Here is a 70,856-nt window from a genome sequence, read left to right as displayed (position 1 = left end):
CTCCCCCGCGCCACAGGCCCAGCCCACTCCCGTCCGCTACTCCCTCCCGTCCGTCCCAAAAACGGCGGCCAAACCCTATCCGCTATCCCCGAGTCCTTGACTCCCGTCCCGTGCAGCGCCGCCTCCGCCTCTCTGCGAGAGCGAGACTGCCCGGTTGCCCCTGGCAACTGCGAGCGGCCGAGCGCTGCGCGCCTGCGCCGCTGCCCCCGGCCGGCCATGGGCAAGAAAGGGGCTAGCGGCGGTTCCCGTTTTGTGTTACCGCTTCCCGATCGTAATCGACACGTTCCCATTCGAAATATTCCGTTCCCGATATCCCATAATACCAGTTTCGTTTTTCCGTCCGGCCTTCTCGACGGTAATGGTTAAGACATTTTCCCGACCGTTCCCAACCGTTTTCATCCCTACACATGGCAGGGGGGTTTGGCGTGGGGAGTTTGGGCCGTGGTGGAGGTCTGGCGTTGCTATGGAGCCAGGAGGTGGAACTGAAGCTAGAAAGCTATGACAAACTACATATGGATGTCACGGCCAGGCTAGCTTCGCGGCGAGACATAGAATGGTGTTTCACAGGTTTCTATGGTGAAGCCAGACGAGAACTTCGTTATCGGAGTTGGGAACTTCTGAAATTCCTAAAAACTACAAGTAACCTCCCGTGGCTGTGCGCGAGAGATTTTAATGAGGTGCTACATGCTAGTGAGCAAATTGGTGGGCAAGGTCGCTCGGAACGCCAGATGGAGGGGTTCAGGGAGGCGGTGGAAGAGTGTGGCTTTGTCGACCTAGGCTTCATCGGATTGCCACACTTGGGATGACAGGCAGCCGGATGACACAAATCTGAAGTGCCGATTAGACCGAGGTTTGGCGACCGATAGCTTTCTGAATATATTCCCTTCAATCAAAGTATGGCACATTCAGACCACGGAATCCGATCACAGCTGTTTGGTTCTGGAATGTGCAAGCGAAGGGAATCGGAGGAGAAGACAGCGTGCGTTCCGCTACGAGAATATGTAGCGGAGGGACCCGACATACCGTCAGGTCGTCGAGGCAACCTGGAGAGACCTGGACAATCTAGCGGACCTGAGCGAGCTTTCTCGACGGCTGGGAAATGTGACGAGGACGTTAAGGGACTGGGACCGGTCTACCTTTGGCTCTGTCCGCCAGGAGCTGAGCAGCTTGCGGAAGGAGTTGGAGGAGGTGAGGGGGTGCGTCACTGCGATCAGGACCGACGAGGAAGGAAAAACAACTCATGTTGCGGATATATGAACTCTTGACGAGAGAAGAGATTATGGAAAGGGTTAAGTCCAATTTACACCCTCCAACTTGCAGCAAAGTTCGGATTTCAACCTCGAACTTCAAAACCGGACAACTTTGGCCCTCCAACTCTCGAAAAAGTTCAACTTCCAACCGTTTCGGCGGTTTTGCGGGTGAACAGTAACTTTTGCTATTTTCGGGAGCGCTGAAATTTTATATTATTTTTTCGAGCATCTTAACGTCCTCAAATGAAAAAACTCAAAACTACAAAGTTGTAGATCTCATCGAGGTCTACAATTTATATATAAAAATTATCTTCATCCGACATCGTATTGAAGGGTTTTCTATTTTTTGAAATTTGAGTCTCATCACGTGACAAAATTGTTTCACTCGCGTGATGAGACTCAAATTTCAAAAAATAGAAAACCCTTCAATACGATGTCGGATGAAGATAATTTTTATATGTAAATTGTAGACCTCGATGAGATCTACAACTTTGTTGTTTTCAGTTTTTTTATTTGAGGACAGTAAGATGCTCGAAAAAATAATATAAAATTTCAGCACCATATTTTATCGCGTGATGAGACTCAAATTTCAAAAAATAGAAAACCCTTTAATACGATGTCGGATGAAGATAATTTTTATATGTAAATTGTAGACCTCGATGAGATCTACAACTTTGTAGTTTTGAGTTTTTTTATTTGAAGACGTTAAGATGCTCGAAAAAATAATATAAAATTTCGGCGCTCCCGAAAATATCAAAAGTACTGTTCACCTGTAAAGCCGACCAAGGTTGACAGTTGAACTTTTCCGAGAGTTGGAGGGCCAAAGTTGTCCGGTTTTGAAGTTCGAGGTTGAAATCCGAACTTTGCTACAAGTTGGAGGGTGTAAATTGGACTTAACCCTTATGGAAAAACAGTGTGCTCACATCGAATGGCTGAAGGAAGGGGACAGAAACACTGCATTTTTTCAGGCTAAGTCAAAGGAACGAGCACGTATTAATAAAATCTCGGCCTTGAGAAGGGAAGATGGCTCCATTGCAACTACTCAGGAGGTGTTGGAGACCACTGCGATGGAGTTCTATGCTAATCTCTTTACTCGCCAGGAGGTGCTTGATCCAGGACCTGTCCTGGAACACGTGGTGGAGAGGGTCACACTGGACATGAATGAGGAGCTGCTGAAACCTTTTACGGCAAAAGAGGTGAGGCGCGCGGTGTTTATGATGGGTGCAAACAAAGCTCCCGGACCCGATGGGCTGACCGCTGGCTTCTATCAATTTCACTGGGAATTGTTGGGGACTAGTATTACAGCAGCGGTTCTGGAATTCCTGAATGGGGGCACTTTGCCGGATTCTATTAACAGCACAACAATTGTGCTCATTCCAAAGGTGAAGAACCCGCAAGAAATGAAGCAATTCAGGCCGATCTCGCTATGCAACGTGATATATAAGATATGCTCCAAAGTGCTTGCGAATCGGCTAAGAGTGTTTCTTGATGATGTGGTGGCTGAGGAACAAAGTGCATTTGTCCCTGGGAGGCTAACAACTGACAATGTCCTAATCGCCTATGAGTTCACACACTATCTTCAGAGAAAGAAGGGGAAGACGGGTGCATGTGCAATAAAGCTCGATATGGCGAAAGCATATGATCGTGTTGAATGGGAATACTTGCGCCAAATTATGCTGAAATTGGGTTTTAACGAGACTTTCGTCTCTCTTGTGATGAGGTGCGTGACATCAGCCTCGTTTTCCATTAAGGTTAACGGAGTTCTTACTAGTGCTTTCAGTCCAACAAGAGGCATACGGCAGGGGGATCCCATTTCACCATACCTATTCCTGCTATGTGCGAAAGGACTGTCATCACTTTTGAAGTCTACTGGTCCAATGCAGTTATCCAGAGGTGTTCGCGTGGGTGTCCACGCTCCATGGGTATCGCATCTTCCCTTTGCAGATGATTGTATTGTTTTTTCAGAAGCGTCGCAGAGAGGGGCTACTAGACTTCAAAATATTTTAGACATCTACAGCCGTGGCTCAGGGCAGCAGGTGAACAGAGAAAAGTCGGCTGTATTTTTCAGTAAGAATTGCTTGGAGGAAGTAAAGGAGGTGGTCAGAACTGAGCTGCACATTGATACTGAAGCTCTATCTGATAGATATCTCGGCCTCCCAATAGCTTTAGGACGGTCTACTACTGAATCCTTTGATTACTTGCCGTCAAAGATTAAAGGGTTGGTCGGCTCTTGGAGTGGTAGGGAGGCTAGCAGCGCTGGGAGAGAAATCCTTCAAAAATCAGTGGCGCAAGCTTTGCCAGCCTATTCGATGAGCTGTTTCTTGCTTTCGAAAACCACCTGTAAGAAGATGAGATCCACCATTGCAAAAACTATTGGTGGGGAGGGTCAGGAGATAAACGTCGCATTCACTGGCTAAATTGGGAGGGTCTGACTCGACACAAATCAGAAGGTGGAATGGGTTTTCGTGATTCGAACTTGTTTAACAAAGCCATGTTGGGTAAGCAAGGGTGGAGGTTGATCACCCGACCTGACAGCTTGTGCGCTAAAGTGCTTAAGGGTCGGTATTTTCATGATGAATCTTTTATGAGCAGCACGCGGAAGAAACATGCTAGCCATACATGGAGATCGATCCTTGCTGGAAGAGAGGGCTCGGTGAAGGGACTTATCAAGCGAATTGGTGACGGCAGATCGACGAACATTTGGAACGATCGATGGATCCCAATGCATTTTGATGCGCGTCCGATCACACCTAGCGCTGGACAAGACGTCAGTCTGGTGTCTGAGTTAATGACAGAAGACGTGCGCTGGGATGAAGATGTTATTCGGGCTGTCTTCCTTCCTATCAATGCTCCAGCTATACTCCGCATCCCTGTGCGTCCGCAGGAGGAGGACTGGTGGGCAAGCATGGTGAGTATACAGTTAGGTCTGCGTACAGAAAACTGGCTGCTCCCCAAGACCTCCAATCTAGCGCCTCCACTGATGAGTCTTTGAAAAGAATTTGGAAGCTGCAAGTCCCGCCAAAAGTGAAAGTATTCTGGTGGCGAGTCCTTCACGAATTCATCGCAACGAAGGACACCCTTAACCGAAGACATATCGAACCAACAGGGTTTTGTGACATCTGTGGGGCTGAAAGAGAAACTATTAAACACACCCTAAAAGAGTGCACGATCACCAGGATGTTTTGGCGGGAGATGAGAACTCTATCAGGTACCAAGTTGCCGTGGCTACATCCTCTCACCTGGGCGAGTGATATACTAAGGCTGGAGTTCTGTTCTGAGGACCTGTTTGGCACGGCTTCTCCTGAGGGGCTCCTTCGGAGGAGCCGGAGCCGTTTTGGAGGAGCCACAAATTGTGGCTCCTCCAAAACGGCTCCGGCTTCTCTGTTTTTTACTGAAAAACGGCTCCTCCAAGAAAACGTTTGGCAGGGCTCCTCTGGAGGAGCCGGAGCCGGAGCCGGAGAGGAGCCCTGCCAAACAGGTCCTGAATGTGATCGCAGTGTCTTCTGCATTGGTATGTATGCTCTGTGGTTCGAGAGGAACAAGCACCGGCATGGAGTCGATCGGGCCCCGCTGAAACACCTGGTGCAGTGATCTGTTGATACGGCACATGATCTATGCCAACTGGTTTCTACTCCAAAGATTAAAGGCAGCGGTGTCATCAGTAGGTGGAGCACGCCCCTGCCGGCTGGGTGAAATGCAATATCGATGGAGCCTTCTATGCTGATGAGGGACAGGGAGCATCTGGGGTGGTTCTTCGGGACCATACAGGAACTTTCATACAGGGAAGGACACAGTGGTACCGGCACGGCCTTAACGCTCTGTCAATGGAGGCTGCTGCGTGTAGGGATGGCGTGATCTTGGCTAGAGAGATCAATTGTCGTCAGCTGCAAGTCGAAACTGATAGCCAAGAGCTAGTGAAGCTTTGGGAGATGGGTGAGCTTCAGAGGTCCTACATATCGTCGATCATCCGGGAGATAAGGGCACCTAGTAATTCTTTTGTTGATTTCTCCGTGATGTATGTTAATAGAAGTTGTAATCATGTAGCTCACACCCTTGCAAAGCAGTCTCAGAGGATGGGTGAGTGGCAGTTAGCCCCAACCTGTATTGCCAGTCTGCTGACTGAAGATTGTAATCATGTTGGTCCCTGATTAATGGAAGCATCAAGTCCAAAAAAAAAGTACTCCTATATTTTTCGCAAATTAAACTTAGCTGAGCTGGTTAGACTTTTTGGGTGAAACCTTGATGTGGATGCTGACTATCGAGCAGATCTATCCAATCTTTGCCATGTTCGTTTGGCTTATAAGTCATATCTTTTTAATCAACGAGTAATATTTTTCTCTCACATCAAATCAGCCAACAGCAGGGCACTTGTCGTTCACACCTAGGTGTACGACGTAGGACCGTCATGCAATTAAACTATTGGTGGCGCTATTTGGAGCCGCATTGCAAGTTGCTGCACATCGACACATGCTAGGAATGGCCGGTGCGGCCGGCACCAAATCAGTGTCATTTAGCTAGCAGCCATCTTAATCGGTCGCCACGAAAGAGAAGTAATAAAAAAAATGATAAAATGTGGTCACTCGGCAAGGTGAGAGACAACTGATCTGGAGGCATGCACGGCTGGGCCTGTGATGTGCGTGCGTTTTTGTGTAACCGGCTAATGCATGGGACTAGAGCTTGATGACGTGATAAGTCCATGGTTAGTAACGAAACTATTCCCGTGGTCAATCTCTTCAATTACTCCTCTGTCCTAGAAAACGTGATGTTCTAGATTCAAAAAATATTCCAAAAAAACATGATGTTTTATCTCTTGAACGTTGAACCTACTATATCAACTCGAGATTCCAACCTGCATGTCTCCATTAAAGTTTTAGCCCAAAACGAAATGCCTTATTGGTGGCCCATCTAGAGATCACGGTTCTCCCAGCCCACCAGCCCAGTAAACATGAGCCCCAGCCACATGCGCCTCCGTCTCGCGTGCGGACGGCGGGTCCCCCTCGCATCTACTAGTAGTGACTAGTGATTTGCGCGCGCCCATGCGCGCGAGAAATGGCCGAAAATCTATCTGGGAAATGGGCCTAACTAAAATTGAGTCATCTAATTGACAGCTGTAATTATCAACGATGATGAGATGCTGTTTTGTTAGAAACAAACGATGAAGAACACAACAGCGAGCATATATTATACGAAACATGGAGTTTGCCGTGGTAGCTGTCTTACATAATTTTACACAAAAGTGGCAACTGAACATCGCTAGCGATGCAGAATTCAGGAGCCAGGCTAACACAACACGGATGACGCTCGCAGTGATAGATTGCACGCTTGGAGAGAATGTCGAAGGAAGGGGTGCTGGTTTCAGAAGTTGTACCGATCCTGTCAGGTGTAGCGCAGGGCCATTCAGGTCGTAGCTTGTTCGGATGGGGGGGACATGTCCTGGTCGGCAGGCTCAAGAAGTCGGAGCAGCTCCGCACGTAGCTTGGACAAGGTCATGGACAACTTGGAGTAAACCGACGATGGATCTGTGTTGCCGCTGCTGCAAATCGGTTGCTGGCGTGCTCTTTTTTTCGCTGGCGATGCCTGATTGCATGCGAGGAGGGGGACCATGGAGGACGTTTCAAGGCACACTGAATTGAAGGAGTGAAAAAACCGTTGTAGCGCCGTGTTCTTTGCACTAATATCTTGTTTCATTTTTTTAGCTTTATCTTCAAATAGCATAAGCCATGTTTTAGAGGAAAGCATGTCGGCCTTTAGTTCTGAGACACGTTTAGCATTGTAGTCATCAATCTCAATCCGTTTCTCGTTTTCAAGGTACCTAAGTATACTGTGGTATGCATTCTTAATCGCTAAGTTCTTCGAGATTGCGGCACTGCCAATAAATTCTTTGGTTTCGATGTCATAGGAAACTCTTGCCAGCATATTGCCAAGGGTTAGTCTACTGACGAACATGCCGTCGTCAGTCTGTGCGGTTGCCTCTGACTGGATGGTCAGCTTCAGCTCCTTCGCGGCCAGGGCGAACATCTCTTTTCTGCTGATCCTAAGGAGTCTGGGAAGCTGAAATTAGAGGCAATAAATATTTATCATCAAGCAACGACATAGTCGAAACATAGATGACCATGAGGGACTACGCAAGACTTCGTACCAGCGAGATCCGGTCATCGTCCTCCAGGAGCTGTAGATCTAAAGCATCTTCTATGGTCTGTAGGTGTGTCATGGGCGCCGCATGGGGCTGGATCCGGGGCTGCTGTTTTTCGTCCTTTGGCGGGGTTATGGGCTCTGGCAGGTGAGGGATGGAGGAAGCAGAGCTGGGACTCATGGCGAAGGGGGTGACAGGAGCTGGACACGGTAGGAGGTGTGGGAAGAAGGGAGAAGAAGAAGAGAGGCTTGGAGGTGGGCAGCGTTTAGGAATGAGGTGGAGGACGACTCAGCCTTGCTGAGCAGAGTTTAGATTGGAGGGCAATGTGGGTCCGGGGCTCTGGGTGTTGTCGAGAAGGGATTGGTCTACGTGCTGGGCAGGTAAGGGAGGCAACGTAGGTACCAGATGTCCAGATAAGAACTAAATATTATATTACAGGAGGCTACATAGATGTTCAGTTTGCCAGAATGGGCAGTGGTGGATTGACAGCCATACTGGAGGCATTCACGGGCGGGATGGATTTTTTTTAATTGGTACACGGCAATGCAAAACGAGGCAGGTGTCGCACCACTGCTAGCGGGACCGGCGTACTCTGAACCAATCGTAGGTCGACAATGGCCAGCAGCGGTCAATGGGAGAGGAAGGGAGTCAGCGGGACGGGGCCCGCCTTGGCAGCAGCGGCCAATCCTGAAGCTAGGATTCTAGCAAGACGGGTCTCGCTTGACCGTACCGACGACGACGGCCCTTGGTCAACGAAACCACCACCGTCAATCTCCAGACAGAAACAGATAGAGTAATATATAGGAGCAGTTTCTCGCTACACTAAAGAGTCTAAACAGGACACCAAATTGAAGCTACATCAGTTTGACCAGGGAGCTAAGCAAGGACATAGCCTTCCTATTGTCGATTCGGCGACACTAATTGTTTCGAGGTGCATGCCCGTGGAACCATGACATAACCAGAGAACATGCACGAGGCCAGCGAGAGGGCCACTAATAAACTAAAGAGTTTACATACTCATGCCCAGTTCAAGGGTCTATTGAAAGAAGTTGTTGCTGCCTGGGGGCCGATATAGGGGCCAAGCTAACAGACAGAGAATGACGGGTTAATTTCCGTTGCAGAGGATACCACGCCACCAAAAAAATAGGCAGAAGTCTTCTCTAGACGGTAGGTGTTAGTGAGCCAGTCCAACAAAAAGCACGGGAGCCACTGAATGTACCTGCGGACAATAATGGATCTTTCTTAATTTGCAAAATCTATCGATTCCAGGGAAGAGTCAGGTTTGAAGTTAGGGGGCATGCCTTATCTAGCCGCTCTCCTGAGCGGTAGAAGGTTCCCCAGAGGAGCGGTCATCTTTAGGAGCCTGAGTCTTGTTAGACACAGCGCTGTAAGAAGGCACACAGGAGATGGCATGGGTTATAATCTCATCTTTTCCATATTTGTTGAGATGACTTTGCATTAGAGGCAAAGAATTAGTTCTTCTGAAGAGAGGTGTATAGCATTATCACATTGTTTAGCCTTGGTGTAACAATTGAATGGTGCCTTTGATTTTATATGTATGATAAAGTTCATTTAAAATAAGGAGGTACGATTTTTTCTAAATCTTGAAGAAATGGCTAACAACAAGGAATAGTGAATCACATTTGAGCCATGAGATGTTCTGAAAGCTAGCAGTTGGCCTAGACTACAAGAGCATGATGACTGCATACCTTGCGCCTGCACCGTCTAGATCAGCAATGTCAGCACCAGTACTCTCTTTGAAAAGCCTACGACGAGAGGAAGGATGGTTGCTGCTCTTGGATGGGCCACTGTGGATGAGGAGCAATCAAACACAGATGAACAGACATATGGTGAATGTGTTGGAGAGGCACAGAGCAAATATATTACCTTCTAGAATGTTTCTTCGACACCGGTGTTTCAAGGCCATCAAGCTTGGGCGGTGGAGTCTGCAGAAAGCAAGGATTGTGATCATCGCACACAAAAGCCTTGAAATAGCGCCACTAAATCTAGGTGTTAGAAGAAACATACGTTTAAAGGGCCTGGTGAAGACAGAGTGCCATCCGGTGTACCAGCAGATAACAGCTGATGTGTATCTGCACCATCACTTGTACCCGAGGAATCACCAGATTCAGCGGCACCAAGATGGCCATGGTCTTTGTTTCCAGCATTACCACGTGCAGCATTAGCCGGAACAGCAACAGGATGGCCATGTGCTGTCACCAGAGATGCAACATTGTAGGTCTTCTAGGCCCTGTAGTAGCTCTGACGGGTCATTGTAACTACGAAAGTGAATCTAAGAGAGACCAGCTTTGTTATATCAGGTGGATATGCATTAGCACTTGTAGATGTCCTCAGAAGCTGTTGGACAGGCTTCCCAATCATACGACGAGCAATGTCTCCAAAGCAAACCATCTCAGCTTCATCAGTGCCATCGAGGGCTATGAAACACACCTTGTACCTGTTGTTAGTTTGCATTCAGTATGTAGGTGTATCCTACTATGAGATTGGGAAGCAAGCAAACAGTGGAAGAAGCACTTACTTGAACTTGAACGATGTGTTTGAGCATGGAATGCATCTATATCCAGTACCATCTGGCACATAGGACTTGCTGCACTTGTTGCAAGATGGAAACCACCATGATGTGTTGGGAACAAGGCGTCCAATAGTGACAGTGCAGCGGTATCGATTTTCCTGTAATGTTGGGGAGAGGAATATAAAATGGGTAGAAGGGAAAAGTGGCCATGGTAAAATCAGAATGAAATGAGGTTGCTTCTTACAGAGAATTCATATGGGTTCATGTCGTTTAGCTGTTTTAGGTTCTTCTCATCAAGCTGTGCTGGTACATGGACTTGGATCTGTTGCTGCACTAGTGCTGCGACTGACCTTATCTCAAGCCTCTGGTTGTGGAAACTGGGTGGAGACAACACATTAGGTAAAGTTGGCAAAGCGCCAAGTAAAGGAAGGGTCATGAGCTATATTTGGGTAACAGAATGTACCTCGCATAGAACTGGTGCGCCTCTAGAATTGTTGGATTGAAATACCAACGGCATGTTGTATTGCCACTTAGGTAGTAGCTGCCTGAATTTCATGAATATGATGTTCAGACTCTTGGGAATCAATAGAGGAGTGCATACTACTACTCAGCATGTACTGGACCACAGAAGAAATAGAACAGTGCTAATACCTTGGAAAGATTTCACCAGTCCTCCGACAAACAGGACAACGATTGGCTTGGCTTCATTGCTATCATAGACACCCTCAGTAGAGAACGCAGTGGCTCTTTGGCCCCACAGAGTGATCTTTATCTCAGAATAGCTGAAATTGAGAGCACAATGGTTTAAGTAAGAGAATTAGCAAATGTGTAGTCGTGCCATGGAAAGGGTAGGCATGGAGAGCACAATGTGTCACCTAAGGTCCCTAAGAACAATGTGCCTGGAGAGCGTGGGCGTGGGTTTGTTAGGCAGATGCACAGTGTGGATGTCAGATACCTCCACCAGTGTTCCAATGGTATCTGCAACAATATTAGGGAAAGTACAGTTATATTAGAGAACATTGAATTCAAATCACAGAGTCTGTATAGATATGAACTCACAAAGGAAAATTGAATTAAAATCACAGAGTTTATATAGGTATAACTCACCATGGAAGTTCTTAGTGTCACCAGAATGAGCAACAAGGCCATCTATAGGAGTGATCTTGTACACATATTTTGGGAAGTCAGGCATGCCAAGCTAACACAGTGGTGTGCAGTGTGAACTCAACCATGTAGGGGGCGTCAACAGGCCTGTAGGCTGCCTTCGCATTGGAGACCCTAAATCGATCAATCACATAGATGCCCCCCTCATCTATGAGCGGGCTCTTTGCATGAACCTCAGGTCCAGGGATTTCACCATAGAGACTGTTGCCCTATAGTGGAAAAAAAGGAAACCAACATAAATAAATGGAGAGATACATGGGCCAGTAAAAAATGCTTGGGAGCCGACCTTCACCAATGATAGACTGACCAACCTGTTCATCAAGAAGCACAAGGTCCACGTGCTGTACCGGACCGTCATTGGTCCCACTGTGATACTCCCACTTGCGGCAGACACGGACACAGATGACCGCACGCCAGTCATTAGGGCGCAAGGCAGGCAGCATCGAAAAAGCCATCGTTCAAAGCTACAGAGAATCATTTTATCAGTAAATAGAAGCAGCAGGTTATAATCTTGTAATGAAACTAAGGAAAGATAAAAAAACAAGCACAAAAACTGAGAACATCTAGGAATCCATTTTATAGGTTGTATGTAAACCGACAGTGCACGGAGTTCTATGAACATTCAGTGATAAAACACACGCAAAATAGGGAAAACACACAGAAGAGTCTAAACACTAACACCATTATTAGATGGATGGTGCTTGCTGGTTATTTAGGTGGACTATCCCCGTTGGACACACACTTCAGTGAAGCTGACTGTAAAATCATGGTTACAACCAATACAAAAGCTGTCAGTACACACCGAAGCAAAATGACCCAAAACCAGTGTGGACACTCAATGCAAAAGGTGTCCTAACATAGCAAAAGAAAGGGAACTAAGATTCGTCCACGGCTTGATACACGACGGAGAGTATTTCTTGGTAAACAATATTCTGTGTCTCATCTGTACAACCACCATCTGCACCTTCTATGAGTATCTTAAGGCCTCGCTTTGAAGTGACGCGCGAAACAGCAACATATAGCTGGCCATGACTGAAAACAGGACCTTTTAAGTATACGCCAACATGTTCTAAGGTTTGGCCTTGACTCTTGTTAATGGTCATGGCATAACAGACTTTGACCGGGAACTGGCGTCTTTCCAAAGTAAATGGCAGTCTCATATTTTTAAGTGTTAGACAAATTCTTGGTATGTGTACTATGTCACCAATATGTGTGCCGGTCATTATCTTTGCTTCTATTAACATCTCACCTATATTTGTGACAATCAGTCTTGTGCCGTTACATAGACCACCTGCTTGATCAAGGTTTCTAAGCATCATTATTGGCACACCTTTTTTAAGACAGAGGCGGTGCTGTGGGAAATTGTTTCCGTTTATTGAATTTAGAAATTCAGTAGGATACAACAGATTAAAAGAGTCATGGGTATCTGGGGATTTAGCAATTCTATCACAGCTTAGGTACTCCTTCTCTTCCCCAGGTATCAGGGACACCACGTATGAGTTAATAGTATCTACAGCTTCGTTTGTTAGGGTCAAGATGGCCCACGCCTGGAGGTAGTATGCATCAGCATACTTGGCACCTAGATCTGGGTAGATGGAACTAACCATAAAGGCGACCTTATCTTCTTGTGGCATGAGCAGCAGCTCACGCAGAATTTTAATTCATGTTCCCTGGGTCTCACTACTGGTGCCTAAACTCTCAATCTTGCCCTCACCAATATCTAGCACCCATTTGCTAAACTCAGCAATCTCTTTCTGCGACTCGTTGTCCAGGTCTTGTCTATTGAGCCTCATATTTGTAGTAAGTGACAAAATCTTAACATGTTTCCATAGAGAAGAGTTTACTATCGCATCATTGACAATCTGGGGTCTATCACCACCTGGAACCACAGGCAGAATTTGGCGAAGATCACCACCTAGAACAACAATCTTGCCACCGAAAACTAAATTCGCAGCACCTTCTGTGCGGTGTGACAAGATGTCTCTAAATGTTCTATCTAGAGCTTCAAATGCATGCCTATGTGTCATTAGAGCCACATCCCAAATGATAAGAGATGCAGATTCAATCAACTCGCACAACTTAGAGCCACGTTTTATATCACAGACCGAAGCTTCATCTAGATCACATGGCAGCTTGAATCGTGAATGAGCAGTCCTACCCGCAGGCAACAACAATGAAGCGACTCCGGATGAACCAACAGATAGCACAATCTTTTGTTGAGATCGCATATAAGCAACTATGGATTACCACAGAAAAGTTTTTCCAGTCCCCCCATAGCCAGATACAAAGAAAAACCCTAGTTCATTATGTAAAGCAGCTTTGGTGATTACAGTAAATGCATTAAGTTGTTCTGTGTTTAGCTTGCCAACCAAATTTTCAGCGTCACGCATTGCCAGATGACTATCATATGACAGGGCCTCTTCGATGAGTCTATTACCAGGAATATCTTCAAAGTTTTTAGTTTTCTCAGGCAAAGCATGTTCCCGCATTTTAGCCCCGTTTCTCTGGAAAAGAGCATGAATATCATCAAGCAGATAGTTTCTAAGGTCCTCATCACACACATGGAATTTAGGATTACCCATATTGTCTCTAAGACGGTACTGTATATCGTCAGCTAGGACTCTCCAAACTTTTTCAAAGAAGGCACGTTCATCCTTGACCTCACAAAACAACAGCATAGTAACAAACAGTTTTCTAAGCTGTGGTGATGTTGCCCAAGCAGCGGCCTCATCAAAGGCACTATACCATTCCTAATCATCACCAAGTAGGCCACGAGCATTACACGCCAATCTAAACGTAGAGTAGACAACGTCGTTGTATGTTCTAACCTCTTCGAAACTTCTAGCGCCTTTGACCACGAGGAGCAACATTCTAAGGAAATATCTCTCACCAACTGAAGGGTGTACATAGTATAACCTCCCTATCTTACCAGGACCTCGTCGCCTCTGATCCCAGAATCTAGAAGAGCTATCCCATTTCCAACGTGAAGGGAACTCACAATATGTGAGGTCTCTACCAGCATCGCTTTGTTGGTTGGCCACAAACCATTCAGTTAACATTGTTTTACGAAGAAATTCTAATCTAGCAACATCAGTTATATCAGTGGATTCATCATAAACAATGTAGTTGTCATTTGGAAGATGCACAGGCAACCTTTCTACAGCCGGATAGTGTCTATGTATATCAAAACCAAAAATTCACCAACAGGCATCCTGCTCGCATATATATCTACAATCTAGGTACTCCTAAACCTCATTAATCGTTTTGGTTTGTTCATCATAGGGTGCTGGTTCACTGCTCCGTATTCTCTGTATATAAACCTTGCCACGGTCAGGACCTTTAGTAACATATTTGAATAGGTATTTAATGAAAATGCCCTTGTTACACCACTCTACATTGATATGGGCCTGGTACTTTTTAAGCAAGGTCATATTGTATGGAACAATGGAACTGCTATCTAGCCTTTTGCCACCTTTTTCAACATATCTCTTGTTGTCAGATCTCCTATACAGAGCGAAGCCATTATCATCAATTACCGTTTCAGTTTGGTATTTTTTTGGAAACCGTTTTGAACATTTATCTTTTTTTCATACATGGACAGGTGGGGTGGTTTGCGCCACATGGACCATGCACCAAATGCTCAGCCACCAGTACATATCCAAGAGGGTCTGTATGTGGGTCAGGAACCTCAGCACTTATGAATTTATCTATGAATGCAGGCGTTGGGTGTGAGGTATCTTGTTTGAGCCAAGCAATTATATGAGCATGTGGGAGGCCACGCTTCTAGAATTCCACAGTGTGCAGCACTAACAAACAAATGAGAAGAACAATCATAAAAAACAAAGATACCTAACCATGGCCAAAAAAGAAAGGAAAATCTACCCAACGGCACAACCTACCAGCACTGACAGGCCCAAAGGTGGTGCCATCTCGTATATCACCTAGAAGCTCCTCAAGCTTCATATTGTAGACCCTGACCACTATATCTGCTCTATCAGTTGATTTCTGGCCAGGTTCAAATGACAGCGCCGCAGCAATCTCTGGCCACTTTGGATTACAGGTGAATGTCACAAAGAAATCAGGCGGGCCATGAACTCTATAGATAGCAATTCCATCATGATAATTTTGGATCATATACCGCCAGCCACCAGTATGGGAGGCCGGCAGCACAGTTTTTTTTTCCAATCTCGCCTCCATCTACACATCCTTTATCAACCGCATCGATTATGCCCTGAAGAGTCTCTACACGCAGCTTTCCCTGATTCTTGAGCACATACCAGAGTCTATTTTCATCGATACAAGCACGTGCATCAACCTTGGCCTGAGTGGACAAGGCACCATAGCACAAGAACGGATTCGACTGGCCTTTTCTATAGTGGAAACAATGGCGGTAGTAATCTTGCATTGTTACTTTGGCACGCTTGTTCTCGCCCGATGTATCTACCCCACTATAAGGCACACCGACCTGGAAACCACGCTCACCATAAGGAAAGAGAAGGGGGTACTGTAGGGCCATGAAAGCAGGATGCAAAGAAGAAATATGCTCTAAATGTCCGGATCTAGGCTGCACCACAATATCACGCTGAAAAGTATCTAGCGTAAAATCACCCACAACAAGCATGGCAAGCTAGTCAATAGTAGGAAGATTATACTGAACTGGATCTCCCTCCCTGGCACCAATAAGTCTTACTATGAACTCTTCATCACCATTTTCTGCCAATCTATCTCTTGTCAGCCTAAACTGTCTAGCCAATGGGTTGTGGTCATCTAACATCTTGACCAAACGTTCAGCTATCTTTGGGTCAAGAGACTCAGACGAGCGTTCATCTGGGTGCAGCGCACGGAACCTATTCTTCACCTCGTTCGCTGTATCATATATATAGAGCTGCAAGAATTTCGGTGAGTTGCCATTGGCTGGAAGAAGAGGTCCTATATGATGATGAACCTGGCCAGACACTTTGAACACAGGAGGGCCACGACCATTATTCATAGATCTATCAATGTTTGCACCCATGGATGTGAAAGCAAACAGGCAATTGTACTGGCGTATATTCTTTATGAACTGTCTACAATTAGCATCACCATCAAATCTGGCCAGCGAAGCAATGGGTTCAGGAGGTTCTCTAAAAGGAGGTATTACTACTTTGCCACCCCTACAGCATGAATTGTAAATGACCCTGCCATCTCTTAAACTGGACTGACCAGCAGCACACTCACGCAACCAAAATATGGCATCACAGTGTCTACACGTATAATCTGGCGCCCCATAAGACGAACGGCCGACATAGGAATCTAGGCACAGGCGTGGGCCACCCCAAAGCATCCGCGAGCACAAAGAACATGAAAATAGACACAAAATCAGCGAGAGGATGGCATTTAGTAACCTAGAAGAACAACAGTGAACCTAGCAAAAAATTAAGCCAAACCTTTAAGCGCATCAATATACTCTTGGGTGAAGTGACCACACCCGGATGCACCAGCACCATCTAAAGGGCCTAATAAAGCAAAACCGGGCCAACATAGCAGCCACATCAGTATGGGTGTATCTAAAGAGAAACCAGCTAGGATGGCGACCTAAAGAGTGAACACCTGACTTGGCAATCTTCTTCTGGTTTAAATACTTCCTCCGTTTATTCCGACACTCAGCAGCTGGGAGCGTGCTGGGTATATAGTATGCACCCTCCGCTATAGGAAAGTGACACTTAAGTATCCAAGACCAACATGGCTGTAGACTAAATAGAACACGGGAAGCACGGCAAGAAACACGTACACTGTCTCTTGCGGGGAGCAGAGTTCGAAGGGGCAGTTATCCATGAAGAAGCTAGGGAGGTCAAAAGCAACGAAACAAATAAGAGATGCTTCAATGGTCTGACCAATGGGCTATAACCATGAAGATTACCAAAAGAGCAGCACAGACACATACATGACTCTCCAGGAACAAGGCGAGATGCAGGACGTGCACGACGACTCGCCATCTGGGACCAACTACAGCAAACGTCAGAGAAGGCCGATCATGTGACAAACTGCAGCACCTGGCTGTTAAGAAAAGGAAAGCTCGAAAAGAGCTCTATGGCCTATGGCAAGCTCCAAAAGAACTCGTACATCTTCTGCAGGAAACCTATGGCTGCCCAGAAGAAAAAGCTACAACAGCGCCGGACCGGGCCAACACAAGGTAAATCTAGCTCGACGCCGTACACTGGCGTTCCATCTCCGGTAAACTCAATAACCATGGCTGCATACGGCAAGCCACACCGGGCCACCACACCCTGCAACAGCGATAGGTAGGACGCACCCACAAAGAATATTGATCCGTCTTCCCTCTGTGAACCCGAGCACGGGAAACAGCAAACAAGAATCGGAAAGGAGGAAAAAAAGAAAACACACCGACCACAAGACCACACGGCGCAACATGTAAGCATTTTGGCCATTGAAAGCGACAAACAAATCAAAGAAGAAAGGTACAGGCGAGAGTGCGGAAAAGGGGTATACCAACACGTCGAGGACGCAGCCTGTTGTCGCCCAGTCGCCAGCGGCGCTCCCACCTGGCAGCCGCACGCCCCAAGACCTCGTCAGCAGCCCGCTCCCAGTGTCGCCGCGCTCCGCCTCGTCAGCACCCCGCCGGTGGATCTGGATCTGGCCCCAAGCACCTGCAAATCATACGCAGTGCGGCGGCACCACACGACACAGCGGCGGCGCCGGGTACCCACCGGATTAGATGGTTCTGCCGGTAGAATAGAGGAGGAGGAGGAAAGGGAAAGGCGGCGAGTCCCACACCTGAGGCAAATGGCAGAGTTTAGAGCGGAAATCGAGAATGGAGGCTGAGGAGCTCTTTTATCGTCGCCGTTCGTCCCTTCAGAGCGGGCTGGGAGACGTTGTGGAGTTCGGAGCCGTGCGAAGGAGGAGGAAGCAGGAGACGCTGCACGCGAAGGAAGCCGGCCCCACTGGCAGCGGCACAGGGTCGGCAATGGGCAGCGCCGCTTCATATTCCCAGTCCCATCGAACCCAGCCCAAAAGTACCGAGAAAGCCGGCACATGATCTAAGAAGCTGACCAGTGGACCACCTAGTGCTAAGCCAATAAGCAGACGACAACGAAAAAAGAGCCCCGTGCAAGCTCCATAGCTCCATACCGTGGAGGCCCAACTGACGTGCGGAGCCCATGCCGTGGGTGCCGACTCGCAGCGTAGCAGGAACTGACCCAGCGCCTTCTCGCCAATGAGCACACGACAGCGCCCTGAGGCACCCAATCTGGCGACGACAACAGACGGAGCGCTGACCGCACAGCCGGTTCGTTGAACAACGGTCTTGCGCAGACGGGCAAAACGGCACAAGAACCACAGATCACGAATCAGACGGGCATTTTTTTTTTTTTTTTTTGCTACCGTGGACAAGCTGGCCTCGCGAGCTGGCCACAACGAATTTACACTTTAAATTGGTGGTGGGCTGCAACCGCATTGATCGGCAAGCGCGCAATCCTGCAGAGCAGCACAGGGCAGCGGCACACAGGCACACGCCAACGCCACATAGCACTGCAGTCTGCAGATACATGAGGCTGTTCAAGATTTCTAATACCCCACTATTCCTGACTTTAACTGTTTGTGGGTACATCAGCACAGCATATTGTTTTGAAAGCAAGGAATAGAGGAATTGCCCGCAATGCATATCACTTATTTGATCAACAATGTATAGTTCATGTCAATGTGGAGATTTGTTACAACCGGCTGATCTGCTATAGATGCGCCTGTTCTGTTGCTGGATTGGCAATAGTAGTGCCGTGTGCAATTCTATCCAAGTGCTCTGGAGAGCAATTAGCGGCAATGGGTCAATGAAATATCTCAAGTAAATTAATGCACTTATCCTCGCTTTTTTTGTGACTACGGGCCGACCTGCGCTTTCGGGCCTGTAACTCGGCTGCAGCGCCTCTTAGAATCGGCCCACTAGCCTCACAAGGCCTCCTCCTCCTAGCAAGCCCACGCAGCGCTTGTTCCCTGACAAGAAGACCCCAGACTCTCACTCGTGGTTCATTCACCTCTCCGTCTCCGGTCCGCAGCGCGCTCCTCCAACGCCGGCATCCGCGTAGTCGCCGGCGCCGCCCGCGCTTGAAGCTAAGGATCCCTCCTCTCCGCCGCTTGGAGACTCAGTCTATTGAGTTCCAGTTCAGGCAGGACTACACAGCGCGCAAAGAAACAACGCCACCGGCGGTACGTAACCTAACCCCTGCTGTCCTGCACCTGAAGCCATGCTCCTCTGCTCTCCTAGTAGCAGCTTTTTATGATCTTCACGCTGTGTTTGTCTGTTACTGTCGATTTTTATTGTGCTATGGCCTGCGGGAAATTCGTGGAGCAAGCTATTGGTATTCTTGTGCTGATTGGTTTCTGGGGCATATCGTCGAGCATGATGTGCGGTTCTGGGGAGGAGCCTATGAGTATTTATCTCCGCTGTGACTGAAGTAGACAAGTAGCTAGCGCCGAACTTTGATTTCCTGAACTCCTTGTGCTGCAACATTGTAGTAAGCAAAGTTATTTTTTTTTCCTCGCCATTTTGAATTGGAGAAGGTTGCTGTCTGGCGTGCAAGGTATACATTGATTTGTAAACCCACGTCTGCTAATTAAATTAGGAATAAGTGGATTACCATAAAGATGCCTTGTTTAGCATCATAGCATCTGCTTTCATGTTTCATCTGTCATGGTTGCACGTTTATAAAGTGCAGACTTGGACCAGTTTTGCAAATAGACATTCTGCTAATACCTACAGTACACCTTTCCCCTGAGTCCCCAGCATACTGCTCATACTATATTTGTACTCATTGGGTAGCCTGTTTATCTCACTGCACTGTATCCTGATGTCGGGGTCTGATATCTGGTGCAATTTGGTGGTGACATGTTCCTTTTTCCTAATCTAGAATAGAATGGGTGGTTCTTGTTCATATTTTCTTTACCAAACAGTCATTTGAGTGAACATATGTACACTAGGCCCATGGATGGTAGAATTTCCGGTCTTTGTATGGCACATTTTGTCCTGGGTCAGAAAGGTGATTGGATATTAGACTGTCAATTGGTTATATGTTGTGATATTTTTTTCAATTTTAATGTTCAGCAGATGGACGCTGAACAATAAATCAATGCATAAGTTCATGTATGTTAATCCTGAACTGTGACTCTGTAATTTCGTTGCCTTGGTAATGAAATTCGGTTTTACCGGTGTGGAAAAAAAATGTATGTTAATCCTACTGGACTGCTCAGGCTATAAACTAATTCACACGTATCAATACTTTGTTAGGGTTAGATTAGCATATCCTTAATTTGGAAATGAAAGGAATGCTGTGCCTAATTGTTCTCATTCCAGAAACCAGGCAGGAGGCATTCAAAGCAAGTTACAGTTATCTCTGAACAGCTGGACCTCTTACCAACCTCAGCCACATCAGTGGAATTTATCTGTCAGCAAAGAAGCCAAGGATCAAGATGGCACTGCGACGGGCACTAGGATGGTCGGAAGGGGAGGTTATGCGACCAGAGTCAAAGCCCTGCTCCCGGTTGATGCGGCAGACTGCTGGCATCTTCTCCGTTGGCGGTGGTCTGGCTTTCTGGGTGCTCTGCCGCCTTCACTATGGTCAATGTTCCTATCCATCCTGCTATCTCCTTAAAGCTTTTTGTTGAACTCCTGCATCTTGTCAGCAGTAGTTTTCTTTCTCATTGGGGTCAACCTAGAACTCATACCATTTTGCTGAGACGTCTCTATTCTGTAGGTCCAAGAATAACTATTCCAAGGAGTCTCAGGTGGGCGTCATGCGGAGCAGTCTCTATGAGCGCGACATCAGCCTTGCTTGTGCGGCTCTTTAGCCCAGAGTGTGAACCTCAAAACATAGCTGCCTTTGACAAACCTGAACTAAAGGCCGAATAGCATAGTCGAAAATTGGTGTTAAATCTACCAAGACCTATCCAAGTTTTTGTCCTTATAATAATCCTGGCAGTTCCTGTAAGATACTTTTGCATGATATACAAATCGCCATGAAGTGTTATGTAATGTCATCATTTGAATTAGCATTACTGGCTACCATGTATGGTAGATTTACATCCGTAAGTCGGTAAGTGTGAGATAGTGTAGATGCTCTGAGATTGAAATGTTGTATCGCTGGAATTCAGAAACTGACGATCTACATACAATGTAACGATCTATCACACGACAAAAAAACATCTGCCCTTATAAAAGAGTTGTGGACAAAAAAAATCTGCCCTTATAAAACAGCTGGTCTGAGCTCTGAGGTAACCACGCACTCAGACCTCGGCCTTGTGCTCGGGCCGGTGCGTGAACTCGAAGTCCACATGGACGAAGGCGCGCTCGACCTCGGGCAGCTGCTCCAGCTTCTCCTGCAGCGACTCGCCGATGTTGTGTGCCTGGCTGAGCGGCATGTTGGCCGGGAGCACGATGTCCACCTCCACGAAGTAGTGCGTGCCGAAGGTGTAGGCTCGCACCGTGTCGATGTGCTGGATCTCCTCCTGGTGGTTCCAGATCAGGTACGTGAGCTTCGTCAGGTACTCAGCCGGCGCCGACTTGCCGATCAGCGTGCCCACGTTCTCCATCACCGTCCGCGCCCACGTCGTGATCGTGTACAGCGCGATCTACATTTTTCACGGTTCATTGCAGTTAGTTTATTCTGACGACACTGTTCTACAGTAGTTCGCAAAATTTAGATGACAGTATTGCAACTCTGCTTACCAGTATGGCGCCAACTGGGTCCATCCACCATTTGTACCGGACGGCGAGCAGCGCCGAGACCAGGCCGACCAAGTTTGTGATCACGTCGAAGAAATGGTCCTGAGCGTACGCCCTCACGATCTCGTTCTTGAACGTTCGGCAGTAGAGCATGAGGAATAACTTCACGACCGCAACAGAGGACATGCTGCTGACCATCCAGATCTCTTGCTTGAGCCCGAATTTCGCGTGCTCCTGATTGGGTCATCGCATAGGCAACCAAGTCAGACATAAGATTTAATGTTACGATAATTGTGAACCACAGATCATGTACCTGAGTTATGAGCTGGCGCCCTGATTCGATCAGCACTTGGAAGCCAAGTGTGCCCATTACTGATGCGAAAATTATTATTCCCTGCAACAAATGTCAAATTATTCAGTTTGCTGGCAACAAAAGTCGACAGTCTGAATGATCTAGGTATTGTGGAACTCAGAAATACGCCAGTGTGTAGCTCATTCTAGCTATGCTTTCTGAGGTAAACTGATTCTGAGGAATGGACAAGAACACAAAAGTTCAGAACTGACAGATGAGTAGGCTTTCTAATGTCATGCAAAATAGGTATCACCTTTAGTTTATATACGATAAAAATCAAACAAAGTAATTCGGTTTGACGAACAATGTCCTTACCACTGGTTGCATGCGCCGCTTTCCAATCGGATAGTTGTACTTATTGGGCTTTTTCATTTTGTGCGCCGTGTACCAAAGTATGAACCCTGACAGGAGGTCCAATAGAGAGTCCAGGGTCGACGCTATAACCGCCATGGATGAACTTTCGATTGAAGCAACGACTTTTGTGACAAAGAGGATCAGATTGATTACATTCGACACGTTAATAGCAAACCTCTCGCTCTTTGCCAACTGCTTCTGCTCTTCCTGAGAACAGAAGAAGCAGGTATAGTTCACACCATATATCTTATAATAAGGGAAACAACATCGATGGTCTCGGTGCATATTCCATAATCGCATAAAACTGTACATAACGGTAAATCTGTAGTTGGGCTTGCACCTCGGAAGGAGGATTCTGATCTACGCCACCAAGTTCGTTCATGGTCTCCATTTCGCTGAAATCCTTCAGTAGATTTTCCTGTTTCTTGTAGTACTTTGCGATCTTCCTCTGCTTCCCTGAGATGAGGAACTGAACTGTCAGAGGTGGTGCAGGACAAAACAGAACCAAAGGAAAAACAATGATCGATTAACCAAAGGTAACTTGGAAAACATCTTGTCCAACCAAAGGGTTGAGCTTCCTATATACTCCAGTATCATCTTTTATTAAGGGCACGCAAAGTGCTTTGCCAACTGACTTTTACGCACGACATGATCCAGTCTTACCACACATTTGAAGACATAAGAAGCAGCTTGTCTGAAACACAGTGAGAGTCTGAGAGGTAATTTGTGCTGGCCAAATGCACATTATCGGCTATGCTTGCAGTCAGGAGTCTGAGAGGTAATTTGTGATGGTCAAATGCACATAATCGGCTACGCTTACAGGCAGGATTCAGGACATCGGTATGATCATGGAGACAAGGACAGTCATGTCCACCAAATCAAAGATTAAATTAAGGCAACCAATGGAAATAGTAGTGTACATGACAAAGTGCCGTTTGAATAGGCATATTATGTGTGGTGGGAATTGAAAACAAAGACTTGTCATTGTCATATTTTCCTCTGTAACACAATAAACGCATTGTTTTCTGAAGGAATTTGGAGCACCTACCCTGTCACCACCAGTACCTTTGTGCGGTTAGATTGTTTACTTCCACTACAAAGATATCGGAAAAGCTGCAAGTACTTCCACTACGGGCCTGTTCGCGTGAACTTATCAGCAGCTAGAATCTACACGACAAAACAGCTTCAGCCGACTTATCAGCCGGCTTTGTGTGGTGGCGGCTAAACTTTGACGTTTAAATTCGGTGAAACAACCTAAGGTTGTGGTAGAATGAAAATCAGTAGCTGCTCACACCTGCCAATGGCGTCGAGAGTTGCAGGCACATAAAAGAAGAGCTCTAACTTGAGAATCAATGCCATAATTTATAGAGCCGCCAAATCATCAACAGCGACGAGTTGTGAGCTCAGTTCCAATAGCCTTGCTGTCAATTTTCTTGTGGAAGGATTTTTGTCGTTCTCCTACTACACTAATAATGAGATTGCCTTATATGAAGAAGACAGAAACTGCGCGGCGAAACCGAACGCAGACGGGAGCAAACAATAATAAGAATTGGCGCAAGAGACAAAATGAAAGATGGAGGGGGGGGGGGGGGGGGGGGGGGGGGGGGGGGGGGGGGGGGGGGGGCGGGGGTGCGTGCGGCGCACCGTGCGAGCCGCCGACGAAGATCCTGGCGTAGATGGGCGGCGGCTGGCGGCGGAAGCGGTCCGGGACGCTGAAGCCGCCGCTGTCCATGCGCAGCCGCCACGACCCGGCGTCGCCCTCCTCGCCGCCACCGTCAACGCCGCGTCCTTGGTTCGGGCTCCCCATGGTCTCCGCGCCACCCGCGGCTGGAGTCGGCAGGCTTGGCTAGTGGCCGCCGCGTGCAAGTCGATCAGCTCTGCCTCTGCTCGGACTCACCGCCTCCGCGCCTCGGGAGACTTCACCGCCGCTCGCGTGCCCAAGAACGGAAAGGTGCGGGACGCAACGCAACGTTTCAGATCAGCCTAGGGCCGCCTTTGGCGTCGTGGCCCAATCGTGCGTACGCCACGCGCAGGGCCAAACGGGGAACGCCCGCGTGTTGTGTCCAATCACGAAGCGTCTAAGCGGCAGGCGACCCAGGCGGTGTTTCGCTGCCTCCCCACTTGACCGAATCTGGACCTGTGCCGGCATGCCGTAGATAAGGTTCCGTTTCCTTTTTCCCCGGGACGGAAAGGGAATGCGACCCGGACCGGACCGCCGGACGTGACGGGGTTAGGCGCCGCAGGCCATCGATCTCATCCTCTCCGCCTCCCCTCCTCCATGAGCAGGACCACGGGGAGAGAACGAGACAGAATTTGAGACGGCACCGCGCGCAGCCACGGCCACGCACGGAGTAAGCCCACCTGCCCTGCCCAAGTGGCCGCCGCTGGCGAAGGCGTCGAAACTTCTTTGAGAAAGCGACCTTGACCGACGTAATAGTGCCAGTGGTTCCATATAGCTTTCCACTTTCCGAAAGCAGATGGTTGCGTCTTGGTAGTACTTATCTGGGAGTAGTAAAGGCCTCCCCGGAAATTCTACAGGCCACGCATGCAAAGAAGACGCGGGAACGTATATCCACCAGCACGAACCTTTTGCCAAACCTTTTTACCATTCCATGAGACGAGGCATCAACATTTCTCACCACAACTCATGTTTCAGCAGGTTCTTTAGCCTTTTGTTAGCCTAAGGACTTTGGGAGACACTTTTGACGACCCTCTGCGAAGCCATCGCCAGTGATTTTGGATGATGCACGTCCACATGGAAGCTGGGGCTCCAAGCCAGCATGGAGCGATGGGCTGGCCTTATCTGCGAGCCCTTGCTTGCGTCACTCAACTTGGCTTAGTTTGTGGTGCGTTTTTGTCTTTCGGCTACATCTTGACCAGCGTAATTTAGCATGGCAGGGTTATTAAAATTATACTTTAACCTTTTATTTACTTTAATTTATATTGTTTATAGTTGTAAACTTATAATTACTCAAAAGTACTTCTCAAATTTAATTTTACTAAATTATGGGTTAATAAAATTTGAATTTGAATTTACATGAGCGCCTTATAAAGTGGGATAAGAAGGAATACGAGCGCAGGTAAAGATTTTGCTAGTCACATTTAACTATACTATACTGCAAAAACTGCACATAGTGATACAGCACAACGGGATAAAGATTAGGCCTTCGTACTCACTAATACGTTTCCATGGCTAAATAGGGCTTGCCTGGATTCGAGCAAATTATGGAAGCTGGCTTCTAGAAGCTACCTAGGGATCCAAACATTTCTAATAACTTCTAGCCAACTTCTACAATCAGGAGCCTCTAGATTCCACGATCTACTAAGCTGAGGAAATCTAGCATCTTTTCAACTTTTGGATCCAATTTGGCCGATCTGTACATTGCCTTTTGGCCCATCTGGCCAAGAGATGAAGGGCATTATGGTACTTTTGCTCTACAGACCTGTCTACCCTAGCTTTTGCGATGTATGAATCCAAATGGTAATTTTGCTCTACAGACCAGTCTACCTCGGCTTCAGCGACACATGAATCCAAATAGGTCTCTTAATTGAGCTTGTATGATCCAGCTTTTAACAATCTAACTTTTAAAGCCTAGCTTCTACAATCCATGGGTATCTAAACGCAGCCGTAGTCCAGCTGCACGAAACCTTTCAGCATTTTACACGGATCATTCTTTACTCCTGGCATCTAGCATATCCTTTACTCGCACGAAATGTGACGCGTGCGACGCCAAATCTGGCGAGGCTGCCGAGTTGCGTGCATGCACTGAAGCAATCAATGCGCATGCTGCGTACCGCGTACGTACGTACGTGGAACACAGATACAGCAGCCCAAACCATTTTTTTTAAACGAAGGCCAAAACAATTCTCTCTCGATCGTTGTCGTACCCATGCGGTTCGCCGACAGAGATTTCATTTATATATTTGCGCCAAAAACAAGCGTGATTGGACTTCTCTAAGCGATTACGTCGTCCTAAGCGTCTTGTAACGTTCCCATAGTCCATAGGAATGCCCTCGACCGTGTCCATGACAAAAACGAGAATAGGCTTCAATCGAAAACAAGCAGCATGTTCGGCTGGTGCTGATACGATCGTATATTACTGCTGGCTGGTTTGGTGTGAGAGAAAAATATTATTCTGGCTAGAAATTTACGATCGTTTACGACCAAGCGAACAGGCTGAAGAAAAGTGTACTAGGACAGGTATAGCTTGCATGCAGCTAGAGATCGACCCAACATTTTTATTCCATTTCAATTCCCTCTTCATCGGTAAAGTCGAACTCAGAAGACGTTCACCAGTTTCACATATGTAAGTATATATCAGATTATGAGTGCGCAGTTACTGGACCGGCCGGGGTTTATTTTTACTACTTCTGTCCAACTCTGACTACGACTACTTTCTCGAGTATATGTTTTTTTTACCAAAATCTCGAGTATATGTTCAGTTTGTATGAGACATATATATATAGTAAATCGCTAATGTTTTCAAACTATGCTCCGAAGAAATATACCGGTCTTATCTGTTCTCTTGTACGTTCACTGCCGATATATACTCGCAGAATATGGACACAAATCGCAAATCAAGTTCTCCGAGCTTAAATATAAAACGTAAAGGAATTCAGAAGAAAAACACAGGAAACAAGCAGATCATCCGGGACTAGCTCCGGGCTACCGGAGCGTGCAACATATATAAGGACCGCGAACAAACTAAAATACAGACCACTGCTTTCATGACAACAATTTTGAACGCACTAGAAGTATGTAACTATCGCCACTTTGATACTTTGAACTTTTGAAGTGTGGAAGCAGGGCCATGCATGCACGGCATGATTGATGAAAGGATCACACACACAAAAAAAAGGTGTATACAATTATACGGTCCACATGGGACTCCACTAAGCACCGTTTTTATTGTTGTTATCGACATAGTCGGTTTGCCACCATGATCTTTTCGGTGGTATATTATCTTGGAGTTAACTAACCGAGGTCACTAAGAGAAGCAAGAATTGTGCCTGCTTGCCTTAGCAGTTTCAGTCAGTTTCTTCTGCCAGTTGATCAATCGATCAGTTACGAGTTACCATGAGACACGGAACGTGAACACGAGATACGTACTAACCCGGGACAATAACTAGCGCCATTTGATCTGCCGATCGAACTGAATATATATTGCAGACATGGAGTAGTTGTGCATGCATGCAGATCAGAGGATCGAGCGAGTTGAGGGGGTGCGGGGTGCCGTACCGTGGCTGCGGAGGAAGACCCTGGTGACGAAGGGCGGCTCCTTGGGGCGCTCCGGCATCTGGAAATCGCTGACGTTGAGCCGCCACGACGCCGCCGGCCCCGCCATTCCTCCCCCCGCCTTCAGCCCCTCCTTGTGGTCGCCGTCGCCCATGCCGCCCGGCCCCGTCGTCAGAGCCGTCGGCCGTCGCGCCCGACCGCAAGCCTAGCCGCCCAGCCAACACGGAAGAAGAAATGGACTAGCGCCCGCAGAGCGTCCGCGACAGACGGCAGGAGGAGAGGGTCGGCGAACTGTGTGGTGGTGGTGGTGCTGGTTTATATATAGATGAGCAGTTATAGTGGTGGTGGCCACACTCCCACAACACACAGATCTGAAGCATGCGCAACGGCAGCGCGGCAGGGACGGCGAGGTGCGCGCCGCGCGCGTACATACGTTGTCCCGTCCGTTGCTGCTTTCATTCCACGCGCCCCTTGTGCTTTCTTATTATCCGACGAAGGGCGCGGATCAGAGGCGGGCAGGGGGAAGTGGCGCGGTTGGGGTGTCGTGACGGCTTGATGGATTTGGTGCAATGCATGCCTCGCTTTAATTTGCTGTACGCTAGCGCCCGTCCAGTCGCCTTTGTTACAAAAGCCTTTGTTGAGTCGCGACAGGCCTCCGGTCACCACCCCCCCCCCCCCCCCTCCATCAGCCGGTCAGGTCACAGACTCCGTCACACGACACAGCGCGGTAGAGAGGGTACTCCTGCGCCTACCAGAATGGAAGCTGATGCGGAGGGAGCGAGTTGAAGGCACGTACGTCAGTGTCCAGTACGTGCTGCTGACTGCTGTGCTGTGTGCTGTGCGGCACCCACCCATTTTCACCTCGGCGGTATCTATCCAGATGCAGCGTGCCGTACCGGGTTTTGTGCTCTGACTTGGACTGACCGACTGACCCACGAACGGTCGTGTGTCTCGCTATAGGTTGGTTCCGCATTGGGACACTGTCCTCCATCATACGGACTACGGTTGGTCTACAGAACGGGTCGAAGCTACACGACCTTGTATTTATACGCGCGTCGTGGACGTATGCATGCATACGTTACGCGCCGCAGGGCGGCCTCAGAGGCTGATCAGACGTGTCCATTTCTCGCGCGCACCGCGCGTGCTTTGGCCATGTTCGGCTTATTCCATATTCGGCTTGTTCAGCTTCAGCTAAAACAATATTTTTCAGTCAGTTTCAACCCAGTTTCAGACCAGCGAACGGGCCTTTGACGGTACGTTTGGCCTATCAAACGCGGAGGATATATATGCTGATCGGTGCAACTACAATCTTAAGTATGGCGTTACGTCTGCAAGTTGATGTGTTATCGCTGTTGTTCTACTTGTAAAGAGATTAGGGAACGTCGTTGTCATTTTTGGGCGACTACGCCGGCGCCATACATACACAGCTGCGTCGCACACTCTCTCTCCACCAACGGACACCAGTCCGCGTCCAGACGAATTTAGGGATTGGTAAGCCCTATGCTATGCCCCCTCTCTATGACGAAGAGGCCGCAGAGCACGCACTGTCGTCGCGATCACACGGACACACGACACGACCCGCCAACGCTCGAGTGTGTATGCGCTCCGTTGGTCGGTCGACCCGTCGAAGAACATCACACACAGACCGACGCAGCCCCCACTCGTGTGTTAAAAAAGTGCCATAGGCTCATAGTCTATCTATCTATTCTTTAATCAAGGACCGAAACGGAGGAAACACTTGCTTTTGTGTCGTCGCGACTCAGGGCATTGTTTGCTTTCCCTCGTAAGCGCGCTCGAGGCCGAGAGGAGCGGAAAACGCGAGGTAATCCCACCAAACGGTCCGCGGCGCTCGCGTGTCCTGTAGCAGAAATTGAACGTGGCTCGGCGTTTCCCAAAACCTGTTGGGCTGTCGTGCCTGGCATCAGCTTCCCGTTGCATCAATACTGCCAAGCTGCAGGACCATTGTGTGCGGTGTGCCCATAGCCCATAACATGTTTTTTATCGGTTACAACTTGGACGTACACAACCCACACACTCCACACGCGCACACGCATACACACGCAAAGAAGAGATTGGGAGGCGTCATGATGAACGTGGCTCCAGTGCGCGGGAAACGAACAATATCACCGAACGCGCACCCGTGTGTAACCCGGACATTCTGAAAAAAATTTAGAAAAATATGTGATCACCAGGGTTTCAAACCTACCACTGAACCACAGGCCCATTCGCAGCCCTTAACCTGTTGGGCTGTCAGTACGGCGAAGGCCGAACGATGGATGCATCATGATGATTAATTTATGGACCGTGGGCGTGTCACGCTCCGCTAGACAGTTAACATAAATCGTGGGCCTTCACAGGAAGCCACCCTTTTTTTTTAGCAACGATATGTTAACTAGTCTCCTGATTTCGTGGGCTGGGCCGGGTCCGCTACTAACTGGACACGGCTACGGCAATTCTACATCGGCCTCCGTTGGATCACAAACCGTTCCTTCCTACTGCCTCCTTTGCATTACTACGTTCGTGGGCCATAAACCTCACCGAGGCAGATGATGCCATGATGGTTTCGCGTAGGGCCGGGATGTAGGGGACATCGAAAGAGATTGGCAATGACCCGGACCGTGACGGTGACGCGACGCATTTTGTTGTGTGCGAGCCATGTACCCCCAAGATTTTCTGAAATCTCCGTCTCTGTCGACACCGCCCTTCTGTTTCCTGCGTGGAAGCCACAGAAAGCAATCCAAGAAACGAGAGGACAACTCGAGGAGGAGGAGCAGCTGTCTGATCTGCTGTCCATGTCCTCTCCTCCCACAAGCTACTACCGTGACGCGGTGTCCACAAGATCGCATTAAAAATATTCGGCGTCCGGCGACCCAACAGCCACCCACAACCGTAGACGGGACGGGCAGAGCGCGCGGGCGCAGCGCAGAGCACGGCCGCACGTACACGGTACACGTCACCTCAGCCATCACGTCTCGGCTCCACATGTCCCTCACGCACCACGCATATATTCGTCATGTTGGCCGGCTACGAACAGTATTGATTTATCAGTCAAATAAACCGGGCAATAACAGGCCATGTGCCCAACGACTTTGCTGCGTCTACTGCTATCCAAGTCTACGCACAATATCCGCTCTCTCCTAGCCGTACTGCAGTAGCTAGCACATGGTGCCGTGCGGGGCGAGCCGTGCAACGCGTGCACGCAGGCACAGGCAGCGACGGGCTCTCCGGCTCCGCCATTGACAAATGTAGCTCTCGCCTGTTTTTTAGTTTTTTCTCTTATATCAATTCAGTCAGAACAGTATTTTTCAGCTAGTTTTAGCCAAGTTTCAGTAAACCGAACGGAGCCTCTACCTACGGCGTGCGAGTGTGCGGTCCACACAGAAGAGTAGCGCAAACTTATGTCCCGTTCGCTTGGCTGATAAATCATGACTAAAAGTATTGTTGGCTGGTTTATTGTGAAAAAAATACTATTCGTTAGCTAAAAATATGACTTATAAATCAAGTGAACAGAACGTTATGCATGGCTTCCCCATTGTTCATTGAGGGTTTAACGCTACGCCATGTGCATAAAACCTAGCTCTACTCGCGCTAGTTCCCCGGCCCGTCGTCGGTCTCCTAGTCTAAAATAAGCGCCTAGCGTCGTCTTAGTATTGAAATGCATGGAACCTGGCTCTGAATCTAGACAATCTGTGATGCTCGTAGACTAATCGAGATGGTCGGAATCTAAAAGCATGTTCGCTGATCGGTTTCTGGGCTAATATGCCTAGCTGATATTAATTTGTTGTGGGATAAAAATACTGTTGACTGACTGATAAACCATGACTGAAACCAACAAGCGAACATCCTGTTTGCCTCGAATCTTAACGTAGTTCACTCGGACAAGCAACTGATACGTATGTGTTTGAGTTTGACGAGACTCCACGCTTGGTCAACAACTATATGGAGCGAGGATGTATCAGAATGTGTTAGTTTGACGAGACTCCACGCTTGGTCAACAACTATATGGAACGAGGATGTGTCATGTAATTGCTTGATGACTTGACTAGAACCAAAGGTATGGAGTAAGCGCGCTTTAAAATAAGGCAAAAGACTATAGTTCATCCCTTTGGAAGCAGGGGGTGTTTGGTTTCATAGACTAAATTTTAGTCCATGTCACATCGGACGTTCGGATGCTATTTAGGAGAACTAAATATGAGTTAATTATAAAACTTAATTACATAGATGGAGACTAATTTACGAGATGAATTTATTAAGCCTAATTAATCCGCTATTAGCACATATTTACTGTAGCACCACATTGTCAAATCACGGACTAGTTAGGCTTAAAAAATTCGTCTCGCAAATTAGCCACAATCTGTGCAATTAGTTATTTTTTTCGTCTATATTTAATACTTCATGCATGTGTCCAAACATCCGATGGGACAGGGACTAAAATTTTCCTGTTGGAACCAAACACCCCCTTAGTAAAGTGTAATACGTCTGGTCAGGACAAGAGTTTAACCGATAGTTTACTCTATCAACACGTTGTTTATGTGATACAAAATCATAACTCATAGGTTTCTTTCAGTACAATAATAACTAGAATTTAATATTTATAAAATCATGTGTTGCTAAAAAAAATCTTGGTCATAGGCTTCTCATAACAAAAACGAAGTACGCATACTACTTTCTAAATCCTTCCACTTTATATCACGTGATTTTAATGGTTGGATCTGAAATTACACTTAAATAAACGAGTGTACGGGTGCATATATAATATAATGCTTGTATGAAACCATCTAGTTAGTTGCGGCCGCTTGCAATGAAACCAAAGATGCTCGGTTCTTTCTTTGGCTCTTGGGAACAACTTTTAACCGGCCGGAAACAGAGCAGTGACGATTGACAAAAGCCTTCTTTTTATTTTAGAGTGTGATGGTTCCTCCTCTCTTTTTTCTTTTTTTTTTGGGGTGGGTGGGGGGGGGGGGGGGGGGGGGGGTTGCTACAGGAAAGCACGATGCTGTCCGATGGTTAGGAATAAAAGTTGGCTTGTGTAGGCTTATAGACTCGCCTATCAGTAGCAATAGCAACTTGCTGGTGTTTGTGAAGGGAAATGGAATGGCGGCAGCGGCGCACTCAACTTGTGCCTACAAACAAAGTCAAGAGCTCATTGCCTTCATGCCTTGTACACACATGGGTCATGATGAAGAAAAACGAAAAAAAAAATGTGATCATTTCTTTTCAGCAATAAGGAAGTCTTCCCTGGTGTACTACCTTAATTATATCCAGCCTTGTTTGACCCAACTACATACAATTAGACACACTTCAGTGCTTCTGTGGTTGTGGCTTCTAGCTTTTTTGTCCTTTACAGGTTTACAGGATCTTCTTTCTCCAGACGAAACACTAACCTATACTAGCAGTTTGTTCATCACAGCAGAAAGAAGGCAAACCTACGAACAAACAATCCTTCAAGTCCAAAATCTCTATTATTTATCTTAAAAAAATAGTACATACAACAATATAAAACTAATAAAGCCCCCACGCCATCGTTAACAGTCATAGGTTAATGATACATACGGTAAAACGCAACGAATAATTAAACACGTCATTTTCGGACGGTACATTAACTGCTACGATTACATGATGGGGCTTCGTATCAGTGATTCAGTGAGAAAGAAGGAAGGTTCGCACTGTGCCGCCCGCGGACGATGGCGACCACCGTCGGGTCTCGGCTGACATCACCTCTTCACCGGGCCGGCACCACCACCCAACAGCGAAGCTGACGCACGTGATGACGCGCGCACCCAGCGGCCCCACGCTACCACTCCTCTCTCCTTGGCCCGGTGCAGGCAGGTGATGAACTGATGATGCGGCGTGCGCTACGCCGGGACGCGCGCCGAGGGTGCCTCTGGCTCCGGCTCCGCGTTCAGGTCGAGGTCGGCACGCGGCGACGGGGCAGCAGCAGCGGGGGCGGGGACGGGCTCGTCGGGCCGCGGCTGTGGCGGCGCCAGCGGGGCGGCGAAGTCCTCCCAGGAGAAGCTGGGCCGCCACGCCGGTGCGCGCGGGGCAGCAGGCCGGGCGCCGGCGCCGCACAGCCGGCGGGAGGCGTCGCGTATGCGTCGGAGGATGGCGTAGAACTCCTCGACCTCGGCGTCGGAGGCCTCGTCGACGGCGACGGGGGCGGCTGCGGCGGCGTCTCCGGTGATGTCGGTGTCGGGGCGCTTGCGCTTGGCGGTGGCCGTGGTCGCGTCCATGGTCTCACGGCGTGCTAAGCAGAGTGCGCGGGGAGGAGCGGGCATAGGAAGGTTTTGGTGGCTCACGAGTGTTTTGGAAGAAAAGAAAGGGCTGCTGGAGTGCTGGTTTATAAGGCAACCAAGTGTATGCGGAATATTTTTCCTTTGAAACTTCTCCTGTGACTGTGAGGGAGTGGTCGGAATATTTTTCTAAGCTGGGCCCAATTGTTTATGCATAGTATACTGTTAGACTAACTATTTGTCTGGTATCATAAACATATATTATTGTTTTTTAAAACAATTGCCTATATCTCTTCATTTTATAGTTACGAGAAAATGGTTGTTAAATTATTAACAATGCAAATCAAGAATGGAAGTATCTTTTAGAGACCACGACCTTATTTCTAGTATCACTATACAACAATTTTGCCCCTCCATCCCTTGCACCTTAGGAACCTTAGTGAGGTTAGTATACCCTGCACTCGAATGGAGGCTAGACAAAGCTCAAGGCACCGCTCACGTGATTTCAAGCATCTAACTAACGAAGGGCAAAGCACAAGCCAGCACCGCGTGAGGGGCAAGAGTGGTTGAGGTGTGCCAAATTTCATTAATGCCCTTCGCGAACCAAGGTTGTATGGTACCTAAGGCCATGGCCTTAATGACATGTTTCTGATTGTCACCTTGTGCCATGGCCCTGTTCGCTTAGCTGAAAAAATAAGTCGAAACATTGTCCCGGCTGATTAGTTATGAGAGGAAAACGCTGTTCTGGCTGAAAAAACGGATTATAAGATAAACGAACAGGGTCAATATTAAGTAAAGCCACAAAATTGGGTGTTTCCGTGTAGTGTGGAAAACTTGGTGGCAAGGCGATTCCCCATCAAAACTGGTATCATCCATAAGCTACACTTCACTGTTTGTCCTCGGGCGTATCTCATTGAAAGAAAGAAGCTTTTAATATACACCATGTAAACACACTAGACTGAGCAAAACAGAAGAAGGGAATTAATCATCGAGTCTACCAGGTACACCAACACTTGATTGTAGTGTACCATATAAAAGCATTATTGGTCCTATACCCATGTGTTTGAAGCCACATATATTTCTGTACAATGATGGCCAACTTCATAATTATCCATCTGAATGCACCACAACTTGTCGTAAATCTAAAATTCAACAAACAAACTTCTATTTTTTAAATAAAACATTTGCATATCATTTTGTTAGATACATTCCGGATGTTATTCATTTAAATTCTTGGATGGTAAAAAATGATCTCTCTTTATCACTTCCATTGTTGGCATTATCTAACTTTATACATCAACCATCTTAGATGCCATATGGTAGGCATACACACAATTGCCATCTTGTACCAATTTTCCATTATAGAATGATAGAAGTCCAAACAACAAAGTTTGTGAAAGATGTCATCATCTGTGATTTTCTTCAAAACCTTTGTGTAAAAGTTTGTCCTAGCTAGGTGATGGCTTCGACGATATACACACATTTATCATCTACTTAAGTTTGATAGGATTTATAGAGAATATTAGCAACATGTGTATCCAAATAAGTTTATTATGAAAATATATTCAACGATCTATCTAGTCATGCACCGTAAATGTTAATACATTCTTATATATATTTGATTAAACTTAAAAATTTGACTTCTTAAGAAGTGAGAATGACACTCTTTATGCGACGGAGGGAGTACTATTTTGTTTCAATAAGCGCAAGCTATAGCGACAAAGTTTGGGATTATCATAAAAACAAGGAATTTTCAACAAAATAAATCTTTTTTTCCTTCATCAACTTAGCCTCTATATTATTTTTGCATACTATGCCTCAATGCATGTTTACCCTCAACCATACCTTATTGGAAAAAGAATAAAATATTTAGTGTAAATTCTATTAAACCACTAGCTGTAAGAATAAGTAACAGGAGTTAACAATTGTTAGATAGATATGGAAAATTATCACCAAAATTCCTAACTAGTGGAAATCCAAATATCTTTTAAAGACTGCGGTATTGTTTTTATTATCGTTGTGTGAAAGATTTGCCAGGCTATCTTTTGTACATCCCAACTCAGAGATTGCAATGAGAACAATGAGGGCCTTGTTTAGATTGCAAGTTTTTTCACTCTCTCTCCATCACATCAAATCTTTGGACACATGCATGGAATATTAAATGTAGATAAAAAAACTAATTACACAGTTTGATTGTAAATTACAAGACGAATCTTTTGAGCATAGTTAGACCATGATTAGATAATAATTGTCAAATACAAACGAAAGTGCTACAGTGCCAAATACTGATTCCTAACCTCAATCTAAACAAGGCCGAGGTTGGTGTAGCGGCGAATCTCGGTGTGTCTTCTAGGTCTGCTAGCTACGCCATGGCTTCGATGACATTCGCACGGTTGTCGTCTACTCCATCCGTTCACAAAAGAACGTAATTCTTGCTTTCTGAGAAATCAATCGGTTGAACCCTGACCAAAATTATATAAAAAATACTAACATTCCTAATGCAAAACTAGTATTATTAGATTGTTCATAGAATATATTATAATAAATTTATTTGGAGCCATAAATATTAATACTATTTGCTATAAATTTGGTCAAATTTGATCTACTTTGACAGTCATAGATTATATAATTGCATTCTTTTCTGGACGGAGAGAGTATATCTTATACAGTCTTTCCTTATTATGGCTCCTCCAAAATAGCTTTGTCTACTCTATTTTTTACTTAAAAAAAATAGCTCCTTCAACTAAACGTTTGACGGGACTTCTGTAAAGGAGCAGGAGACGGAGACGGAGACGGAGAGGAGCCATCCAGACATGCTCTCAGTACACTGTCCGACCAATGCTTGACTTTGACTGTGGGCCTGGGTTTGAGCAATGGTTTTTTCATGTGTCGTCGCCCTAGCCCGATCCTAGCTAGACAACCAGGTAAGGTCTACTAGTCCTGGACCCACCAGAAAGGTTGGCCGAAGGGTGCAGCAGCCTGTGTCATCTCAGTTCTCTCCGTGTTACAAATGGGACCGGCTAGCCGGCGCATTTGTGCTTGTGCGCGACACAGTCACACAGGGTCAGAACTCGCTGGCAATCAGTCACCGATAGATAGATAGATAGATGGAGCCCGGCTTTGATTCCAACAGAGGTCCACCGCTTTATACCACGCGCTTCCGTGCTATGCTATGGCCAGGCAAGAATAAAAACCCTCGTACAGTGTACGTACGCTGCAAAATATCAGTAGCCTTCCTCTCCTTCCTGTGCTTGCCCTCGCGCGTCTGAACCGGTGAGCCGTCCCTCCTGTCCGTGCCTTGCAGCGTGAGCATGTCGACGGGCTCGGGGGACTCGTACTGGGCAGCTGGCTGCCCGACGGTGACGTCACGCAGCGGCGCGTCCGCACGCCAGTCGTGCGTCACGACGGGGCGGCATCGGCACGTCTCGTTCGTCTTCCGACTTCCACGACTACGACCGCGAGCTGCAGTGCTGCTTCCTTTATCGCGTTTTTTCCCCACTAGTCAAGATAAGTAGCTTTCGGCGCCGGCAACTGTGTTGCTACAGCCGCGAACGTCCTTGTAGTTGAAGAAGAAGGCAGTGGCTACAGTACAAGCAAGCGGATCGATGCTAATTACTTGGAAGATTAAGGGAAACTCTAGCTAGCTCTGTTTCCATCTGTCCTTTCGTTACCTCATCTCTCGTCACGAAGATGATGCCATTTGGTAGCGTAGCTACGAGGCGGCCACTGGTGGACGCGGAGGGCCAAAAGCTAACCTCACCGACCGACTGCTGCGTGCTGACTAGTCTCATTTGGCCTTTCCAAACGCGAGACTCCGAATCTGCCGGTACGGCTAGCCATCTTATTGTTTGCTGTTTATTATTGCCGCCTTTGCCTTAGATTTCTCGATTCCTTGCAAGGACGGTACCCCAGCCAAGAGAGTCCAACTTTGCGGACAAATTGCATGAAAAATAGAGTAAAGCTGGCACGCGCTTGGTCGTGAATCACTCAAATTTCCAAAGGCATCGCATCGCCAATACCCAATGGGGTGAAAGGCTAGCAAAATGCCTCTCAGGGTTTCTACCTTATTTCCACGTAACTTCTCGGCAAAACGGTGTTTTTGTCCCAAAAGTTCAATTGTGATTTTACTCTTATTTTTTTAACTTTGTGATTTTACTCCTGTTATTTTAAAACGAATGAGCAGTTTAATCCTGGTTTGGATATCCGTTATTTAGAGGCTGATTAAACGATTTAAAAAAATAAAACACATAAAATCATATGCGAAATGACTGAAATACCCTTATCACAGTTATCCCATCCGCACCGTGTCCACTGGTGCCTATTGGGCAGGGCGCGCGACATAGACGGGGGAGGCACAACCGGCGGGCTCGCGGCGCGGCGGGTGTGACAAGGCGGGCGCTGCGGTGGGTGCGGCGGCCGCGATGGGGGCACGGCTGGGCAGGCGCTGTGGCCGTTAGAGCTCGCGGCGCGACGGGTGCCGCTAGGCGGGCATCATGGCATGGTCGGCGGGCGCGCTGCGCGGCGGGTGTGGCAAGGCAGGCGCTGCGGTGGGTGCAACGGCCGCGTCGGGGCCCCGGCTAGGCGGGCGCTGCGGCCGTGTGAGCTCGCCGCACGGCGGGTGCCGCTCGGCGGGCGTGCTACGCTACGGGTGCGTAGACGTGCAACTCCCTCTCTCACCTCTGCCTCTCGCCACCACTTTGCTTGTTCGCTCTCCTTCTCCGCCCTCGCACAGCTGCTCCGCTTGCTCTCTCTACCTTGCTCCCTCCTCTCTCCTTTTCCTCTCTCCCTCTCTCTCACACTTTCTCTCTGCCTCTCCCGCGACCGAGCCAACAGGGGATGAGGACGGACCGAGGCTGTTCGCCCCAGGGCACGTCGCCTTGGCCAATGGACGGGCGACACCTCACCTTACAGGTCCCGCCTATCATTGGTATAGAGACCCACCCCCTCTCTCTTTCTCTCTCTGTAGACCCGGTCTTCGTAGACCAAAGGGAGAAAGATGATAGGTCTATAGATTGGTGCACAGGCACAGTGTCAGTCAGCTTTGACCTCTGACCGGCCACACGCGTCAGACTCTAAGCCGTAGGGAAAATGCTATGTGCACATAGGAAACGTACACAGGAAATGAAATTTAAGCTTTTTAGTTATAGAAAAATTCTTAGAAGAATTCTAAATAAACTAGAGTCACCCTATATCATACCTAGATATTTGCCACTCATTTATCATTAGCTAAAATTGTAGAAATAATTTTCATGTTCCCTTCCATTCGTGTTATTTTGCTCCTAACTTTTTGGGTATCATAGTCAGGACATGACTACTATAGACACCCAACATGTGATTTGTGAATAATTTTTCCAATATTAAATCTGAATTGACCAAATATAATAACCATTTTTTTAAAATACAGTATATGTGTCTTATCCCAAGTTAGGGGTAAAATCATAAATAGCTCTAAAAACCAGGGGCAAAATCACAAGGGCATATTTGTCCTTTGGTACAAAAGTTAACACCATTAGGGAAGGATGACGAAATAGGTGCAAAGTGGTGCTTCGTTTTGAATAAGCATTGGCAAATTCATAAAGTTAAAAAATAAGGATAAAATCACAATATTAATATAAAATAGGGGTATGGATGCAATAGCCCCTAACTTCTTCTATAGTACGAGTAAGTACCTTGCAATTTGGCAGCACAGCAACCTGCTTTTCTAAAGTTGCTAGGTTAGGTACAGTGCTGAATCCATATAGATACCGTACCTATATAGATCCTTTCTGCCAGCTTCCTGGAAGATGAAGACTGATGTCAGTGCCATACCATATTATGGCCTTGTTTAGTTTCTCTTCTAAGGTTTAGTCCATATCACATCGTATGTTTAATACATGTATGGAGTATTAAATATAGACTAAAAATAACTAATTGCACAGATTGCAACTGCTTTGTGAGATGAATTTTTTAAGCATAATTAGTCAATGATTTGACAATGCGGTGCTACAATAAACATGTGTTAACGACAGATTAATTAGACTTAGTAAATTCGTCTCGCGGATTAACAAAGACTTGTGTAATTTATTTTATTATTACTATCTGAACACTCCTATGTGACACTCCCATGTGACACTCAATGTGACGTCCTAAACTTTAGTCCCTAGATTTAAACCCCACCTATATTAGTTTATAACAAAATAATAAATGGAGGAGTAAGGAAAGTCTGGACACAACATATAGATGGTTTTTTAGTAATGTCCATGTCACAAGTCACATGATGTACAGTCGTTGAATGCATGATCAATAATTGTTGCTCAGAGGACTAAAACCGATTAATTCTTTTCTTTTTATATGACTCCATCGACTCGACTCGATCGACCACCACACACACCGGGGAGAAATCCCCGCAACGATTTCCTTTTCCGCTTCCCCAATTCCACAGGATTTTTGAGCGCGGGGCGAACGAGAAAAATCCGCAAGCACAATGATGGTGGTCTGGTCCCTCCCGCGGCCGCGACACGGAAACCAGGGCGGGGAGCGGGACCGTCCGTGACATCACGGCGCTATCTTCAGGCCGCTGGCGTCACATGCAGCCGGTAGCACGGACATCACCAGCCCAAACGTGGCGTGTCTCTCTCTTTGTGGATGGGGCCCCACGGTGAGCTGGCTCTCTCGTCCTCCCGTGACCTTGACCAGGGAGCAGTGACCAGAACACCACGTCAAGGTCTCCCTAAACAACTGCCAGCGAATGGATTCAGCCAAGTCAGGCGTGCATGATGAGTCGGTGGTGAAAACGGGAGAGCATCTCGCGAGGACGACAGGACACGGCCAAATCAGTCGAGCCGCGTCAGGCATGATGAAACAGTGATGGTACCAATTTTCCTGTGGTGGAGCCGTGGTGGTACCAATTTTCATAGCCAAAGCCAACTTTTTTCTTTTTTCCTTTTTATCAAATAAAGCCAAGCCAACTAGGAGTAGTGAGTGGGGTTCGCCATCGCCGAGCACGGGGAACGAACGCCCCGGTGCGGCCAAGCTTTTGCATTTGCATACATACATAGTACGTACTCCTATCTCCTGTTCGTTTGGCTCATAAGTTATGGCTGAAAATACTGTTGATTGATTTATTATAAAAAAATACTGCTTATTGACTGAAAAAATATAACTTATAAACCATGACCGTTTGTATCGACGAAGGACAGTTGATGCGATGAGATATGACGTGTCGGCGCCGCCCGAGGATTTGCTCGATGCTGGTGGCGATGATGTTTCCTCCTTCGGTTTGTTTTGCTGATTGGTTTATGAGCTTGACTGGCCGCTAACCCTGTCTAAAATCAACGAACGATCGGGACTGCTTGACGCGACCGCGAGGCGGATAGACCGCACTCGTTCGGATCGTACTACAATGGAATCGAAAGGTGTCACTCACTCCTACGTGTTTGCTGGCCGCAGTTATATTTGTATATATTATCACACAGGGTCGTGCCGATGATGCTTCCTCCATGACGCGGGCCATGAGGCTGATAGATCTGCGCTCCTAGATTTGCTGACCGCAATTACATTTATAGGTCCTGTTTGTTTATAGGTCCAGTTCGGTCAGTTCGGTCGGTAGAATTTTGATTGAAACTAACTGAAAAATACTATTTTGACTGAATTATTGTGAGAAAAAAATATTATCATAGCTTAAAAAAAGAAGCTGCCGAATATGGAATAAGCTGAATGGGCCATATAATATACTGTACCTCTATACATTTATTTCACTGAGAAAGTGACATGAACTGAATGGCACCTCTTTTTCTTTTTACCTGCAGAGTGATGGTGAAATACATAATTGTCAATACCTACTCTTTTCAGTCATGACGCGGCCGTGAGGCCTATAGAGACTTTTTTTTTTTATTACGGAGTAGGAGTACGTACGTAAGAGTAGCAACGATTCGTTACCTACAGAGCGTCGACAGTTGAACTTTGGCCTAGCTGCACGATGATTCCAGAGCAGATGAACGGTTCCAAAGTTCGTTTCCTTTCCGTTAATTACCCGTTAACCCGACCCAATCCGGCTTATATAACGTTTACTTACGCGGTGTCTGTCTAGTCTAGAGGTAATGAACCAAGAATTATGCGACTGCTCACTTAGCTTGAAGGCAACTGGTGAATAATGCTCAAATACGTACCCCTGTTGCATAACAAATTGTGCCAGTGGCAGAAGTGGGTGAATGAATGCCATACCACGGCATGGCACATCATATCTGCGGCGAGACTTGACTGCCCGCTTTTTGTGTCGAGTGGTGTACTGGTGTGTAAGCGAGTTGCATTTTCCGGTCGTTAGATAAAAACGTACGCTCATCGTCGAAGGATGCATACAAGTTACAAGAGAGAGAGAATCACACCTATCAAATTAGTTAAATATGCATACTTAATAAGTATCACTGGATTAGTCATACTTGTATAATACTATATGATTTTTTTAAAAGTAAAGCTATTTGAAAATAATAAAATGTTGATATTAAAAGTTGCTAGCCGGTAGCCACTAACCTTCCGACGGCCCGCCTCGTAGTACGTACATAGGCTCGGCTACCATCGGCCCGGCCCTTTCTCAGTTGGGCTTCACCCTTGATGGGCGTAGCCGTCGGCCTGCTGGATGGCGCTGGAGCCGATATCTGAACTAGTGGGCTAACACAATTCGGCGGCGTGCTTCTGAGATTTCACGGGCACGGTGCCGCAACCGCAAGTCCGCAATGGCATGCACATGCACGGAACGGAAGGCACAGGAATTCGTTGGGCTTGTCCCGGACCAGCGAAGCATGTATCATACATCCATGATGTTTTCCCATCGATCGATCGTAGATGTAGATAGAGTTACAGCGTGTTTAGTTTTTTAAAAAAAACTTTCCAAAAAGTGCTACAGTAATCATCACATCAAATCTTGCGATACATGCATGGAGTATTAAATATAGACGAAAAAAAATAATTGCACAGTTTGGTTGGAAATCGCGAGACGAACGTTTTAAGTCTAATTAGTCCATGATTAAACACTAATTGTTAAATAAAAACGAAAGTGTTACAGTAGCCAAATTCTTAACTTTCCCCAACTAAACACGAGCTTATTCTTGCGACGAAATCCGATCCTCATCAATCATTTGGCGCGCAACAGGATGCTGGCGTGTAACCACAACACCACGCCCATGGCCTCGACTCCCCGTCAGATTCTGCACGGGAGGTCGGGAGCGCGGCACGGCATCTACAGCTACAGCTACAGGACAATGGTCCCGTTCCCGCGTCCCGCGTCCGGTTGCAGAGCAGGGCGGTCCCGTCGCCCCAGCTCCACGCGCTGTCAGTGAGTTGGACCCCCAGCACGCACAGCAAAAGATCCCGGCCGGCCGGGGCAGGCGGCGCCGGCGGGGCCCCTTCAGCAGGGGCTCGCATCGCGTGTGATTGTGAAGGGAGGCGCCGTGGCCCGTGGGCAATGGACCACCCCCCAGCCGCTCCCGTGTGCCCGTGTCCTGACGGGAAGGAGGGGACCCCCCGGCCGCGGCCTCGCGGTGACGCACGTACCAGTTCCAGTACCACGTCCACATGGATCTACGCATACAGTGTACGTAGCCGTGTAGGTAGCGGCCGCTCGTGTTGCGTCACTTACATACGCTACGCATCGTCTCGTCTGTATGTGTGTTATCACGTGCGTCGTCACTCGCCACGTACAGCCGCCGAGATGCAGGAACAGAGAACCGTCTTTAATCATAATAACGCTTGAATAAATCAGATGGCACGGTAGACAAAGTGAGAATGGAAACCATCTCTATGATCGGCATCTGTACATGGGAACCGACGTCGAGGTCGGCTCTTAACCAGGGGATAGATCAGATCACGAGACGTTTTGTACCACTCCTTGCTGCTGTGAGATCAATTCATCAATATAGTAATTAACTCAAAAAAAAAAAGGAGAGAAAAGTTGAGGAGAAAATATTTATGGACATGTCATCAAAACCCCTTTATAACTTTGTGGAAAACAAATCAAGAAAAGTGATGCAGCATATTTTGATTTGCCTAGTTGTAAAGGACAATGCATGTGATCCCGTGGACATGCCCTTGGGAGGGGAAACAACAACCAGAAACAGTTGCTAACACCTCCTAGGCTAAGGAGCAAAACGAGAAACCCATCCAAGGAGGGGCTCACATCTGATCAGCTAATTGGTGAGGCAATATCATAAAATGGCGATGATTGGTAACTGGTCTGGTCCGCGAGAGGATGATCAGCCAGATTGGGATTGAGACATGGCCCAGACTCCAACGGGAGCCGGTAATGGGGAATTTTTTGCAATTGTCGAAAGCCTGACGGAGCAATGCCGCGTGGAGGTGGAAGGCCTACGAGTCGTCAACTTCTTTCCTTGGAGAAGAAACAATGGCGGTATATGAAGAATAAGCATTGCGGTAGGGGCAACAGGAATTTCTGGTGGAGCGATGAAATGCACTGAGATGGGAAAGTAACCTTCCAAAAAACTAGGGTATAAGTGACCAAGAATGATATGTCTTTTATACCTTCTAAAAAGACCTATGGGAGTATAAAATGTACGTTGCGTTGCATGTTATGTTTTGAATATGTCCTTTAAGAAACTCGAGGATGAAAAAAAAAACAGCTATGACATGTGTATTGATATATACCTTTCATGAGAAATCTCGATGAGTAAAACCATAGAGGAAGTTGTACATCATGTTGGTTGAACATGCTATAGTTTAGAAGAAGAGTATCCCTTGAAGGCTTCCAAAGACTTATTCCCATTCACAAGTGTTGAAAGATAAGATTGTTTAATACTATTTGAACCATTCGGACGTGTTTGGTTTGTTACCAAACCGATCCACCGTCTCTGGCACAACTCCAACGCTGTAATTTTGTCAGAGTTTGGTTCGTTGCCACAGTTAAGGCACTGCCACAACTCACCAACCCCATATAAGCCATTTTTTACGCCAAACCTGCCAAAATTGTAGCGAGCGATTTATTCGTCAAACTTTTGATTGGGCCGCGACTTAGGCGCAGCAACCGTATGCGCTGTCCAAACAGACCTACAGCCCGTTCAGTTGATCAGCCTTTGACTGCTTTTAGATGATTCAATCTGTGTGAGAGAGAATAGACTGAAATGAAACATCCACCCACCCCTAAAGTCTAAGAATCGATCGAGAAAGCATGGAGAAGACACCTGTTTTGGACGTCATAATCAATCAAGCTGCAGCGTTCGTAGGTTTGTACTCATGCAGCCTATTACTCCTACTGTACTAGCTAGCTTGGTATGCCACGCAAGCAAACCGGAACTTTGCTAGCTGCTGCTGGTTCTGTAAACCTGTACTACAGCGATTCGTTAATGTTAGTTATGGTTCGTGAAAAGGACGTTGCGCCATATCAAGCAATCAAAGGGCTGATGGGCAGCGTACCTATATACATACAGTACAGCCGAAGATCGCTGGACAGCTGCTCAAGACTGAAGTGCCGGGTCTCAGAAATATACTTGGCATTCGACATATACGGCGCCTACCGATCCCGGAGATACGTCCGAGAGACAGGGAGATGATGAGGATGACGACGATCCTATAGATAGGACTTTGCCTGCCATGCGTGCTACACTCCGATCTCTATCTCTATCTCTATCTCTACCCCTATAATACACCACTTACAATTATTCTACAGCTACCAAATAAATTTCACATCTACAGTCACGACCTAAACTATGTCCATTCCACAAAACACACACAGAAAAAGATGACATTAAAAACGTACGCACCAAATTAACTCTCACTCATTCTCTCTTCTTGCTCAACCACATCCGACGGCCGATATTCTTTGAATCTCCCACCCCCGATCTCCCTACTTCACCGCTCCACCCCACCCACGTGCGTAGACGCCAGTGCCTTCTCTTGCTTTTTCGTTCCCCCCTTCAACCCTCCAGTCCCGATCCACGCCGCCGCCCCAACCCAAGCCCCTGACCTCGCCCTCTGCTTCACCAGGCAACTCGCACCCATCGTCGCCGGGGAGGGCGCCCCCAGCTCCACCTTCGAACTCTCCTACCACCACATCGACCACGACCGGAACCCGCTCCCTCACGGCAAGCACCGCGTCGCCGTCTCAGCCGATGTCTCCGTCGGCGACCCCACCAGCCCCGAGCAGGTGCACCTCGCGTTCGCGGATGGCGTCGACGAGATGCGGGTCCTGTTCGTGTGCGGCGACCGTGGGGAGAGGGTCGTCAGGTACGGGCTGTAGAAGGAGGACGAGAAGGAGTGGAAGGAGGTGGGCACGCATGTGAGCACGTACGAGCAGAAGCACATGTGCGATTGGCCGGCGAACAGCAGCGTCGCCTGGAGGGATCCGGGATTCGTCTTCAACGGCCTCATGAAGGGATTGGAGCCCGGAAGGAGGTACTTTTACAAGGTACCGTGAATTATCCCCTACTGGAACATCATCCTCTTCCCTCAACCGACCGCGGAAAGGAAAAAACACCGCGACGTCAACCGCCTCCTGGTTCCCGGCGACGACAACCTCTCTAGCTCCGGCGGCCTACTTCGGCGACGGACGCGGCACGGCACGGCAATCGGCGGTAGGCACTCGTGAGCAAGCACCCGTCGGAGGCCGCCGCCGGTGCTTTGACCAAGCCGAAGGCGGCGACGACGAAGCTTGCAACTCGGGGGCGGGCAAAGCGCGTCAAGGTGCCGCCTAAGCCCATGCCCGAGATGGATTACTTCCACGAGAAACGAGAAAAGGAATCTGGTGAGTTGGTTTTCTAGGATGACCTGGCTCGGGTTAGGTTTTGGTATTCCCAATCGAGTAGTCGTTTGGTCCTGATCTGATTAGCCCGCGAGCGGCGATTGTTGCTCTAGCGGCAAGATTTGCCTTGCCGTGCTTTGATTGGTGGAAAAAACTGGCGATAATGGCTCCACTCTGCCGCGAGTAATCTGGACTGGACTGGACAGGCAAGTATCACCACCCCATCGAAGTTCTAATCTGGTGTGTGATAATCAGATATATGCATGCTTTGGCAATTGTGTCGATTAATTATTGGTTTTGTTAAATAGAGCATAGAGTGATGCCAGTCTACCACTCATGGATCAGCAGCTAATCGCTTGCTATAGTTATGGTGATTGGTGATGCCAGGTCCCATGCGTAGTATGTCTGTGCCATCATAGTTTTTGCTTTTCATGTGTCCTACGAAATGCGTCTCTGACGAGACGAGTAGTTGCATCATATCTTGTAATTTGATAAATTTCTACACTCTATTTGCATCCTTTCGTATTAGTTAGTTACTAATTGCAAGATTGAAATTATTTCGTTTGACACTTCAACATATATTTTCCTTAGTCTGCTGATTTTCTTTGTTGTTTGCAGTTACTAATATCTTGACTATTAAGCGAGTAGTTGCATCATCTCTTGTAATTTGATAAATTTCTATACTCTATTTGCATCCTTTCTTTTGATGGAAGGGGTCTCTATTCTGTACATATGCATTGGTCCAGATGTCGATTCCTAGAACAATATATATAGTAGACATTTTTAACTGGTTGTCCCTCAGGGGTGGACGCCGCGCGACATCGTCAGCAAGTCCGTCTGGGCAATCCTCACCTTGTCGTCGTCATCTTTACTTGGTTTCAATTCAAGGTGTCATCTTTGCTTTAGTCCCTCTGCTGTTCAGTCATGATTGAAGTTCCTTCGTTTGTCTAATCTCTTGCGTGCCTTCATCTTCTGTTGGGTTCTTTGTGTTGTCCTTGTCTCTATTCCGACACATCAGTTCTTGGAGCATGGCCATATATATAGGGGATTTTGAGGACACAACTATATTGGGTGAATCAAGTAATGTGAGTGTCTTATAATCCCTTCAAGTACTTATTAGCCCTCTAATTATTTTGACACTGCTTTGGAGAAAGGGTTTGTTTTTTACCAGATCGATGCAGCCAAACAATGCAACAAAAAAGGAGGGAATGACAGTGGAATTTTCTGCAGGTAAATGACTGATGATGGCTTCTGAATTGACTGCAACTATATGGTGTGTAGTTAGGCATACCTGCAAAAGTGACTGAAAATTCACTCTTCTTGTTCGTGAGGGTCTTCTGATCTTTTGATTGATTGAAAATGCTTTCCTGTATTGCAGGTTTGTTTTTAATATATTTGAAAGGTGGTTCTTTACTGTGTGACCGAAGACATGCCTATCCATGACTAAGCAAACATCTAGCAATTTCATTGGTGGGGAAGGCTCCTAGGCAGCTAGCCACCAATGTTTGTAATAATTTGATCTTTCTTTTGCAATTTGTTTTTGTTACTGTCTGCTATAGAGAAAGCGCAATGCAAGTTATTTGCCAATATGTCAATACCATTTAAGAAGTAAGAAAAAATTATTTTTGTTGCCAAGGATTGTTCTCTGTAACACATTATTTGCTTCATGTAACTGTTATATTAGCTAACACCAGATGTAAACTGGCTAACAAACTACTCTTGTACAGGTACTCGGCTCTTGAGTATTGATGTCTATGTACTTCTCAGATGTAAACGTGCTACATCAATCAGGTTGTCTGTGCTGTATAGCTTTCATGTGGTTTGGTTACTGGTGAGATGGTTAATACACTAAGGTGATGAAAAGTGGGGATTAGTAGATGTGGCAATGTTGCTAATTTAGTTAGGACCTACAAAATAATTAATGATTATGTAGGAGATCTGAATTTTCATAATAAAATGATTTTTTTAAAGACATATTCTAATTTTCATGTTTTGACTTGTCAATTTTCTTGTTATTATCTTATTCATTAATAAATTCTTTTATTTGATAGACACACGTGCGGGTCGTACGTCCATGTCTACTATGAATCTTAATATCTCATTCTATACTTGAATATCAAGATATGTCTTGCCTTTTGCTTGTTTGATTTGCATTATAAAATATCTCGTAGCGTTAGTACGGACAATATACTAGCGATGAGTAGGAGTATAGTTTGTTTCGGGCCATCATCATAATCAGATTAACAAAATCATCATCAAATACGGAGTACCCACCAGAACCGTGGCAGCTGCAGCCAACAATAATTAATACTCCTATCCAAGAACATGCGAGTTTACAGGGCTTGGGGTGTTTGATCCAGAAACTAAAGTTTAATAGGTGTCGGGTATCTTAGAATGGGGTACCCCAAGCAAAACATCAAAATGGGTTGCTAAATCCCCATTAAAAAAGAAAAAGCTAGAAGGTAAGTCGTGGGCCCCTCACCCGCCACGGCCAAGCCCACCGGGTCCTCCCCCTCCTCGCCTCGAGCCTCGAGCAAGAGGTCTCGGCATCCTGACGCCAACTCCGCTTCGCGCGAGGCTCCCTAGGGAAGGCCTCGACAAAGGAACGCTGTCTCCGCCCCGCCCGAGGCTCTCCACGAAAGGCCTCGGCAGGAAGCGCGTTCTCCGTATCGCGCGAGGCCTCTCGTGCGAGGCCTCGGCAAGGAGCCTGATCTCTGTCTCGCGCGAGGCCTCATTCTCCGTATCGCGCGAGGCCTCTCGCGCGAGGCCTCGGCAAGGAGCCTGATCTCCGTCTCGCGCGAGGCCTCATTCTCCGTGTCGCTCGAGGCCGACTCGTCCGCGGTCCGTCGCCCCCTGCCTCGGCCGACCCTCCCGACAGCGCGTCACGTCTCATTAATACTTTCAACCACTCCCGCAATCTTAGCCGGACAGCGGCTCAACGTCACAGAATGGCCGACGTGACCCGAAGTCGCATCAGCACCGTACCGGCTGGGACAGGGCACGACGGGGGTTACCAGCCACTGTGTCCTAGCACTATGTCCACGATCAGCGCCTGGGACAGGGTATGACGGCTGGGACAAGGCACGGCGGGGGTTACCGGCAACTGTGTCCCAGCACTGTGTCCACGATCAGCGCCTGGGACAGGGTATGACGGCTGGGACAAGGCACGGCGGGGGTTACCGGCCACTGTGTCCCAGCACTGTGTCCACGACCCGCCGCCCGCCCAAGGCCTCGGCACTGTACACCGGGGCCTCGGCAATCTCGGGGTTCGTGCCTACCGAGACCCCCCCACCGCAGTACAAGCCTCGGCACCGACCAGGTCTCAGCCTCACGCACAATCTATCCACCAGGGCTTGCACGTTCGCCGCCACATCCGCTCCGAGACATTCCCGGGGTTCCCACGACGCACAGGACCTAATGGGACAACCACGCCGCTCTAGTATTCTAAGGACGGATCGCTCCTATGACACGCCGCCACTGGAACGGGCCACAGGGTTCGAACGTGCCACTCCTATTGGCACGACGTCGCATAGTGATACATGTACTGCCCTCGTCCTCCCTTCAACTATAAAAGGAGAGGACTTGGGCCTCTTAGAGAGAGAGGAAGAAGAAAGACCAGATAACACATACACACATGCACACATTCCAGCCGCTTGAGAGCAACATCTCAAACGGCCCACTCACACCCTGCCGAGACCTGGGACTAGTTCCCTCTCTCCCTTAGCTTGTAACCCCCTACTATGAGCACTTCGGTGCAAGGAATATAAGTTCTATCCCTCAGACAGGACGTAGGGCGCCGATTGCCCGAACCAGTATAAACCTTGTGTCTCTTTGCATCACCATCCGAAATCGGGAGCACGCAGAACAAATTCACTAGTCGGTCGAGGACCCCTCGGTCCAAAACACCGACAGTTGGCGCGCCAGGTAGGGGCCTCTGCGTGTCAGTTTCGTCATCCCAGCAGGTTCCGGATGGCAGACCCGGTACGGCCATTGCGTCTTGGCACCGTAGTTTGGTTTGGGAGCCTAGAGTTCTTGTTCCTAGGGCATGAGTATGACATGGTACTCCTCACTCCTCGAGCCCCGCCGTCCGACGATAAAGTTACGCACCGGCAGCCCAGGCGCAGGCGACGCCCGGGCGGCCGCTCTCGCCACGCTCGCCAGGCACGACGTGAGCAGGGCCACCTCGATGCTACGCGAACCCGGGGCGGCATGCCACTCCCCGCCGATATCCTACGACCAGCTGTTGGTACGGGGTCCCTGGCCGGGGACCTGTCTGGCCTGAGCTTGGACAAAGGGAAATCGCCGGTGGCTTGCGATGGTGCCCAGTCATCAAGCTCCACTCCACCACTCCCTGACAAACCGACCTCGGCGGAGCAGAATCTGGCAACGGCACCATCCTCATACCCCTTTGGGTTGAGAAATGCCGCTGCTTCTTACGCCTACGCATACGCTACCACTCACGAGGATCCCTCAGAGTGCTGCCAGCGCTTCGGTCTTGACCTAAGCACCCATGCCGACTCCCCGGATGAGGACGAGGCATGGCCCAGAGTGGATTTCTCCGGGCTCCACGACCCTGGGGCTTTGCGACAGTTCTTGGCCACAAGCGACTACTGCTTCGGTTGCTCCGACTCCAACGACGAAGGCACTTACGACCCCACTCGCGAGTGTTTCCACGTTGGGCTCGGGATGCCGAGGGCAGGCGAAGAGGATGAGGGGGCAGGTAGCCGCTCCCCACTTTGTCTAGGGGCGGGCGCCGTCACACCCCCACGCAATGTCCTGCCGGCCGCACGAAATGAGAACGTCGCTCTTGCACGACCTCAGCGCCCAGACCTAGAGCAGCTCCGTGAGCTCCAGGCCAAGGTCGAACAAGACCAACTCCTTCTACAGCAGCTTCGGGACTCTCTTGAACAGGAACAGCGAGGCCGCGGCGAAGGTGGGGGAGCCCGACGAAGAGCCCACGATGTGCATCACCGCATCCATGACGATGAAGGGAGCGAGCAACCTCTAGTCTTCAATCGCGCCAGCCAGAACGTCGCGGCTGCGGCAATGCTGGTCCACGCAATGCCCGAGCCTTCTACCGCGGAGGGGCAGCGGGTCCGCGGCGAGCTCCGCGATCTCCTAGAGACCGCTGCGGTTCAGCAGGCTGAGAGTTCCGCCTCCCGACGGCACGGGGGCGCCTCAAACCTTCTCACAGCACCGCCTCGGCAGGATAGGGAAGCCCCGGCTCGTCCCGAGCCCAACCAAGCGCCAATAGCCCACAGGGTCCCCGTGCTTCTAGACCACCTCGGCAATCGACGCGAGGTGCAGGGAGACCATGAGGTGGTCAGCAGGCGACGACGCCACGACAACGAGGGGCCCGCTCAGGGCTACCACCCACACTGAGGTGGTCGCTACAACAGTGGTGAGGACCGCAGTCCTTCCCCTGAGCCGCCAGGCCCTCGGGTCTTCAGCAGGGCCATCCGCGCTGCTCCTTTCCCCGCCCGGTTCCGACAGCCGGCCAATCTCGCAAAGTACAGCGGCGAGACCAACCTGGAACTCTGGCTCGCCGATTACCGCTTGGCCTACTAGCTAGGTGGCGCGGACGATGACCTACTCATCATCTGTAATCTCCCTTTGCTCTTGTCAGACTCAGCACGAGCCTAGCTCGAGCATCTCCTCCCCTCGCAAATCCACGACTGGCGCGACTTGGTTAGGATCTTCGTCGGGAACTTCCAGGGCACATACGTGCGCCCTGGGAATTCCTGGGATCTTAAGAGCTATCGCCAGAAGCTGGACGAGTCTCTCCGAGACTTCATCCGGTGCTTCTCCAAACAGTGCACTGAGCTACCTAGCATCGGCGACTCGGAGATCGTCCAGGCTTTCCTCTCCAGCACCACTTGTCAGGACTTGGTCCGAGAGTTAGGTCGCAACGTCCCACGCTCTGCTGCCGTGCTCCTCGACATCGCCACCAGCTTCGCCTCAGGTGAAGAGGCTGTCGGAGCCATCTTCCCCGACGCTGACACCAAGGGTAAGTGGAGGGAAGAGGCCCCCGAGGCCTCAGCCTCCCACTTCCCTAAGAAAAAGAAAAAGGGGCGCCTGGGGAAGCAGGAGGTCCTGGAGGCTGATCTGGTCGCGGCCGCAGAGCACAAGAATCCCCGAGGCCCCAAAGGCCCTAGGCCCTTCGACGACAAGCTCAAGAAACCCTGCCCTTACCACCAGAGCCCGGTCAGGCACGCTCTCGAGGATTGCACCATGCTGCGGCGCTACTATGCCAGGCTCGGGCTCCCCGACGACGACACCAAGCAGAAGGGCGCCGACAGTTGGGACGAAGACAAGGACGATGGGTTCCTCGAGGTACGCAACGCTTTCATGATCTTCGATGGGCCCTTGGCATGCCTTACGGCACGGCAGCGCAAGAGGGAACGCCAAGAGGTCTTCTCGGTCAAGGTAGCCACCCTCTAGTACCTCGACTGGTCTCGAGAGGCGATCACCTTTGATCGAGATGACCACCTCGACTGTATTCTGAATCCCGGGCAATACCCACTGGTCGTCGACCCGATCGTCGGCAACACCCGACTCTCCAAGGTGTTGATGGACGGAGGCAGCGGCCTCAACATCCTTTACGCCAACACCCTGGAGCTCTTGGAGATCGACCAATCGAGGCTCTGAGGTGACGTCGCACCCTTCCACGGCATCGTGCCAGGGAAGCGCACATGACCCCTCAGGCGTATCGACCTTCCTGTCTGATTCGGCACCCCTTCCAACTACCGCAAGGAAGTGCTCACCTTCAAGGTAGTCGGGTTCGGGGGAGCCTACCATGCCATTCTGGGACGGCCGTGCTACGCCAAGTTCATGGTAGTGCCCAACTATACCTACCTCAAGCTCAAAATGCCAGGCCCTAATGGTGTCATCACGATCGAGTCCACATACGAACATGCATACGACTGCGACGTCGAGTGCATCGAATACGCCGAGGCTCTTGCGGAGGCCGAGACCCTCATCGCCCACCTCGACCAACTCAGTGGCGAGGTGCCTGACTCCAAGCGTCGCATAGGGGCGTTCGAGCCTGCTGAAACCATCAAACTCGTCCCGGTCGACCCCGCCTGCCCCGACGACCGAGCGCTGAGGATCAGCGCCACCCTCGACATCAAATAGGAAGCCATGCTCGTCGGCTTTCTCCGTGCGAACGCCGACATATTCGCATGGAGTCCCTTGGACATGCCGGGCATACCAAGGGAGGTCGCCGAGCACGCCCTGGACATCCGGGCTAGATCTAGACCGGCGAGGTAACGCCTGCGCCGCTTCGACGAAGAAAAGTGCAGGGCCATCGGAGAGGAGGTGCAGAAACTCTTGGCGGCCAGGTTCATCAAGGAAGTGTCCCACCCAGAGTGGTTGGCTAACCCCATTTTAGTCAAGAAGAAAAATGGGAAATGGAGGATGTGTGTAGACTACACTGGTCTGAACAAAGCCTGTCCAAAGGTCCCCTTCCCATTACCTCGGATCGATCAAATCGTTGATTCCACCGCTGGGTGCGAGACCCTGTCTTTCCTTGATGCGTACTCTGGTTATCATCAGATCAAGATGAAAGAGTCCGACCAGCTCGCGACTTCTTTCATCACACCGTTCGGCATGTACTGCTACATGACGATGCCCTTTGGCCTCAGAAACGCGGGCGCCACGTACCAGCGATGCATGACCTAGGTTTTTGGCGACAACATCGGGCAGACCGTCGAGGCCTACGTAGACGACATCGTGGTCAAAACCAGAAAGGCTGAGAATCTCATGAATGACTTGAGGGTAACCTTCAAATGCCTTAGAGAGAAGGGCATCAAGCTCAATCCCGAGAAGTGTGTGTTCGGGGTCCCCCGAGGCATGCTCTTGGGATTCATAGTCTCGGAACACGGCATTGAGGCCAACCCAGAGAAGGTCTCGGCTATAACCAGCATGGGACCAATTAGAGACCTCAAGGGAGTGCAGAGGGTCATGGGATGCCTTGCGGCCCTGAGCCGCTTCATCTCGCGCCTCGGCGAAAAAGGGTTGCCTCTATACCGACTCTTGAGAAAATCTGAGCGTTTTTCTTGGACCCCCGAGGCCGAGGAAGCCCTCGATAGACTTAAGAGGCTGCTCACCAATCCTCCTATTCTGATACCCCCGGCCATGGACGAGGTCCTCTTACTCTACGTCGCCGCAACAACCCAAGTGGTCAGCGTCGCCGTAGTAGTAGAGAGGCAGGAAGAAGGACATACTCTGCCTACCCAGCGACCTATCTATTTCATCAGCGAGGTGCTCTCCGAGACCAAAGCACGCTACCCCCACATCCAGAAGCTAGTCTACGCCGTGGTCCTGGCCCGGCGCAAACTGCGCCACCTACTTCGAGTCGCACCTAGTGACTGTGGTATCATCCTCCCCCCTGGACGAGATAGTTCATAACTGGGAGGCCTCGGGCAGGATAGCCAAGTGGGCTGTTGAGCTCATGGGGGAAACCTTGACCTTTGCGCCTCGAAAAGCGATCAAGTCTCAGGTCTTGGCCGATTTCGTGGCTGAATGGACAGATACCCAACTGCCACCTGCTCAAATTCAAATGGAGTGCTGGACCCTATACTTCGACGGATCCCTAATGAAGACCGGGGCAGGTGCGGGTCTGCTCTTCATTTCGCCCCTCGGAGTACACATGCGCTACATGGTGCGGCTCCACTTCGCCGCCTCCAATAACGTGGCCGAATACGAGGCCCTCGTCAATGGCTTACAAGTCGCCATCAAGCTTGGGGCACAGCTCCTCGACGTTCGAGGTGACTCGCGGCTCGTCATAGATCAGGTGATGAAGGAGTCAAACTGCCTCGACCCTAAAATGGAGGCTTACTGCAAAATGGTACGACACCTAGAAGACAAGTTCGACGGTCTCGAACTAAATCACGTCGCGCGAAAGTATAACGAGGCCGCCGACGAGCTGGCAAAGATGGCCTCGGCACGGGCCCCGGTCCCCCCAAACATCTTCGCTAGAGACCTTCACAAACCTTCCATCGGCTGCACCTCAATAGCAGAGGAGGGCCCACCTGGGGAACCCATGGCAAAGCCCGACACCCCCTCTACTGCCAAGACCCCCTCGGCCGAGCCCGAGGTCATGGAAGTCAACGCTGAACCTCCGCAGACTGATTAGGACGTGGATTGGCGAGTCCCGTTCCTCGATTGGCTTGATCGGGGGGAGCTTCCCAACGACCGAACTAAAGCACGACGGCTTGCGCGCCGAGTCAAGACCTATGCCCTCTACAATGGTGAATTATACAGGCGAAGTCCCTCAGGTGTCCTTCAACGATGCATCAGTTCCGAGGTGGGCCAAGCCCTGCTTTGGGACTTACACGCAGGCGCCTACGGGCACCATGCGGCGCCTCAGACGCTCGTAGGGAATGCTTTCTGCCAAGGGTTCTACTGGCCGACGGTGGTCGCCGACGCTACCTAGCTAGTACGCTCCTACGAAGGATGCCAATACTATGCTCGGCAGACACATCTCCCGGCCCTAGCCTTGCAAACTATCCCCATTGCATGGCCATTCGCCGTATGGGGGCTCGACATGGTCGGGCCTCTACAAAGGGCCCCTGGGGGCTACACCCATCTACTGGTATCAATCGACAAGTTCTCCAAATGGATCAAGGCCCATCCGATCAATCGAATCAAATCCGAGCAGGCAGTGCTGTTCTTCACTGACATTATCCACCGGTTTGGGGTCCCCAACACCATCATCACCGACAACGGGACGCAGTTCACCGGCAAAAAGCTCCTAACATTTTGCGACGACCACCACATCCGTGTGGCCTAGTCGGCCGTAGGACACCCAAGGACCAACGACCAAGTAGAGCATGCCAACGGCATGATCCTATAAGGCCTCAAGCCAAGAATTCACAACCGGTTGAAAAAGTTTGGCAAGAAATGGCTTGCCGAACTCCCGTCGGTCATCTGGAGCCTGAGAAACACTCCAAGCCGAGCCATGGGGTTCACGCCTTTCTTCCTAGTCTATGGGGCCGAAGCCATCCTCCCCACCGACCTGGAATATGGTTCCCCAAGGCTGCAAGCCTATAATGAACAAAGCAACCGCACAACCCGAGAGGACGCCCTCGATCAGCTGGAGGAAGCCCGAGACGTCGCGCTACTACACTCGGCCAAGTATCAGCAGAGCCTGCGGCGCTATCAGGCCCGACGCGTCCGAGGCCGAGACCTGAAGGTAGGCGACCTAGTGTTGAGGCTAGCACAGAGCAACAAGGGTCGCCACAAGCTGACCCCGCCATGGGAAGGACCGTACATCATCGCCCAAGTCCTGAAGCCCGGGACCTACAAGCTGACCAATGAAAAGGGCAAAATCCTCACCAACGCTTGGAACATAGAACAGCTACGTCGCTTTTATCCCTAAATTTCCAAGCATTGTATATGTCGTTTCTCGAAATACAATTAAAAAGCGCTCTTTAGTTGGTCTCTACTTTTCGAGAAACCCCTCGAGCCCACCGTAGGTCTCGGCAGTACAATAAACACAACAAGGGAGACTCGGCTCTGCCTCAGCAGAACCAAGCCTCCCTCAGGGGCTAGATGGGGGACTCCCCTAGGTCCCACGCACCATTTTTAGTTGCTTTTCGAAAAAATTCCTACGCCAAGTCTCTAGCAGGTTCTGACGAATCATTTGTAAAGACTCGCCGGACCAAGGTCTGTTTCCTAAGCAAGAGGCCGGTAGAGTCACGAGACGGCCTATGCCCCCGGGCTACGGCACTCCCTCACTACCTCTCGCTCAAGGGACGGCTTAGGCCCCACAGGGGTGTTTTGCAAACAAAATCTGATCAGAAGCAACAGAGGGCAAAGACTCGGAAACATGAGAAAAACAACTAAGAAACACAAATACGTCAGAAATAAAGGCCTCAACGGCCACAAACGTTATGATACAAAAATAAACCCCAATTCTTACGGGGCAGGTATGAACCAAGCCTCGGCAAACCCTCAGGGGGAGTGCACGCACTCCCCCTGAGGCTCGGGGGCTACTGTCGGGTATCTTAGAATGGGGTACCCCAAGCAAAACATCAAAATGGGTTGCTAAATCCCCATTAAAAAAGAAAAAGCTAGAAGGTAAGTCGTGGGCCCCTCACCCGCCACGGCCAAGCCCACCGGGTCCTCCCCCTCCTCGCCTCGAGCCTCGAGCAGGAGGTCTCGACATCCTGACGCCAACTCCGCTTTGCGCGAGGCTCCCCAGGGAAGGCCTCGGCAAAGGAACGCCGTCTTCGCCCCGCCCGAGGCTCGAGGCCGACTCGTCCACGGTCCGTCGCCCCCCCGCCTCGGTCGACCCTCCCGACAGCGCGTCACGTCTCATTAATACTTTCAACCACTCCCGCAATCTCAGCCGGACAGCGGCTCAACGTCACAGAATGGCCGACGCGACCCGAAGTCGCATCAGCGCCGTACCGGCTGGGACAGGGCACGACGGGGGTTACCGGCCACTGTGTCCCAGCACTGTGTCCACGATCAGCGCCTGGGACAGGGTATGACGGCTGGGACAAGGCACGGCGGGGGTTACCGGCCACTGTGTCCCAGCACTGTGTCCACGACCCGCTGCCCGCCCAAGGCCTCGGCACTGTACACCGGGGCCTCGGCAATCTCGGGGTTCGTGCCTGCCGAGACCCCCCACCGCAGTACAAGCATCGGCATCGACCAGGTCTCAGCCTCGCGCACAATCTATCCACCGGGGCTTGCACGTTCGCCGCCATGTCCGCTCCGAGACATTCCCGGGGTTCCCACGACGCACAGGACCTGATGGGACAACCACGCCGCTCCAGTATTCCAAGGACGGATCGCTCCTACGACATGCCGTCACTGGAACGGGCCACAGGGTTCGGACGTGCCACTCCTATTGGCACGACGTCGCATAGTGATACATATACTGCCCTCGTCCTCCCTTCAACTATAAAAGGAGAGGACTTGGGCCTCTTAGAGAGAGAGGAAGAAGAAAGACCGGATAACACATACACACACGCACACATTCCAGCCGCTTGAGAGCAACGTCTCAGACGGCCCACTCACACCCTGCCAAGACCTGGGACTAGTTCTCTCTCTCCCTTAGCTTGTAACCCCCTACTATGAGCACTTCGGTGCAAAGAATACAAGTTCTATCCCTCAGACTGGACGTAGGGCGTCGATTGCCCGAACTAGTATAAACCTTGTGTCTCTTTGCATCACCATCCGAAATCGAAAGCACGCAGAACAAATTCACTAGTCGGTCGAGGACCCCCCGTTTCGAAACACCGATAATAGGTGTCACATGTTTCAATACTAATAAAAAAATAAATTATAAAAGTCGTCAGTAATTCACGAGATAAAATTTATTAAGTCTAATTATTCTATCATTAGCACATGTTACTGTAGTACAATATTATTAAATTATAAATTAATTAGACTCAATAAATTTGTCTCATAAATTAATCTTAATTTATGAATTTAGTTTCATAAATAATTTATATTTAATATTTTATTTGTATATCTAAATATTTGATGGAACAGTAGACTAAAGGGGGAACCAAACACCCCCGAGGTAGTCACCTACACGAGCGCAGCCGTGCCCGTGTCTGACGGGGAGGAAGGACCCGTTTGCCGATGCCGCGGACACTCGGTGACGAACACGTGTATTTATTGCTGCTATACTAGTACTCAGTACGTACCACTACCACAACTGTGTACGCACACGTTTACGTAAGTGGTGACGGTGAGGCGTGAGCCCGAAAGCGAACCGCTCGTGGGATGTCATCTGTCAGATCCCGTCGCCGACGCGCCGTATCCGACAGGCTAAGGTTGCGTCAGATACTGTTCAGAGGCCGTAAACAATTTATTTACTGTTAGCTGATTTAGTGGGAGAGAAAAACATTATTTTTAGCTAAAATTTTACAATCATTTACGAACAAACGAACGTGTTGCGACTGTGCCACCTACACGTCAACTGTTTCAGTGCATGTCAGCATGTGCACGCGAACGCAAACGCTGGCTCATTCCGGAATACGGCATCTTTTATTGTTCTTTGAACTCGGCACACATTAAATATAGATTAAATACAAAATCAATTAGATAGATGGAGGCTAATTTACGAGACGATTTTTAAGCCTAATTAATCTATCATTAGCATACGTTTACTGTAGGGCCACGTTATCAAATCATGAATTAATTAGGCTTAAAAGATTCGTCTCGCAAATTAGTCGTAAGTTATATTATTAGTTTATAATTAGTCTATATTTAATACTTCATATATATATCTAATCATTCGATATGACAGGAATTTTATAGAACCAAACAGGCTAAATTTGCTTGTGCATCGGAAGGAGCAGAGCAGAGGCCAGAAAAGATTCCCCGCAGACCACGCGACATTCATCCCTTCCACTTGGCTGATTCGTATCGTTGCTAGTTTGTGAAGAAGTACTGTTTGCTGGTTTGTGTGAGAGAAAAATACTGTTCCAGCTATAAATTTACGATCGTTTACGACAAGCCACAGTCAAACGAACATGCTGTTGATTTCTATGGACGCTCCTAAAATTTCTGTCACATCGAATATTTAGACACATGCATGGAGTATTAAATATAGACTAATTACGAAACTAATTACACAACTTACGACTAATTTGTGAGACAAATCTTTTTAGCCTAATTAGTTCATGATTTAACAACGTGGTGCTATAGTAAACATATGTTAATGACAGATTAATTAGGCTAAAAAAATTATCTCGTAAATTAGCCTTTATCTATGTAATTAATTTTATAATTAATTTATATTTAATATTCTTTATTAGTATCTAAACAGTTGATACGATTAAATAACCAAAGGATCGTACGGTTTTGATCCGGTGGGGGAGAAAAACGACTGATTTGCCGGGCGGGACGCCGGTTTCCCTGGTGCGCCGTGGCCTACCCATCGTCCGAGATCACGCGAGCCTGCCGCGGTGCCGCCGCCGTGCGCCCCGTGCCGCGTGCCGTGCCGGGTCCCGGTGTCTGGTCTCTGGAATCTGGATGCCGCTATCTTTTTCGTTGTTGTTGGGCTAGCTGTGTGTCGTCGCCTTGTACCGGGTTTTGCTGTTCTCCTCTTGTTAAGTTGTCTAGCTGTCGAGCCTTCCTTAAGATTTGCTGTTACGATCAAGGTTTTAGAATTGCGATTCCGAATCAGAAAGGAGGGCGGGTCTTTGATCAGATCAACGATTTATTTGCACAGGCACAGACTGGTCACCGGGCGGCCGGAATCTTTGCACCATCTACGCAAGTACAAGCGCGCATGTGGAATCAAATCCCCCTGGTTTTGCACAGGCACAGACGATGATGTTGAGTAAGAATTGAGTGACCAAAAGGCGTGGAAATATTGGGAACTCACGCGCTGCCCGCGATTGCGCAGCCAAATCTGGATACAGTCACGGGGTGGCCAAGATAAGCGTAAGGTTCGTTTGGGTTTATTTGACTTATCAGTTATGACTGAAAGTATTATTAACGGATTTGGTGTAAGAAAAAAAATATTGTTCATTGGCTGATAACACATGGCTTGGCTCTGTTTGGCTTACCCCATATTTAACTTGTTCGGCTTCTTTTTTCAGCCGAAAAAGTATTTTTCTCTTACAACAATTCAGCCAAAACAGTATTTTTCAGCCAATTTCAATTAAGTTTCAGACCAGCGAAAAAGAGCCTAACCAAATACGACCAAGAACAGGCTAAAGGTTCGGTGCCGCCCTCAGCGCCCTGCTGAGAGCTTGCCAAGCACACCAGGCGAGGACGTACGTAGCGGTTGCCAGCAGCTATAGCTACCGTTCAGACGGTTTTCGGATTTATTTGCACGTAAACATCTTGCTTCCAATAATCCAATCGTTGCCGGAGCTGTTATATGGTCTCTGTTCTTAGGCTCTGTTTTTAGATCTTAGCTACTGTAGCACTTTCGTTTGTATTTGGTAATTAGTGTCTAATTATAGACTAATTAGGTTTAAAAGTTTCGTCTCGCGATTTCTCACTCAATTGTGTAATTAATTTTTTTTCGTCTATATTTAGTATTCCATACATGTACCGCAAGACTCGATGTGACGCTAAACGGGCCTTAATCACCCAACCGCGAGTATAAGCACCCGAAACCGAAAATGGTGCCTGGGACCGGACAGTGGTGCGTGTGATGATGTGATCACTGAAGGTTGCAGCGCCTCGGGAACGAACATGCCTCATCGACAATGGCGCGCTTTGGGGGCGGGGCCTATATCTCCCTCTGCTTTTCGGTGATGATAATCTGGTAGTACCTGTTGAGTTGCGTGCGCGGCAGCTTTGATTTCTCTCTCACAAAGCACCGTGTCTTTTTGGCTGGCGCCCTGTTTGGTAATGCAGGTACTTTAGCAATTATATATCGTGCCAAGCTTTTTTTAAACTTTGACCATATAACAATATATAAAAAAAACTACATATATGTTCACAGATAATATTAGAACGGTGCTATTTGATTAATTTAACGTGAAGAGGGTACTTTAAAAATATTGATTACCTCAAGTTTGGAACAGCATATTTTCATAGAAATATATTGAGATGCCACATTTTTTATACAAATTATATTTCATTTTTATCGTATAGACTGTTGATGTTCTATATGGCATGCGTGTTGAGCCAGAGAGTTTTTGCAACACAATAGTTTAATGCTTTGACAAGGCTCAACATCATCCAAACAGTTAAAAGAGAATAGACTACCACTCATTCCTATACACTCGCTCCTCTTCCTATCGCTCTTATCTACTCGTCTGCCGCCTCCGAGCGCACGGCCGCTGGCCCTGCCAAGCGCTGCGTTCGACCACAGGCCTTGCCAGGCACGGCGCGTGGCTGCCCTTTCCAAGTCACGTGGCTGCGGCCGATGCCACTCTTCTACAACATGCAGCTACTGTCGCCAGCCCGCCGCCTACAAGTGCCATCGGGCCGTTGCCTCCGATGAACACCACACGTCGACAAGCCTCCATTCTGCCGATGTCGGGTTCCTAAACCCGGGGTCCCCTATGGACCCGCTTCACAGCAAAAACTCGGCCCAACAAACAGCGTAGTAACAACGCACACCTCCCGGTCCGGCCTAGTTACCTAAACGACCGACCCGAAGGACTGGCCAAGGAGGGGACACAGTCCAACTCTGACCTCATTTTTCCGACCGAGGATACGCCGGATGTCCGCCCATGATTCTTCCCCGACCGACCCGAGGAACGATCCGGTCTCCGACCGGAAGGTCTGGCCAAAGACGGGACATGATCGACTCCGACCTCCTTTTCTGACCGGGAATGTGCCGAACCTCTGCTTGTAGCTCTTCTCTGACCAACACGGTCGGAACCGACGGGAGACGCCTGCTTGGTAAGTGCCCGGGGATCAGACAGAGCAGATAAGGTAAGGCGCTCAAGGAAACCGCAATACCGAGGACTGTACCCTGCCATACCCTGCACACATGCAGGGCAGTATCACCAGGCCATGCCAGACGGGTACTATGCAACCTTCCAGGCGTGTCAGAATCAAATAGTGTTGTGGGCGCCGACATTTGGATTACAATATTATAGGCGCCGACATTTATCAGACCAGACGAACACGGTAAAACCTGCTAGACGCATCTAGGCATGAACAATATTGTGGGCGCCGACAATCATCTCGTACCCGATGACGTGAGCAACAAGACTAGGCAGCACACGTACACACACACTCTCTCTCTTCCTCTCTAAACTTGTAAGGCGATCCCCTTCATCTATAAAAGGGGATGTGATCTCTCCCAACAAGGACGGTCATTCAGACTCTCTCTCTCTCTATCTGGTTGGCTCTAGACAATCTGAGCATTCGAATAGCTCCATAACTCTAGAACTCTAAAGCTACACAGAGTACACGGTTCAATACTTAGCGTACGTTAGAGCCCCCGTCACTCTCAGCCCTTCAGTTTAGAGTCCAACCGGTCCTTTAGCAACCCCCTTCTTATTTCTACTCGTTTGTAACCCCACAACAAACTTTGAGCACCTAGGCCCAGGAATAAAGTCTCTGACCGGCTGAAACTGGATGTAGGGCATGTTGCTGGAACCAATATAAATCATGTATCATTGAGTGCTAGGCCACATCCGATTACAACGTACGGCAAAACTACAAATATTTACTTGTTGGTCACTTTTCGCATCGATAGTTGGCGCTGTCCGTGGGGACAACGCCATGCGTTCACGCTTTTGGTCATCGGATGACCCACTTTTCTACCATCTTTAACATGGTGGGCTCAAGCGATACGATCCGCTTCGACTCGTTGGAGTTTCCCATGCTCTCACCTGTTGGGATGTGGGTTCCTCCCATCTTCGAGCCGCTCCAGACCTTCCTCTTCGAAGGCCTGAACTTCATCGTCGACCAGCTTGATGTACTCCGCCTCCACGAGGAGGCACCTATCCCGGCGCCTACTAGAGGAGGAGCGCCCTCCGTTGGCCCCGAGTCGCTTGACGACCTCAACGACGAGACACTTGCTCTTCGCTTTGAGCCCACGTTGGGCTCAATTTCCACTATGAGTAACGTACATATTGTTCTTTACTAGCTATTTAATTCCTTCCACCAACGCTCCGGAGGGACCCCATTGTTCCCACCGCAACCGCCGTGTAACTGGTTCCCCTATGACTTCATGTCCCCTACGGACGCGTATGTGCGGGGTCTCCGAAGGATGCTGATGCCTCCCCTCTCACATCCAAATTCATGGGGATGACGGGATACGCTTTCACCTCATTCCATGACCTCGTGGATGACGAGGTTGAAAGCGACGGCTTTAGTATCGACGACGTCGTGGCACCTAGCCACCCTCTGTCCTAGGATTACGCTATGGCGAACGCTCTGGGACAGCCGCCGGTGGTAGCGGAGTCTCTATAGACTCACACACCCTTTAGGCCCTCGTGCGAAGGCACTCGCATGTGCGTAGGAGCAAGGCGAGGAGTTACAACAAAGGCGGTAGAGCCAGCCGCCACCCACGCTGGCGTGCTCGACGCAATATCCTTGACGGCGAGTGGCACCTGGGGTCACGCCCATCAGGTCTAGCGCAACATCGTTGACTCAGTTCGCTTGAGCTAGCCAGAACATCCCTGCTGCAGAGATGCTTCTGCGTGGCCTTCTTGAGCCGACAAACCACAGGAGCAAGCAATCCACCAGAACCTCCGGGCGCTGGTAGAGACCATCGTAGTTCAACAGGCGGAGAGCTCCGTATCATGACAGTAGCTCGTGGCCTCTTGCCCCACTAGGGGACAGGAGCCGTACCCATCAACTCGCTCAATCCACTCACCACTACAGTTGCTGGGAGTGGGGCAGGATGCCGTGGCTGTACCGCAGCCCAACCCAGCGCTCGCTCCACACTAACCACCTATGCGCGAACGTCTCGGGCTAAACCATGACACTCGTAGCGTCATCAACAATCGAAGCCATGCTCGACATGATGATGATGTTTATCGAGTGGCAACGAGAGTAGGCGGCTAGAGTCCTAGCTCGGATGGCCCAAGACCATGGGCCTTTGGTCATCGCTTTCAGAGAGTGTCGTTCCTACTGCACTTCCGACCACCCACCAACATCGCCAGATACATCGGAGAGATGAACCCTAGTATATGGCTTGAAGATTTTTGGCTCACCTACCAAGCCAGAGGAGTGAATGATGACCACTTCGTCATCCAGTATCTCCCCATCTACGTGGGGGAGCATGTTTGAGCATGGCTCGAATTCATCCCACCCAACAGCATTTGTGACTGGGCGGATCTCAAGAGAGTCTTTGTCGGAAATTTCTAGGAAACATATGTCCATCTTGAGAATTCTTGGGACCTCAAGAGCTACCAGTAGAAGCCCAATGAGTCCCTATGGGATTACATCCATAGGTTCTTAAAGCAGTGCAACTCCCTCCCTAATGTCGTTGACGCAGACGTCATCAACGCATTCCTCTCTAGAACAACTTGTGAGTCCTTGATCCACAAGCTCGACTGTCTGAAGCCTAGCACCACCCGTGACCTGCTCGATGTCACCACGAACCACGCCTATAGCGAGGAGGCGGTTGGAGCGGTCTTTAGCTATGGCCAGGACAGGGGCAAGACCAAGCATGAGGACCAAGGCGAAGGCCCCTCCATACAAAGGGACAAGAAGAACAAGAAGGATCGGCATTGACCGGCCAACCTAGCCTTGGTCGCTGTAGCCAATCGTGCGGGCAACCAGCCCTAGCAGGGCTAGTCCAACCACTTTGACAAGCTCATGGAGAGTACATGCACTAACCATGCTTACCCTATCAAACACCTCTATAAGGACTGCGAGCTCCTCAAGTGCTTTCTGCGGCACACCGGTAAGCTGAAGGAAGGGAAAGGCAAGGAGGAGGCACCCAAGAATGGAGGCGTGATGGGCAAGGATGATGATGGCTTCCCCAACCCTAAGGAATGCCTCATGATCTTTGGGGGATGCAACGTCATCCACTCCAAGCGCTAGCACAAGGTGCGCTACAGAGAGGCATGTGTCGCCGAGACGGCCATCCCCTCTTTCCTTAGCTGGCCAGACTCTCCGATTACTTTTGATCGAAGAGACCATCCTTCTCACGTCGCCTGACTAGGTCGTTACCTGCTTGTCGTTGACCCCATCGTCCGCAAGAAGCGCCTCACCAAGGTGCTGATGGACGGAGGCAGCGGCCTCAACATTCTCTACATTGACACCCTCGACGCCATGCGCATCCCCCGATTGGAGCTCTGCCCCATGAGCTCTCCCTTCCATGGCATGATCCTAGGGGCACAGGCATACTCGCTCGGGTAGATTGACCTGCATGTCATGTTTGGCGACCGAGCCAACTTTCGCTCGGAGGTCCTTACCTTCGAGGTGGTGGACTTTCTAGAGTCCTACCATGTCATCTTGGGGCGACCATGCTACGCCAAGTTCATGGCGATCCCCAACTACACCTACCTATATTTTAAGATGCTAGGACCAAACGACGTCATCACTGTGGGTAGCATCTTTTCGCACACCTACACGTGCGACCACGAGCATTACGAGCTCGCCATGGCCGTCATCAACTCCACCGAGCTCCTGGAGATCGGGAATCCATCGACTCTAGTAGTCCTAGACTGCAATGAGCTATCCTCCTCGAGTGCCTTCCACTCGACGAAGGAACCCAAGGTGGTGAGGATCGACCCCACCGATCTGACCAAGACGATGCAGATCAGGACTAAGCTCCCGTCCAAATAGGAGAGCGAGCTTGCCAACTTCCTATGTGCTAATCATGATGTCTTTGTGTGGAAACCTTCTAACATGCCGGGTATACGAAGAAAGGTCACCGAGCATGCACAACACCTCATCCTGGGCTCCAAGCCCACCAAGCAATGCCTGCATAGCTATGACAATGAGAAGCACAGGGCCATAGGCGAGGAGGTCACTAAACTCCTAGCAGCCGGATTCATCAAGGATGTATACCACTCTGACTGGCTAGTTAATCCTATTCTTGTTAAAAAGAAGACTGGAAAATGAAGAATGTGCGTTGATTATACTGGCCTCAACAAGATGTGTCCAAAGGACCATTTTCCTTTACCACACATAGACTAGATAGTTGACTCCACCTCAGGATACAAAATCCTCTCATTTTTAGATGCCTACTCTGGCTACCACCAGATCATGATGAAAGAGTCCGACCAGGTCGTGACTTCATTCATCACCCGTATGGTTCGTACTACTACATAACCATGCCTTTCGGTCTGAAGAACGTTGGCGCCACCTATTAACAGTGCATATAGCGATGCTTCGTCGACCAAATCGACCCTCTCGACTAGCCTGACCAAGTCGAGCAGCCAAAGCCAACAATTGCCGTCTATGTAGATGACATAGTGGTAAAAATGGTTGAAGCTAGCGACCTAATTGCAAACTTGACCGCAACATTCGCAAACCTCTAAAGGTTCAGCGTCAAATTGAATCCCAAAAAATGTGTTTTCGATGTTCTAAAGGGGAAGCTGCTCGGACACATCGTGTCCAAACACAGCATCGAGGCCAACCCCGAAAAAATCATGGCCATCTCCAACATGGGCCCTATACGCAACATCAAGGGCGTACAGAGGCTCACCAGTTGTTTGGCCGCCCTGAGCTAGTTCATCTACCGACTAGGCGAGCGGAGGATGTCTCTCTATAAACTTCTCAAGAAGACAGACGCATTCATTTGGACTGAGGAGGCACAACAGGCTTTGAAGAGCCTCAAAGCATCACTAACATTGGCACCAATCCTTATCGCTCCTGAACATGGAGAACCCCTCCTCCTCTACATCACGGTAAACAACCACGTTGTGAGCGCCGCCCTCATCGTCGAAAGGGAGGAGTTGGGACGCCCCCCTAAAGGTTCAATGACCGGTCTACTTCATCGGTGAAGTACTTGTAAGGAAAATAGACCCTTGGCCCATTTACTTTAGATTTTAGTGTTTGATGACCAACACAACTAAATTGGACAAATGAATTTGCAAGTGTTTATTTTGTAGTTCAATAGGATGCAAGATGTAACTTGGATAAAGGCGATGTGATGATCCAATGATCAATACCTCAAGCAAGACCGTAGGAGCACAAGAAAAGACCCAAGAGAACAAGCAAAGTCCAAGCATGAAGATTGGAACCAAGCCGTATGTAAGATCATGAAGAAATGAGCTCACTGTGGTGACCGAATGCAGGACTAGACGCTGGATAAGCAACCAGATGCTGCGATCAAACACTGGGCGAGTGGCTCGACAGACAGGCGACTAGATCCCTGACCAAACGCTGGTGGCAACCGATCGGATGCAGGACAACAGCGTCCGATCGATTACAGTAAGGTTTCAGAGCGGCACATCTACGACCAGACACGTACGGTGGCAGGCGACCGAATGCTGGCTAGCGTCCGATCAGCATATTGCCAGCTCAATGGTCGGAACGACCGGACGCATCCGGTCAGGACGATTCAGTGTTTGGTCAGTAGCAGTTTCATGGGAATTCAACCCCAACGGCTACTTTCTTAGTGGGGCTTATAAATATAACCTCCAACCAGCCATTTGAGGTGTGTGGAACTGAGAAAACATACCAAGGGTGTTGATACACTATTTTAGTGATCTCCACATACATAGTGCTTAGTGTTTTATTAGGTGATTAGCATAAGTGCTTTGCGAAGTGTTTAGGTTGATTAGACCACCGCTTATGCGCTTGCTCTAGGTTTATGCCTAGTGTTTAGTGAGGATTGCATACCTCTTGCCACCCCGTGCTTGCGAGCATAAGTGTTGTACATCGGAGGGGCTTGAAGTCTTGCGAGATCACACCAACCGCGTTTGTGGTGTGGCCACCATCGTGTACCGGAGGGAACAAGGCCCACGGCGTTTCGACCGGAAGCTTGATAGTGAAGACGGTGGGGAACATCCAGGAGAGGCTTGCCGAGAGGCACATCTGAGACCCAGTTGCGTGTGGGGAAGGCCCGAGGCTATCCATGGAGTTACCCGACCAAGAGCTTGGCCCTTGTGAAGGATTCCTTGCGAGGAGCTCCAACGAGGACTAGGGGGAAGCTTGCATGCTTCTTGATACCTCAGTAAAAACACCAGAGTCGTCGATGGGAGTTTGCATATCTCTACCTTGCTCTTTACCTTCCGTATTTACATTGATTACAATACTACATTTGCGGTAGAGATAGCAACACACTAGCAAAATCATAGTTGCACATCTAGATAGCTTATCTATTGCATAGGTTTTGCTAGGGTTAGAAAAAGAGGCCATAGTTTAGAGTTAGAATTTTAAGTTGCCTAATTCAACCCCCTCTTAGGCGTCACGGTCCCTTAAATTGGTATCAGAGCCAGTTGGCTCATATTTGGACCTTTGGCTTAACCACCGTTAAGCCGACGCTATTGTAGAGTGGTTGGGATGGATACCGCTAGGCCTCCTCAATTTGATGGCACTAACTTCCTATACTATAAGGCTAGAATGGCTTGCCACCTTGAGGCGGTTGATTTAGGTGTATGGAGAGTCACTCGTGACGGGATAAAACCAATTAAGAATCCCAAAAAGCCCATAAAAAGTGATGAAAAAGAAATGCATTTTAATGCTAGAGCTAAAAATTGCTTGTTTGAATCACTTAGTATGGATGTTTTTAACCAAGTATTCACTTTAAATATGGCATATGAAATTTGGTTAAAACTCCAAGAGCTCCATGACGACACAAGTAATGTCCGTGAGCAAAAACATTGTCTAGCAAAGCAAAACTATGATTCCTTTACTATGAATGGTGATGAGCTTGTTCATGATATGTATTCTCGTTTGAATCTAATTATCAATGGGCTCTATTCTATAGGATTATTAAAGCTAGATGATGCGGACATTGTGAGGAAGATCATCTCCGTGCTACCAGAAAAGAAATATGCAAGCATCATCACCATCCTTCACAACATGGAGGACTTGAGCAATATGACCCCGGGCATAGCCATTGGCAAGTTAGTGGCATTTGAAATGTCATGTAGGATGGGGCAAGAAGAAGCTTCTTCATCAAGCAAAGGCAAAGCTCTCGCTTGTAGCGAGAAAAAGAAGATGAAGGGCAAGCAAGTTGAGACAAGCTCAAACTCAAGTTCCTCAAGTGAAGATGAAGAAGAAGAAGATGATGATGATGATGAAGATTCAAGTGATGATCAATCTTCCTCCTCCACCCCCGATCTTGATGAACAATCAATCAAAGTGATCAACAAGGTGGAGAAGATGATCCAAAGACTCAATGTCAAGGGTGTGCCCATCCAAATTCAAGATTTCATTTTCACAAATCAAAGAAAAGAGCAAAGAAAGAAAGGATGCTATGGATGCGGCGAGTTGGGGCACTTTGTGAAAGTTTGTCCAAACAAGCCCACACCCAAGACAAAGAAGAAGGCATGCAAGAACCAAGCCCTCACATCAATAAGATCATCGGATGATTCTTCAAGTGAAGAAGAACCCCATCACAAGAGGCAAGGCCGCAAGCACTCATCATCAAGCTCTTCTCGTGTGTGCCTTATGGCATGAGGTAACGAAAGCTCTTCCTCTAGTAAGAGTGATAGTGATGATGATATGCCTTCTTATCACAAACTTATGCAAGAAAATCTTAATTATGCTAAAGCTTGCACTAGTCAACAAAAGAAGCTCAAAAGTTTAAAAGAAAGGCTAGATAGTTCACAAAAAGTATACAAAACCTTGCTTGAATAATATGAGAACTTTG

The 70,856-nt window shown here is 48.7% G+C and overlaps 5 protein-coding genes and 1 long non-coding RNA gene across 7 annotated transcripts; 2 read left to right on the top strand and 4 right to left on the bottom strand.

Annotated features, from left to right (window-relative positions):
- Positions 1-9,627: 9,627 nt before the first annotated feature.
- LOC136460344 (uncharacterized) lies at positions 9,628-11,535 on the bottom strand. The gene is made up of 9 exons (XM_066460081.1): positions 11,392-11,535; positions 11,212-11,289; positions 11,024-11,114; positions 10,792-10,894; positions 10,568-10,698; positions 10,380-10,461; positions 10,161-10,293; positions 9,923-10,074; positions 9,628-9,841 (listed from the first exon to the last, which is right to left on the bottom strand). Exons 1-9 carry the CDS (start codon positions 11,533-11,535, stop codon positions 9,628-9,630), a joined length of 1,128 nt encoding a protein of 375 aa, XP_066316178.1.
- A 4,172-nt stretch (positions 11,536-15,707) lies between these two features.
- On the bottom strand, positions 15,708-19,150 carry LOC136460342 (uncharacterized). The gene is made up of 3 exons (XM_066460080.1): positions 19,108-19,150; positions 17,570-17,727; positions 15,708-16,277 (listed from the first exon to the last, which is right to left on the bottom strand). Exons 1-3 carry the CDS (start codon positions 19,148-19,150, stop codon positions 15,708-15,710), a joined length of 771 nt encoding a protein of 256 aa, XP_066316177.1.
- Positions 19,151-21,174: 2,024 nt separating this feature from the next.
- Positions 21,175-28,177, bottom strand: LOC136461860 (metal tolerance protein 7-like). Of its 2 annotated transcripts, none has more exons than XM_066461190.1 (6): positions 27,737-28,177; positions 22,838-22,953; positions 22,459-22,704; positions 22,105-22,185; positions 21,795-22,025; positions 21,175-21,697 (listed from the first exon to the last, which is right to left on the bottom strand). In XM_066461190.1, exons 1-6 carry the CDS (start codon positions 27,885-27,887, stop codon positions 21,353-21,355), a joined length of 1,170 nt encoding a protein of 389 aa, XP_066317287.1. In that variant the 5' UTR covers positions 27,888-28,177; the 3' UTR covers positions 21,175-21,352. The 2 variants fall into 2 exon arrangements, with proteins under 2 accessions (XP_066317287.1, XP_066317286.1); XM_066461189.1 differs by lacking the exon at positions 27,737-28,177 and adding an exon at positions 24,142-24,788.
- Positions 28,178-33,176: 4,999 nt separating this feature from the next.
- LOC136457833 (protein NEGATIVE REGULATOR OF RESISTANCE-like) lies at positions 33,177-34,056 on the bottom strand. Its single transcript, XM_066457838.1, has one exon. It carries the CDS (start codon positions 34,006-34,008, stop codon positions 33,589-33,591), a length of 420 nt encoding a protein of 139 aa, XP_066313935.1. The 5' UTR covers positions 34,009-34,056; the 3' UTR covers positions 33,177-33,588.
- A 13,379-nt stretch (positions 34,057-47,435) lies between these two features.
- LOC136457832 (uncharacterized) lies at positions 47,436-48,109 on the top strand. The gene is made up of 3 exons (XR_010759823.1): positions 47,436-47,575; positions 47,706-47,960; positions 48,066-48,109. It is a non-coding gene; the product is annotated as an uncharacterized lncRNA (long non-coding RNA).
- An 18,459-nt stretch (positions 48,110-66,568) lies between these two features.
- LOC136460341 (uncharacterized) lies at positions 66,569-66,874 on the top strand. The gene has a single exon (XM_066460079.1). It carries the CDS (start codon positions 66,569-66,571, stop codon positions 66,872-66,874), a length of 306 nt encoding a protein of 101 aa, XP_066316176.1.
- The last annotated feature ends 3,982 nt before the right edge of the window (positions 66,875-70,856 follow it).

This window comes from Miscanthus floridulus, chromosome 6 (assembly GCF_019320115.1).
Source record: "Miscanthus floridulus cultivar M001 chromosome 6, ASM1932011v1, whole genome shotgun sequence".
Classification (NCBI taxonomy): Eukaryota; Viridiplantae; Streptophyta; class Magnoliopsida; order Poales; family Poaceae; genus Miscanthus; species Miscanthus floridulus.
This window is presented reverse-complemented; position numbering and strand designations above follow the sequence as displayed.

Excerpts from the sequence above, each read along its gene's own strand:
- LOC136461860 (XM_066461189.1), bottom strand. The coding sequence starts at position 24,304 with ATGGGGAGCCCGAACCAAGGACGCGGCGTTGACGGTGGCGGCGAGGAG. Across the intron at positions 22,705-22,837 it reads ATCAGAATCCTCCTTCCGAG|GAAGAGCAGAAGCAGTTGGC; the intron begins GTGCAAGCCCAA and ends TTCTGTTCTCAG. Across the intron at positions 22,186-22,458 it reads AGCGGCGCATGCAACCAGTG|GGAATAATAATTTTCGCATC; the intron begins GTAAGGACATTG and ends CATTTGTTGCAG.
- LOC136460344 (XM_066460081.1), bottom strand. The coding sequence starts at position 11,535 with ATGGCTTTTTCGATGCTGCCTGCCTTGCGCCCTAATGACTGGCGTGCG. Across the intron at positions 11,290-11,391 it reads TTGTGCTTCTTGATGAACAG|GGCAACAGTCTCTATGGTGA; the intron begins GTTGGTCAGTCT and ends TTTCCACTATAG. Across the intron at positions 10,462-10,567 it reads ACTGGTGAAATCTTTCCAAG|GCAGCTACTACCTAAGTGGC; the intron begins GTATTAGCACTG and ends CATGAAATTCAG.
- LOC136457833 (XM_066457838.1), bottom strand. The coding sequence starts at position 34,008 with ATGCCCGCTCCTCCCCGCGCACTCTGCTTAGCACGCCGTGAGACCATG.
- LOC136460342 (XM_066460080.1), bottom strand. The coding sequence starts at position 19,150 with ATGCCGGCGTTGGAGGAGCGCGCTGCGGACCGGAGACGGAGAG. Across the intron at positions 17,728-19,107 it reads TGCGGACCGGAGACGGAGAG|GTGCTTGGGGCCAGATCCAG; the intron begins GTGAATGAACCA and ends TATGATTTGCAG. Across the intron at positions 16,278-17,569 it reads GCTGCGTCCTCGACGTGTTG|TCCAGTTTAAGAGATGGCAG; the intron begins GTATACCCCTTT and ends GCTGCTGGTCAG.
- LOC136460341 (XM_066460079.1), top strand. The coding sequence starts at position 66,569 with ATGGCGATCCCCAACTACACCTACCTATATTTTAAGATGCTAGGACCA.